The following is a 72,089-nucleotide window of genomic DNA, read 5'->3' as shown; positions in this document are numbered from 1 at the left end:
TTATCTTGAAAACAAGATGGAAAATAGAGTCGTTTTAAAGAAAATAAATTAAATTTTAGTTTTCTATATTTTTAAATGCGCATAATGACAAAGATAAAAGACTGATGTAATGCATAATTTTCAGAATATTCATCATGAGTTGTGACATTTTAATAAATGGATTACATATTCAGTGCTAATTTTCACATTTTAGGTGTGAAATACAGATAAGATACAAATCAGAAAAGTTTCATAATACCAATTATGTGAGTTATTTACAATGAATACTTTTAATCACAGCATAAAGTTTTGGTTTTGGTTTTTAAGTTGATTGTCTTACCCTTTAAAACTCATATGTATACAATGTATTTTATTCATATTCATACCTCTGTATTTCTTAACTTATCTACCATAATCTAGAGTTATCTGAGGAGGCAGTCTTTGGACGTACTTCCTAGATCAAGTTGGTCAGTGGGCATGTCTATTACAGACTGTCTTGATTGTTATTTAATAGAGGAAGACATAAACTGTTTGGGGTAGCACTATCCCATGAGTATCACAAACAGTGTGAATGAGGAAAAAGAAAAAGGTCTAAGAGAGTAAACAAGCAAGCAATGACGTTTATTCTCTTTATTCTTGATTCTGGGTATAATTTGACTTGCTGCATAAGTTCTGGCATTAAGTTCCTTGAAATGAGGGGCTATGTGAAGCTGTAAATGAGAAATGTCCCGACTTAGTCACAGCATTTGAACATGTGGTCCCGACTTGATAACACTGTTTTGAGAAGAGGAAATGTTGTGTCCTTTATGAAAGAATTATGTCACTTAGGAGTGGGCTTAAATCCTTGCCTAGCTTGTTCCTTTTGCCTTATTCTTGTAGTTTAAGATATAAGATCTCAGTTTCCAGCTCCTGCTGTGAAACCTGGGACCTGTTTCCATGTTGTTCCCACCATTATGAACACTAAACCTCTGGAACCATAAGCTAAGAAAAAGTCTTCCTTCCATAAGTTATGTGGAGCATGGTATTTTATCACAGCAACAAAAAGGTAGCTAATCCTCTGTCTATCTCCAAAACCTTTTTCTTTTTGTATTATTTTATTTGTTTACATTTCAAATGTTGTCCCCTGTAGTGTCTCTCCTCCATGAACTACTCACCCCAACCCATTCCCTTTGCCTTTAAGAGGGTGCATCCCCACCCACTCAACCACTCTCTCCTCACCTTTCTAGTGTCTGCCTTCTTTGGGGCATCAAGCCTCAACAGGACCAAGTGTCTCTCCTCTCACTGGTGCCAGATAAGATAGTCATCTGCTACATATGTCGCGTGGGGCCATTCACCCACTAATGTATACTCTTTGGTTGGTAGTTTAGTCCCTGGGAGTTCTGTGGGGTCAGGTGAGTTGATACTTTTGTTCTTCCTATGAGGTTGCAATCCTTTTCAGCTCCATCAGTCTTTCTCCTAACTCTTCCATTGGGGTCCCTGGGCTCAGTCCAGTGGTTGGATATAAGTCTCTGCATCTATCTTAGTCAGGTACTGACAGAGCTTCTCAGAAGACAGCCATACCAGGCTCTCGTCTGGAAGCACATCTTGGCATCAGCAATAGTGTCAGGGTTTGATGTTTGCACATAGGATAGATCCCAAGGTGGGGTGGTCTCTGGATGGATTTTCCTTCAGTATCTACTCCTCCATTTTTGTCCCTGCCTTTTTTTCAGACAGGAACAATTTTGGGTTAAAACTTTTGAGATGGGCAAGTGACCTCATACCTCAACTGGGGCCCACGTCTATCTTCTAAAGGTGGCTTCTTCAGGTTCTATCTCCCCACTGTTAAGCATTTTGGCTAATGTCATCTCCAGTAGTTTCTGGGAGCCTTTTGCATCCCTGGCATCTGGGACTTTCTAGTGGTCCCCTCACCAATCCCATACTGTGACATATTTTTATTCATTCCCATACCTGATCCTGCCCCCTTTTTGTCCCTCCCTCTCACTCTCCCACCCAGATTTTACCCTCCCTCTGTTTCTCATCAGGAAAGAGGATCAAAATAATCTCCAAAACCTTTTTATCTTGAAAAACTAAAATATATTCACACTAAGGAGAGATTCCCTATACCCTTCTCACCCAGGAAAATATCAGATCTCCATATGCACCATAAGTAATTCTGCTGTAGTACTGGTCCCAAGAATGGCAGGTCAAACACAGACATCTACAAGACATGGATATTAAAAGGGGTAAATATTGATCCAGATAGTACAGCTCTGGACTGGAAACTTAACAACTTTCCACAATATACTATATTCTGATCAATCTCCCACTCTTATAGAATCTCTAACGTGGGTGCAATATTTTCTTGGAACTTCAGTTTATAACACTTAACTTAGATCAAAGAGAGTGAATAGAATGAGTATTGGTATGTATTACTTAATTCAAAAACACTAAATGTGAATACTGGCCATTCTTACTTTGCAATATAAAAGACAGACCACATGTCACAGTGTGGGCTGATGGCTGATGGGTTATAGTGAGTTTACTGACACGCAAGCCATAAATGTAACACAAGAAGCATCCTCAGAGTCTTCTTTTTATGTGAAAGCTTTTAATTGCAACCAATAGAGAAGTCATTTTGAAAATAAGTTCATTTAGGAGTTCAGACATAAGTAGGTACACACACACACATACTCACAATGTCTTAACTATGAAAATATCATTAATTGAACAACGGAAAGATGTTATAGGTTTGCAACTATTTTATTGAAAAGTTTTCATCTATGTTCATAAGGGAAATAAGTCTGTAATTTTTGTTGGATTTTTGAGTACTTTAGGTATTAGGGTAACTGTGCTTTGTAAACAGAATTTGACCATGTTCCTTCAGTTTTTATTTTGTGTAATAATTTGAGGAATATTCTGGGAAGGAAGAATCCTTCATTGAATTAACCTGGCCCTGGGCTTTTCAATTAAGACTATAAAAGCCAGAAGGGCCTGGGCAGATGAGCTGCAGCCTCTAACACACTACAGATGTTTAGCCTAGATGCCAATCAATACTCAGTGAACTTTTTAATTACCATAGATAGAGAAAATAAAGCATTTCATGATAAAACCAAATTTAAGCAATATCTATATACAAATCCAGCCCTACATAAGATATAAAAAACAAAAAACTGTAACATAAAGAGATTAACTACAACTATAAAAACACAGGAAATAATCCAGATAAGCAAAATCAAAGAACTGTAGCACACACACACCACCACCACTGCCACCACCACCACCAACAACTACCACAATAACAAAGGAGCAAAAATAAGCAAATGCTAATTGGTATCTCTCAATATCAATGGTCTCAATTCCCCCAATAAAAAGACACAAATTGACAGAGTGGGTGAAAACACAGGAATCATTGTTTTGCTGCATCTAAAAAACACACCTTAACATTAAGGATAGACAATACCTCAGGTTAATGGGTTCAAAAAGATATTCCAAGTAATAGACCTAAGAAGCAAGTGAAACCATTTTAATTTCTAACACAATAGACTTCAAACCAAAAATAATCCAAACAGATAGGGAATGACACTACAAACTCACCAAGAGGAAAAACAACCGAGGTGACATTTCAACTATTAAAATCTATCTTTCAAATGTAAGGACAACCATGTTTTTAAAATAAACACCACTACAGCTTAAATCACTTATAGACATTCACATACTGATAGTGGGAAACTTCAGTATCTCACTCTCACCAATGATAGGTCATCCAGGTAAAAATTAAACAGAGAAATGCTAGATAAAACTGATATTATAAACCAAATGGGTGGACCTAATATAGGTACAGAACATTTTACCAAAAGACAAAAGAATACACCTTCTTCTCTGTACCTCGTGAGACTTTCTCCAAAATTAGTGCATACTCAGACAGAAAGCAAGTCTCAGGGGATCCAGGAAAACCGAAATTACTTCCTTCCTCATGTCAGATCACCATGGATTATTAACACCAAGAGAAACAACAGAAAGCTTACAAACAGAGCAATTCTCTACAGAATGAAAAGGAGGTCATGACAGAAATTAAAAAATAATAATTACAACCTTTCTACAGTTCAATGAAAATTAATATATAAAATATCCAAACTTATGGGGCATAATGAAAACAGTTCTGAGCAAAAAGTTCATAACAATAAATACCTACTTAAAAAAGAGATCTTAAGTGGACAAATTATAGTGAAATTCTAGTAGAGTTATTGTACCTAAGGCAACTATAAGAACTAAATAGTTGTTTTTCTCTGTGTTCTATGATAAATATCAGAATGAATTGTTATTTTGTAGAAGTACTTTGATCTTGAAGAATCATTTTAGAGAATTGTGATGGTTCTCTGTTATCTACAGAGTTGTTTTCCTGAAGAAGCTTTACAGCCTTAGTGTGACTCAGTCAAAAGGTGGTCCTTGCACACTTGAAATGTCTTGCATTATTCAGTATGGCAAACAGTACACAATAAGGACTAAAGTGACAGGGGTATGATTTTTTTCATAAAATAGTTAGATTAGATTAGGAGCTTCGATATGAGGAAATTGTTTTACTCAAAAAACCACTTTTATGTAACAATAGTAAATATCCTTCTTGTTGCTGTTTGAGTTTCAGTTCATCGAAGTTTGACCTCCCTGCTATGTGCAAGGCCATATTTCATTCTGGAATGACTCTTTCTTCCATCATCCTGATTGATCCGGAACATCAACAGGCTAAAGAAACACCTTAAAATGGATGTGGATGTGGAGAAAGAGGAACACTCCTCAATTGCTGGTGGGATTGCAAAAATGGTCCGATCACTCTGGAAATCAGTCTTGTGGTTCTTCAGAAAACTGAAAATAGTTTTGCCTGAAGACCCAAAAGATAATCCAGCATATCACAAGAACATGTGTTCCACTTTGTTCATACCAGCCTTATTTATAATAGCCAGAAGGAAGAAACAATCCAGATGACCCTCAGCAGAAGAATGGATATAGAAAATGTGGTACATTTCCACAATGAAGTACTACTTAGCTATTAAAAACAAAGGCATCGCAAATTTTTCAGGCAAATGGATGGAACTAGAAAATATCTTCCTAAGTGAGGGAACCCAGACCCAAAAGGACGTAGATGGTATGTACTCACTGCAAAGTGGAAACTAGCCAAAAAGTTCAGAATACTCTAAAGCTGTTGCCTGTCTTTGAAATAGGGTTTTCTACCTGGGCTGTCTTGTCTAGTCTCAGTGGGAGAAGATTATCTTGTCTAGTCCCAGTGGGAGAAGATGTGCCTAACCCTATGGAGACTTTCTTCACCAGGGTAGAGAGATATCTGGGGAGGGCCTCCACTCTCTCAGAAGAAAAGGGGAGGAGAAATGAGTGAAAGGACTGTGGGAGAGAAGATGAGGATATGGGGTGGCAGTGATTGGGATGTAAAGTGAATATAAATAAATAAATAAATAAATACACTTAAAAAATATCCTACATCCTTAGTCATAAAGACATTTCAAATCAAGACTACTCTAAGATTTCACCTGTCATAATGGCTAAGATCAATAGCACAAATGACAACATACTTTGGCAGAGTTGTGGAGTAGGGAGAACACTCCACCATTGCTGTTGAGAGTACGAAGTTGTACAGTCTCTATGGAAATCAATATGCTGGTTCCACAAAACATTGGGAGTCATTCTACCTCAAGATCCAATTGTACAACTCCTGGGTAGATATTAAAAGTGTTCTTTTGGAATGTTCATTGATACTTTATTCACAGGAGCCAGAAATTGGAAACAACTTAGATGCCCTTCAACAGAAGAATGGATAAAGAAAATGTACATTTTTCAATGGAGTATTATACAGTTGTCAAATAATGACATCGTAAAATTTGCAGGAGAATAGTTAGAAATATATATACATATATTCCTCATGAGATAATCCAGAACCAAAGGGATAAATATGGTATGATATGGTATGCACTCTCTTTATGTGAGTATTAGCCATTAAATAAATAATAACCAAGTATAATCTATAGACCAAGAGAAGTTATCTATAGGGTATGGCACTAGGGGGATACATAGAACTCCCTAGGAGAGATGAATAGATTTTTATGAGTGGACAGGGTGTGGGCAAAATTGGAATAGGGGATCAGGTGAATAGGTGTAGGAAATATGGGGAGAAACAGATATAACTGAGTGGTGGAATAGAAATCTAATGCAGTGGAAGCTTCCCAAAGCATATGAAGTTGATTCTAATGAAGTTGCCAAATAATAGGAGAGACATAGACTCAACTAACCATCTTTTGTCACCAATCAAAGCTTTCAGGACTAGAACTGAGTTACAGCCAATTGAATTGTTGACCAAAGTGGTCCAATTGAAACTCACAAACAACCCAATCTGTTGCCAAGGGCAATATGTTACTCTACACAAACTTATAGCAAGAGCACATTGCTGAAGACAACACCCACACAAGTCACTGAATATACTGATATCAAGCTAGCACCTACTTAGAACCCTCATGCCTGTGTTTTAGTGTCATTAATACAGGAAAGTACTATGCAGGCTTCTGTAAGGGAAATGTATACACCAAAACAACAATAAAAATCTTTGATCTACAATGCTGTTCTACCTGTAAATATGCTAGGACAATACTGGCACAATGTTCATGGAAGTAACCAACCAATGTCTGATTTGACTTAAGGTACACTCCATGAGACAGTATATACCCAACACGATTTAAGTGACAAAGAACCAGCATCTAAGTAGCCCAGAGACCTATGTAAAACCAAATATTATTGGTGCTTAAGGAAAGTAATGCTATTGTGCAATACCCACATATCAACATCAGAGAACATTCCTCCTGCAGCAGATGGGAAGAAATGCAGATACCCACAGTCAGACATTATACAAAGAGATAAAGAGAGAGACAAAGAGACACAGACAGACAGAGAGACAGACAGACAGAGAGACAGACAGACAGAGACAGAGAGACAGAGAGACTGAGACAGAGCGACATTGGAACACACTCTAAATAAGATGTCTTCATCAAGTCCCTCCCCTCAGAGCTCAGAGAACCCAGCAGAAGATGAAGCACAAACGGTGTAAGAGCTAGAGGGGGTAGAGGACACCGAGATAACAAATTCCTCTAAATCAACTGAGCAAAGAAGATATGAATTCACAGAGACTGAAAAAAAGGGTAACTATGCTCATGAATTGCATAGGTCTGCACCATGTCATTTGCACATACATTCTGGCTTTAGTGTTTTTATAGGACCCCTGAGTGTGTGAATGAGTGGGTCTCTGGTTGTGTTACTTCTCTTGGGACTCTTTTTCCTGTTGTTGATTTTCCTTGTCCGGCTTTGATGTGATGGGGTTTTAAATCATATTTCATTTTGTTTTATGTTTTGTTGTTATCTCTTAGAAGGCTGTTATTTCCTAATGAGACAGAAAGAAAGTAGATCCAAATGGTAAGAGAGGTTGGGAGGAACTGGAGGAGTAGTTGGAGGAGAAATTATAATTAGGATATATTCTAGAAGAAAAATCTGTTCACAATAAAAGGGGGAAACAAATAAATAAGTCAGTTGACCTATTATATTAAAATAGAGAAAAAGCAAAGAAATAGATTTACATTCCTTTCTCCCTTTCTATCTTCCCTCAAGCCCCTCCCCACTCTTAACCTGATGCCATTTTTATTTGTTATGTACATTGGTCAAATTTAGATACTAATGAATACTTATGAAACAGCATGGTTTACATATTAAAGACAGCACTACAAATTAACCCTTTCAAACTGGTGCCTTCAAAAATGACAAAGTGTATTTCACTCTTAAAACTATGGGAAATGACCTGGTCCTCAGGTATAGCCCAGGATGCCTTTTAGTGGGCCCTCTGAAGCCTAGTTCACCAACTTGTTGATGCCTTCATTCTTGGAAGCTTTTTCCAGGTTGCATGTCAGATCCATGAGGGATGCATTGGGGATAGGAACACCAGAAGGTGTCACTGAGAGTTCAATTCTGCTCTGGGATGACCATACCCATAGCTTGGCAGCATCATAGGAATGATGTTCTGGGCAGCCCCATCACCATCATGCCACAGTTTCCTAGAGAGGCCATCCAAAATCTTCTGTGTATCAGTCATGGCATGTGGGGTATGAGTCATTCCACAATGCTAAAAATATCATGGATAACCTTCCCCAGAGACACTGGCACTTGATGGTACAAGAAGCATTGTTGAAGATTTTAAATGAGTTGTCATTCTTATCATGGTTCACACTCATCGCAAACACAGGAGCATCACCAGAAGGGCTCATGCTTCAATTAGACTGCATCCTTCTCCATGGTAATGAAGACAACCATTAACTCTACAACACACTCTGAACTAGCATTACCCATTTGATGTTGGTGGACTCTTACTTTTAGAAGATGGCTGTGACCTTCCAGGTGATGACAAGTTTCCATTCTCAGCTTTGACTGTACCATAAAACCTTCCATGGATAAAGTCATACTGAAAATGTGTAGACCGTGTACATTGAGGTCAGTGAATGTGTCACTGATGGTAAAAGGCAAACCTGGTGACCAGGCATCCAAAACTTTCAGATCTATTCACTCAGACCTTCACCATTGGGTCTCAGGGATTTGACTGGCATTGCACAAGATGATGATGATATCTCTGAAAAGTAGAGATGCAGGGAGCGTCCTCTTAAAATCATTAAGTCTGCCTTCTTTGAGGTCCCTTGAGCCTTATGTGAAAGAGTTGTGTTGTTAATGTATCTATTGTGGCAAGGCTCCCAATGGTCAGTTTATCTCAGCACTATATCCTCACTTTACTGATAGGTAATTTCAACTTATAAACAAAGCAAACTATTTCAAATACATGAATGCAATTCAAAGCTTGGCTAAACTGTGTGTAAATAATAATCAATTTTAATACATAGGAAGGAAATTTTAATAAGCTGAAATATAAATACATTTCATTAACATAACAAAGCAGAAGTAGCTATTAGGCTGTTTCTAGAAATCATGGCTATTTAAATAATAAATGACACCCAGGGTCAGGTACAAAATGCCTTCCATGAGTTGTTGGCTGGAGAAATCCAAGAAGCTCCAAGAAGAAAATAGGGTATTACTAATGTTATGCTCTGTTGTCTATCAGAACCAAAATAGTAAGAACTTGTTTTTAAAGACATTGCACACTTTAGATACATGACACAGAGAAGGGAAGATGCTACTAAGCTACAAACCTCTTCCGACCTAGCTAGTCTTCATCACAATTCTAACCCAACCACAAACCCGGCATGCTACGATAATGACCTGCCAGGCTGTATATGCCCATTGATGCAATGGTAGCAAGGATATTGGGTGAATAACCAACTACTTTGTGATTTGATTTGATTTCTGCTTCATGTGAAACACTATACATCTGGTGCTATAAACCTTTTTCAAATGTTTACTGTGAGAGATAACATAAGCTTGAAAGATGACAATACACCATTGTTTCCCTAAATGAATATGTGGTGGTCAAGTTGCCTTCTAATATTTCATCTTTATACCCACAGACTAGTGCTACTCTCAGTCTGAGACAAAGAAGTTATTTTTCAGTTTATAATTAATGTGGAGAGTCACATCTTGTCAAAGTCCTAGAAAAATATTAATGAATGCCTCTAGGCTCTAAATAGGACCTCTGTATCATCCCTCTTCCTAAGGCTCAGGAAATATTACAGAAGAGACAGAAAGGGAGCTAGGAGGATGGAGGGGAGTGTCTTAATACTCAGCTCTATGTAATCACACTTACATGGGAATCCAGGAATATGAAGTAGTTTCAAATATTGATTATCATCTTTTAAAATGTTTAAATTCAATCGAATTTAAACAATACAAAATGTCTTCTAGTTCATTTACATACCAAACTTTGAACTGCATAAAGTCAATTGTATTTTTCAACTTCGGGTTGAAATAACAGAAGCAAAAATCTAATTACTAGAAAGCCTTTAAAATATTGAACTGCAACTATTGAAGAAGCCACCAAGAAAGTCAGCTAAAAATGAACAGAAGTATTCATATCCATCCTGGAAAGAAATAAACCAAGGCTTCTGCCTGGAGACGTGATACCACAGAAATCCTCGCCTGACCTTCCACAGTCACAAAAGTGCTACCCACCAGAGGCTGAAAAAAAAAATGATCCTTGGGTATAGGAAATGAAAGATCCTCCAGAAGCCCAAGCTACCAGAGTGGCCATTGCTGCTGCCTGTAACTGCCATAGCTGCTGTAAGATGTGTGTATTTGCTAGGTTTTCATAATGTAGTAGACAATGACATTTTTCCTGTCCTTGTTCCTGGTAGGGCCATAGTGTGCTAGCACATCACACCTCCTTACTTTTGGCCCCACAAGATTGCTTTCTAGACAACAAATACAACCATGATGAATTTGCAGTGGATCCAGGTCACCCATGATAGGCATATCCTCAATATTTTAAAGTGTGACATAGACTTTTGCTAAAAACTCTTTCTTAACATTTCTTCATGAAAGGGAAAGAGAAAGGACTGTGGAGAGATGTGCCTGAAGTCTTTCAAATGAGGAACTTAGAACTCTCAGTGTCTTTAGAGAATGGAATGATCTCCATGGCTAAGCATACTCTGTTCCATGGACAATTAAGACTATTTCCTTTCCTGAACTGAGCCAGGCTGTTTGTTGACTTATTCTGCATCTGGTTCTGCTACTGACTGCAGTACAGCATGTGAAATACACTATTTAAGTTATGCCTGTGGGTCATACTCACTTTCTGCATTTAATCATGCACTGTAATAAATAATAAAAAAAACAAACACTGAAAAGTCTCTAGGCATTCAGTCTACCTTTGAGAAATTAATAATGTTCGAGAATCTGATCACTATTATAATACACAGAAATACTTAACTCTCTAGGTTCCATTAATTTTAGCAGATTGACTGAACTTTTCAAAGGCATCAATTCTTTTATTTCTAAAATTCTACACCCTCTATCTTAGAATTTTTCAAAACTTATTCACATACAAATTATAGTTGAATTATTCACTGTATCCTAACCATTATATATCCACTATTTTGTAGTTATTTTCTTAAAATTTAAATATTTCCTCCTGGAGATAAGTCATGTGCTTAAAATACTCAGGAAACCCACAAAACCTATTGTGTTCATAAGCCACTGCCTAAGAACATATTATCTATAACAGTTTCTGGAGGAAAACAAACTGTAAATTAAAGCTGACTACAAGATGAGCAAGGAGCTTTACCAAGAGAAGTTAGACATGCAACATCAACTTTTCGGAGTTCTTCAGTGAACACTAACTACAGAGAGTATCTCCTATCCAAAGCAGGCAATAACAAAACATAATACAAGGTAAGTAATTAACTGTGTAAACGCAAACCATATTGCAGTAACTTAGAGATGTCCACTATCTATTTAAAGTTAAAATATAAGAATAAGAACACAATCAAATTGTTTTTCATATTTTTGAATGAATGTGCAGGTAATAGGCCCTGTAAATAAGGAAAAATACCAAAGTTGTACAGAAAAAAAAAAACAGAAAAAAAACAAATTAGATATAAAGCACAGAACAGCAGGCATTACATTACCTGAGGGAAAATTACAACCAGTGACATGAAGAGAATTCAGAAGTTCTCTTATGGCTCTTACAAAATATCTCAGTTCCATTCCCAGCACCAACATGATAGCTTGCAGAGCCCTGTAAGTTCACTACTAGGGAATCTAATGACTTCTTCTCTCCCCCTCAGGCTACTGCATTCACATAGTACACGTAAACTCAGGGATGCTCACACACATACATATAAGTTTAAAATAAATGTACAATTATTTTTTCATGAAAAAGTACTGAGAATTTTTATTTGAAGGTAGCATAAAATGAAAAAAGCAAAGGCTCTTAATCCTGTAGCGGCACTAGACATGACATCATCCTAAACACATTGAATCTAAGGGCATCTCATATCCTCACATATACATAGAGACATTGTATATTTAGAAAAGAAAGGATATGTTGATATAGTGTAAATTTTATCAATCCTACTGAAGGACAAAAGCCGAGAAAATAATAGAATATACATAATGTAAATACAAGAGGATGGCGAAAGACACATCAAACTGGATTGGATGAGGCTAAAGATCATATCAATGGGTAAATTAACATGTGATTCTCTTCCATGTTTTTTTCACAGCAAGTTTGACATCCTTGTTTCTGAGGCTGTAAATAAGAGGATTCAGCATGGGCACCAAAAATGTGTAAAATACCGAGAAAAATTTTCCCTGGCCCACAGTCTCAGCAGATGATGGCTTGACATAAGCAAGCATGCCAGTTACATAGAATAGACTAACAGTTATGATGTGAGACCCACAAGTTCCCAAGGCTTTGGACCAACCCTTACCTGATGACATATGTATGATATTATAAAGAATCATACCATAAGAAATTAAGATAATGAGGCAACATAAGATAATAGCTGTACCCACCACAGCAGAGCTCACAAGCTCATTGAGATAGGTGCTACTGCAGGAGACCCGAAGGAGAGGGAAGATGTCACACATGTAGTGGTTGATGATTTTTGAATCACAAAAGTTGAGCCTTGTCATAAAACCTGTGTGGAACAAGGCACTAACAAGCCCCATCAAGTAAGTACCACATATCAACAGACAACAGATCCCAGGTGACATAACAACCTTGTAGAGCAGTGGCTGACAGATGGCCACATAGCGATCATAGGCCATGGCTGTCAGCACATAACTCTCAGAGTTCACAAAAAATAAGAAGAAAAACAGCTGAGTCATACATCCTCTGAAGGAGATGGTATTCTTCTCTAAAACAAAACTCATCAGCATTTTGGGGGTAAAGACCATTGAATAACAGAAGTCAATGAAGGACAGATTGAAGATAAAAAAGTACATGGGGGTGTGAAGGTTTGAGTTTAGGCAAATGAGATTCATTAAAGTTAAGTTGCCCATCACAGTGGCTGTGTAGTTCATCAAGAAGAGAACAAATAAGGGCAGCTGGAGCTCAGGTTGGTCTGTCAGTCCCATAAGAATAAACTCAGACACTGAAGAATCATTTTCCATAGTCATTTGCACACTGTGTAGCATCTGTAAGAGTAAGTGTAGATTTTATTAACATATAAACTATCTTTCACTCCAAGGGCAGAGCTGGAATTATTGGTTTCTATGCCTGAATTGGATGCAGTCTTGAGGAATCCCCATTTCCTCTTTCCCCTTCTGTCCTATGTATAAAACTCCAGAAAGATTCTGGGAAACCTTAATTTCCTCAAATAAAACATCCTTCCTTTCATTTAGTGTTTACCAACATTTAAGGCTGAAAAGTGCAATGCATGCACTTTTTCCAGAATTTATGATTTACATAGCAGTGGATTTGAAGACAAAATGTCAAGATAAAGATTATTCAGTGCTCACCTTGGTTCACCTGGAGCCTTTCCTGACATTGGAGTTCCTGGAATCTTCCTCCTCACTGTGCACAGAGGGCTAAAGTTGTTAATATTGGACCAGGTAATTGCAATCAGTGCAGAAAATGTATCTCACGACAATAGGTTCCCTTGGGAAAATGACATGGTTACTCTTTGAGGAGTTCACAAAGATTCTTGTCTCATACAAAAAAAGATAATAGCTTTCTTATATGAGTCGCCAAAGTCTCAAGATCAAGATTTTTGAGAAAATTTATTAGAATCACATCTTCAAGATAGTCTCCATGTTGGATGAGTCCCTTGAGGGTTAAATTGTTGAGTTTGTACCAGAGAACTAATATCAGTCCTTTAGAGATTCAACATTCTATTCCATTTATAATTTTCCAGCAGGAGTATTTGGTCCCCAGAGCAGAAGTGTGAGTGGGTCCCTTTGTTATTCCCTTCATTAAGTTCTGCACAGCTCTACAAGAAGAAATGTAAAGGGACATATTCACATGCCATTTGTAGCTTTTATATGACTTCATTAATAAACTATTGACCAAGGATTAATATTGTACAAAAACACTTGAAGGAAGGGGATAAAAGATTTTGAACAGGCTCTAAAGTTTGTATTAATTGACATAAGAACTTTTCATTCCCAGGCCATGAAACTAGACTACCCAGGTTTGTCATTATTTGTTTACATGTGAATATTCTTATGAATAACTGTAACATAGATTCATAAAGATGGGTTTAAATTGTGGCCTATTAGTAAAGTTTTTGGTTATTGTACAAAAATTTCTGGATACAATTTTGCAAACAATAGCAAATTCAAATGAATAATATGAAAGACTATCATACATTGAGAAAGTCTATAAAGTGTATTAGAAAGTTACTAAATACATGAAAATATACTAGTATATGTTAGTTCTCATACTGTTTACATTCTTACCAAGGTAAATAAATTTGTTCATTTTTGGCACAGATGGAAAAGATAAGTTTTTGCTGTAATGTTGCCCTATGTAGTAGAGACAAAATAGAATCTCTGGCCCCTCCTATTCCATGCCATGCTCTTTTTCTCATTACCATATAAAAATCAGGCTTATATTGTGATATTTCTTTAGATAATTATCAAATGTGCATTATATAGACATTAGATTTAGAAAAAGTACTTTTTAAATATGTTTTCTCATGTGAACTACTTTGAAAAAAAAGATATCATTAGATATATGATCAAAGTTGCTTAAGACTGATAATAAAAAGAATAATGCACACTATACACAAAAATTAATTTACATGTCATTGCCTAAATATAAAATCTAAAGCCATAACACTCTTACAAAAGAGTGTAAGATAAAAAAATAATGCTGAGACTTCTAAATCTGCAGTTTTAAATTAGCTCTATCTTTAACTGTGAACAAATCTCAGTCTTTCCAGAGGATTCAGGGTTTCAGAGGACCTTGGTCACATTAGAGAAAGAATTCATGACAGAGAAATGGGAAATTTAGGGAAAATGAGTTAATGAGAAAAAAGTCAAAGAATGTTATCAAAGCAGTAGAGAACAGGCTAACAAGGAATTATCTTTTCAGTTTCCATTTATAATTGAGGTTATCTTTGGGAACCGTGTGTGTGTGTGTGTGTGTGTGTGTGTGTGTGTGTAGCTGTGCCTATGCCATGATACACCAATGCAGGCCACATTTAAGTGTGAGTCCACATATTCTACCAGTTTGAGGCAGAGTCAATGACCCTCTTTAAATATACCAGGATAACTGTCTAATCTCCTATCACCATATTCACCATATGACATTTCCTTGGTGGAATACATGAATTATAGATGTGGATACTATTGTGTCTGAAGTCATTAAACCTAGTGTAGTAAGCTATGTCATCAGCTTTATAGAACAACTGTTGCTTCTATAATGTGTGGCTGTCACCTTGGCAAATACCAGTAGGCAATTTTATGAAGGTCAATGTCTGGAGTCTACATTTTGTTCTACTGATTCAAGTATCTAGGTTTTTCACTATTAATATGATCTCAGGTTATTATAGTTGCTCAAAGTCAAAAAGTTGAGGATTATCATCTGCATTATTTTCTTCAATATTTTGTTGCTTATTGTTTGATCATATATACACTGGAAAAATCTAGAATGTGAGTTGAACTGGTTAAATCTACACAACAAAAACACCTGATACATTATATTTTTCAACAATGCTATAAAATGGAAACTTTTCGTTTGTGTGCTTCTTTTATTTACTTTAATCAGAATTTTGTAGTTTATACACATTCTGAAAGTTTATGTTATTTTTATCATCCCTGGATCCCAAAGAAACAATCTGAGGGTAGGTGAAAAGTTTATTTTGTTTCAATGTTTCAGAGGATATCAGTCTATGCTGGCTGACGAAGGCACAGTAGAGAAGGCCTGGTGGATGGAGGAGGCTCCGATTTTCAACGATAATGAAAGCATGAAGCAAAGTCATGAAGAACAACAGCCAGGAAATTGAAGGCTCCAACTGTATCTTTAACTGGGTACAACCTTGAATGACTAGCCACAGCAACACATTTCTGTTACTGAAGCTACATACAGACCAGGTTCCGTAGTCTCCCAAACAGCCCTATTATCTGAGATCCAACTTTTAAGCACATGAACCTTTGGAGGATAATTTATGTTAATATCACAACAGAACCTGTATATATCTTGTTAAATTTATATTTCAAAAGATATCTATCTTTTTCCATTCCCATCCTACTCCGTCTTTCTCTTCTTCCTCCTCCTCTTCTTCCCCACTTGTCCTCATTTCCTTCACATTCCCTAAATGATATTGTATTTTTAATTTAAGTCCTCAATAAAATCTAGGGTATGAGTGCCCATTTAAATTTCTTTCATGTACTAATATGTCTATCAAAGAAGGATTAAATAAATTAGTTAAAATAAATTTAATGGCATCTACCTCCCAAGTAAATGTTCTCATGTATCCAAAACTGTGATTTAAACTTAATAAACATTATGTTGAGCTCAAGATAAAGGAAAAATTAATATAAGCAATATAATTTTATATTATATTTGCCTAGAGAAATAAAACAGAAAATTAAAAAGATGTAATTTTTATTCACCAAATATAATTGTAATCTAGAGTGCTTACTAATAGTAAAGTAATACTTTCCAGTTATTTTTGACCTTTGCCTGTCTGGTTCAATTCAGCTATTCTGGCTCAAACTCTTCTCTAAGCTGACTGACTCAAACTGGCTTCTTTCACCTTATGACTGAATTGCTCTGCTTGGCCTGAAACTAATTCTAGAAATTTGTTCTAATTATCTGGTTCCTTCTCATTCTCTGGCAACAGCTGTACTATTAAAACTGCCTCCTTCTTTCTCTCTCTCTCTCTCTCTCTGTGTGTGTGTGTGTGTGTGTGTGTGTGTGTGTGTGCATGTGCACATCTGTCTGTCTCTCTAGGTATCTCTGTCTCTCTGTCTCTGTCTCTATCTCTGTTTCTCTCTCTCCCTCTCCCTTTCCCTCCCCCTCCCCTCCCCCCTCCCCCTCCCCCTCCCCCTCCCCTCCTCTCTCTGTATCTCTGTCCTGTTTCTTTCTTTGCACTGTGCTCTTAAGTCTCCTCTCCTGTCTGTTCTTATGAGAGTCGGGAATATCCTATTTCCAAGTCATTCTGTCAATTTTATTTTTCTGATCAAATCTCTCTGCCCCTCAATTAAATGCCACTTTCAAACATAGCTTCTTTCTTCTATAAACTAGTCTTACTTTCATTACTTGGAATCAGAGGTGTGACCTATGGGTTTATCTGTATTCCAGCTAAATCACACTGTAATTAAGAGCATATGTACATTCTAACCTGATCACATAGAGTGGGAATGTATTTAGATGTGATTTCTTGGCAAATGAACTGTGTTGCTAGATTAAAATTCCTCTACAAAAAGAGATTATGGGGATAGTAGTAGTAGGTAGATTAGTAGGACAAAGACACTGCAAATGGAATAGTGGCAATAATGGAGTCACTTAATCTATGGTGAGGATAGTAAGGTCAATACAAGAAAAACACTGTAAGTGATGCTTTAAAGATCTATAAGCAATCAATATATTTATCTAAAATTACAAAATCAACAAATAAGTCTACACACACACACACACACATATATGTATTAGACTGAGTATGATCTCTTCAAAAGTTATAGATTATCAATAAGGTTTAAAAGAATGGCCTAAACACTCAAATCTAATAGGGATTGAAACACTATTTACATGATATGCTGGCTAAAGTTGGAGATTGACTAGAAGGGTCACAGAAAGAGGAAATGTGAAATACTTCAGAGAACTTACAAAGTATTATAACATGATCTGCAGTTGGCTATATGTAAGATGATTACATATATATATATATGTTTATATATATATATATATATGTTTATTATATATGTTATTATATATATGTTTATATTATCAACTTTTAATATTATATAAAATTTGAGCAGACTCAAGAAATAAAAAATTTGTTTACCCATTAATCACATTTTTTGTATAACATTTGCCCAGTACATCATTTTAAACAATGTGTTATTAGATGAACCTATCGTTGCAGAGCTCGGGGCTCTGTTACTGAGTTTAGCAATCAGTCTTCAGTCTGAGAACACCATACACGCATTATGCAGGAGAAGACAAGAGTAGCTTTACACCAGGCAGAGTTTGGATTCCAGGAAATAATGTTAGCTTTCAGTGAGTATACTTCTGAAATATGGGTAAAGTTCCTTAAAACTGACAAGCAGGAAAAGAAATCATACAAGTTTAACTAGATAAAGTGGAGATCTTTAATTCTCCTTGTTGACAGTTCGAAGCCCTGTTAAATACTGCAAGAAATTTGCATTTTTATTGTACTCATCACAACCAACCCTGAATTTTCATTTGTTTTTTACTAAAATATAATTACATCAAAAAGCTAGCCACACACTTGGTGACTATTGAAAAACTTCTACAGCCAGTAAATGACTTCCAAGTAGCTGATCCGTCCGTTTCCTCCTTGTAGAAGTTATTTACTGCCTCCATGATATTCAGGATGACCTTGAGAATTTGTAAATTTTAGCTTTACTAGACTTGTGAGATTCTATTACATAGTCATCTGCCTTGCTTCGATTCAAAGAAAATTGTTATGCAACATTCTTACATTTAACTTCATCAATTTTGTGTGTTTTTTGAGCATTTATGAAAAAGGCAGAATATAGATAGATAGATAGATAGATAGATAGATAGATAGATAGATGATAGATAGATAGATTTATCCTAAATTATCAATTATTTGTAGTAGAGCAATTCTTTTCTTATTTGTATAGTCTTGACAACTTTGTTGAAATTAATTAACCATGGATTCAGGGTTTACTTTTGAACCCTCAGTTCTATTTCATTAATTTGTCTATAGTTATTCTACAGCAGATTATCCTGATCACTACAACTTTGTAGTAAAATTTGAAATTTGGAAGCATAAATACACAACTATTTTTCTCCTTCCAAACTGTTGGTTAGGCTATAAATGACACTGAACACTTAGCTGTGGACAAATTTTCTCTACCTCTCATCAAACAGGACTCACAGTTTATCTTCCAAGATGTAGCAAAGAGAAAGACAAATATAGTATACGCTCATGTGTATGTGTATGTTAGCTAGGAGATCATTGATAAGAAAACTACAGTCTATATAATCACAGAGATTAGAGATAGAGTAATGAACAGGGAGAAGGGCAGATCTCCCTTGAAATGGCCAGTAGAATAGTTATACATAGATGCCATGGGGATTAGAAGAGGAGGGTCAAACAGAGAGTAGTAAGATATGAGGAAGCAAGGGAGAATATATGAGGAGGGACAGACAAAACAGCCATTTGAGAGGGTATTTTAAATCCCAGTACACTATAAATTTCCTATAATATATACTTATATAAAGTTGATTTAAATTAAACTGCCAAAAAGCATGGAAGGCAGAGCCCCAACTACACAATGATCACCACCAAATGAAACTCCCAGTGCCTGAAATAGGTTTCGTCTAATTGATTTGTTGCTCAAAAGAGTCTCATGGGAACCACCAAACAACACAGGCTATTAAGAAGGCTATGAGTTGCTGTCCATTCAGTAAGGCCCTATTGTTGATGGAAACACCTATACAACTCACTGAACTAAAAGATATGTAACTGAAAGACTACCTAAAAACTTCACGCCTATGGAGAAATGTTGCAGCTTCTGTAAAGAGAAAGCTAAATACTATCAAAGGAGACATGTAAACACCACTCCAGCTAGAAGTCTTTAAATCAATAATGGTTACCTGCCTGAAGATAATAGATATAACAATGGCACAAGTTTTTTTGGAAGAAACCAACCAACCTTTGATATGATTTAATTCCAACTCCATGAGGTGGAACTCCTATCTAACATTGGTTGAGTAGCCAAGATCCGGAAACTAGGTGTATCATAGACCAAGGGTAAAACCAAACATGATTGCTCTAATTCAATAATATAACAATAAAATTACTCCTAATGATATTCTGCACTCGTTATAGTTCTGCTCCTTGCTCAACCATCACCAGAGAAGCTTCCTCCAACAAAAGGGCTCACATTCAGACAATGTTCAGAGAATGAGAGACCTTAGAACATTCAGCCCTAAAAGGAACATCTTAAAATTCTTCCCTACATGGCTCAAGGATGCTATAGAAGAATAGACTAGAAGAATAGACAGAAAGACTTTAAGATCCAGAAGGGATAAAGAAAAGAAAAAAAATCCAAGAACTCCTAAAGGCAACACAACTGATGCATGTATAAAGGTGCATGATGGTATAACATCTCTGTTACTTTAGGTCATAGGACCTAAAGGAATCTACCCCAGACAGAGATGGGGTCTTGGAGCTGAGCATAGAAGTGAACATATGCCCCATCCCTAACACAGAAGCTATCTCCAACTGATAAACATTTCAAATGAAAAATTACTTTTCTCTGTAGGAGTCTTAGTAAGGAAACTAAAACCCAGTAATGCATGGTCAACAGCATATTTGGAGGTTCCTTGTCTCATATAATGTTGTGCCAGAGCACTTATTTTAACCTCACAGGTCCTCTGCATATACATTATGGCTTCTAATTTTGTTTTTATGTGATTCCTGTGTATTCAAATGTGTGTAGAATCCAATGAAAATTACCAAAAAAAAAAAAAACAATTTGCAGACTAACGAGACACAATGAGGATGATGTTAAGAGTACTTACACAAAATTTGAAGAGGTCTCATGCTAGCAACTTAAAATCACACCTAGAAACTGTAGGACAAAATGAACTAAATATATCTAAATGGATTAGAGGGCAAAAAAATTTATCAAATTCAGGGCTGAAATCAATGTAACAGAAACAAAGAGAACAGTACAAAGAATAAATCAAAGAATTTGTTCTTTGAAAAAATCAACAAGATAGACATACACTTATCTGAACTAACTTAAATACAAAGAAAAATATCCCAATTAATAAAATCAGAAATAAAAGAGAAGGCAAAACAACAGACATTGAGGAAATCCAGAGAATCAAAAGACTATACTTTAAAAAGATATACTCTTCCAAATTAAAACAAATCTAAAAGAAATGAATAATTTTCTCAATAGTCACCACTCACTAAAGTTATATCAAGATTAGATAAACAATTTAAATAGACCCATAACCTCCAGTGAAACAGAAACAGTCATTAAAAGCCTTAAAACCAAAAATACCTCAAGGCTTGATGGATTTTAATGCAGAATTGGTAATATAAGACTTTCAAGGAAGAGTTAATATCAATAATCCTCAAGCTGTTCTACAAACAGAAACAGAAAAAACACTGTCCAATTCACTTTATGAGGCCACAGTTACCCTGATACACAAACCACATAATTACTCTACAATGTAGCATAATTACGTAAAAAATTGTGGTGAATGTAGATTCAGAAATAAGCACAAACATACTTGCAAACCAGATCTGCAAACAAATCAGGAAGATCATCCACCAGGATCACTTGGACTTCATCCCAGAGATGCAGGGATGGTTTAATATAAGAAAATCAGTTAATGTAGTCTGCTATAAAAACACACTGAAAAACAAAAATCCCATGATTTTCTCATTAAATGTAGAATATTCATTTCACAAAATTAAATACTCCTACATGGTAAATTTTCAGAAGAGATCAATGATACAGGGGACATACCTAAACATAAAATAAAGGCAATTTTCAGCTAACATCAACTTAAATAAACAGGAACGTAAAGCAATTCTACTAAAATCAGAAACAAGAAAAGATTGGATACAGGAAACCATGGAGTTGATCTGGCATAATTGCCTTGAGAGACATGTACTATAGGTTTTTCAGGTTAGAGTCTGTGGTTCCTTGGACATGGACTACCCATTGATTCCTGAGAGACCAACACACTCCTTCATGTATTGAAACATTCAGCCCACTCTTGTGTTTTTCTGTATGTTCCCTTGGAAGGCAAGAAAGCATGGAAGTTTAACAAGACAATTGGTCTTAGACATTAATCTTGTATAACCTGTAAAGTTTGCAAAAATAATTATATTATGGCAACTACAACTGTTTTTATCTTGGCAATTGTCACTATATTCTGTTTCTGAAAAAGGTATAAAATCTCTGATTGCTCTCAATAAAATTGCCACAGCTTAATCTTTTTGGTGGACATTCCAAATCACCTGTTTTAATTCCTTTAGGCCCTATCAGATGACCTTGCCCTAATAAGTAAGCATGGGTGTTTACAGCTGTCTACTTTCCCCATCTTATTAATTATAGAACTTGAGGTCTTATCTAGAGCAATAAGGCCATCAGGGATGTACATATTGGAAAGGAAAAAATTATTATTACTTTCCAATGATATGATAGTATACATAAACCAGGGAACTCCTAAGCATGATAAATACTTTCAGTAGGACCTAGCTATATAAGAGAATAGTAGTAGCCTTCCTATAAACAAATGACAAATGGACTGAGAAAATATTTAGGCAAACAACACTTTTCACAGTAGTATCAAAAGCCATCTTGGAGTAACTTTAAACAAACAAGTAAGTAAACACTTGTATTATAAATACTTCAAGTCTTTGAAGAAAGAAATTGAAGAAGATAACAGGAAATGGAAAGATCTCTCATACCCATGGCTTAGTAGAATAAGCCTAGTAAAAATTTTCATCTTACCAAAATCAGCCTACAGATTATTGCTATGCCCACCAAAATTCTAACACAATTTTTCACAACAAATAGTGCGGGGCAAACTGAATGTGTATATGCAGAAGAATGCAAAGAGATGCATACTATCACCCTGTACTAAACACAAGTCCAAGTGTATCAAAGACATCAACATAAAATCAAATATCCTGAACCTGATAGAAAATAAAGTGGAAAAGTAGCTTTGAAACCATTGGTAAAGGAGAAGATTTTCTGAACAGAACACAACTAGAGCAGACACTAAGATCAATAATTAGCAAATGGAACCTGAGGAAAAGCTTCCATAAGGCAAACAACACTACCACTCAGACAAAGAAGCAACCAATAGAATGGGAAAATATTTTTAACAAGTCCACATCAAGTGGAAGAATGGAAGACATCAAACATCAAAAAACCAAATAATCAAATTTAAAACTGGGTAATAGGTCTAAACAAAGAATTCTCAATAGAGAAATCTCAAATACAAAACTATCTTTCACTACTCTGTTGAATCATATGCACAAGTTCAAAAAATTGCAAAAGACTCTAAGTTTTCAAACTACGCTTGAGAAAATAAGAATATTTAATAAACATACTCATATTAAAATAAATTGAAATTTTTACTGCTCTCATACCACTAATTTTCATCAGATTGATTTCATATTTCACAGGCATCATTTTTTTTCTAATTTTTGCAGTTCTAAATCAAAGTCATAGATTTTTTGAGACATTATTAATATAAAAATTACGCTTTCATGATCCATGTAATTATTTTTTAGTTGCAATATTACCTCTGGAAGGGAAGACAGGTGCTTATAGTATTTAGGAAACTCACAAAACACATTGTAACTATACAATTCCTGGAAGAAAACAGACTCTAATGCAAAAATGACAGAAAGATGGTCAGGGAACTTCACTGAGGGAATTTAGACACTCATTATCTGCATTGCCTGTGGATTTCTCAGTCAAGAATATGAAGTATATATTATTATATCTCCAAAATAAATTAAAAATGTAATGCAATGCTTATTGATTATATATTTCATGAATGTATTATATTTCTAGCTAATTAAAGATGAAACATTTAATAAACTTCTTAGTACATATACTAAACAATAAGAATAGTGACATGATATTTCAGAAAGGTTTAACAAAACTCCTTACTACTGTCTCTCCAGAAAGAGAATCACTAATAAAAAATAACAAACAAAATGTTGCTTTTGTAGCTTAGCAGGTTGACTCTACATTACTCTGAGGTCTGTAGAGAGATGCTGTTATAAAAGAAACAAAGAAAAAATTGATCCTGAAATCTTGTAGACAAGCTCTCTGCTTCAGGCATCTTGACTGAATCCATATTCTCAGTGATTCCTTTTTTTTTTGGGAAATCATAGGAATAATTCTCTAGCAGTTATCTGATTCTTCACATTTCAATATTCTTTTCCTGTATTATTGCATAAGAAATGCAACATGTGTAAAAAAATGAACTGTGAATCAATAGTTTATGGTCTTGAAGTACTCATGTGACCGTATCCTCAACTAGATACATCTAGATAGCTGTGTATCTAGATAGATATAGAGGAAGATGTGGATAGAGGGACAGAAATACAGATTCCTCTTGGTCATAGAAATCCAGTCACAAATCCATGAACTAAATCAATATGTCTTTATCCCATGTGCTGTTTACTTCTTTTACAGAAGTAAATTGATATCATTTAAGAAAAAACTATCCTTTCTATGGAACAGTGGGGATAATCTAGGTATTATTGAAAACACGGTGTTCTTTGAACAGAAATGTGCAATTTTATAAAAAAGAGTCAGGGAAACAATCTACATATCACAAACAAGAAAGTGACAATTTCCAGTGTATACATAACAAAAATGTTCATTTTCTGAAAAAGTCTCAAACTCGGGGGAAATGGAGATACATGTGCAGTGGAATAGCCCTAACGTATACTCTGGAAACCATAGAGGTGAAAACTTATTCCAGTTAATTACAGATTTCCATCATCAATTTCAAGTTAAAATGTTAGAAAAAGAAACATATTGAATAATTGCTAGAATTTTAAGAAATATCATTACCATACTTGTCTTCTCGTCTGTTAGAATGAAAGTGAAGGGGGAAAAATCCCTTCAACTAAGGAAACACATCAAAATTATATCAGAAAACAAAAACCCAGGATAAAGTGAGTTAGATATAAGGCATAGCACTCCAGAAATTTTGTTTGCTGGAAAAAATAGACAATGTGGGCAGAGAAGAGGATTCAGCTGTTTAGAGCTTGTAACACTCTTACAAAAGGTATGTGTTCTTTTCACAGCATCAAGCTTGTGGTCCCATACGCCTGTAATTCTATTTCTAAGGAATCTGAAACCCTCTTCTATCCATGACAGGTCCCTAAATGCACATGGCAGACATAAACTCAGGAAGGTTTAACATATACATTTAAATTTGAAAGTAAATGTAATATATGTATATATGTATATATGTATATGTACACATACATATATCAGTAAAAGCTGATCATGGTCTTAATCTGATACAGTCAATGAACATGGCATAAATTAAAATAAAAGAATGAAATGGAGGATGTCTCAAATCCTACCAGTACTCACAGATGGTTTAAAGAGAAAATATGTGTCATACTATAGATTCCACCAATTCTAATAAAGGGAAATGATAAATAAAAAGAATAGAATATAGGTAATGTAAAAAACAAAAAATAAAACAAAAAAAAAAGGAGAAAGCACATCAAACTGAAACTGTGTGGCTAAAGGACAGATATGGGCTAAATCAGCTTGTGATTTTTTTCCAAGTTTTCTTCACAGCAAGTTTGACATCCTTATTTCTGAGACTATAAATAAGAGGGTTCAACATGGGCACCAATAAAGTGTAAAACGCTGAGAAAAATTTCCCCTGGCCCACAGTCTTAGCAGAAGATGGCTTAACATAAGCAAGCAGCCCAGATCCATAGAAGAGACTAACAGTTATGATATGAGAGCCACAAGTGCCCAAGGCTTTGGACCAACCCTTACCTGAGGACATATGAATAATATTGAAAAGGATCATAGCATATGAGACTAAGATAATGAGGCAGCATAAAATGATAGCCGTACCTACCGCAACCGAACTCATAAGCTCATTAACATAGGTGCTACTGCAGGAGAGTGGGAGGAGAGGGAAGATGTCACACATGTAGTGGTTGATGATGTTAGAATTACAAAAACTGAGCCTGACCATACACCCTGTGTGAGCCATGGCACTAGCAAACCCCATCAAGTAAGAACTAAATATCAACAGACAACAGACCTTAGGGGACATAATAACTTTGTACGTTAGTGGTTTACAAATGGCCACATAGCGATCATAGGCCATGGCTGTCAGCACATAACTCTCAGAGTTCACAAAAAATAGGAAGAAAAACAGCTGAGCCATGCATCCTCCAAAGGAGATGGTGTTCTTCTCTAAAATGAAACTCATCAACATTTTGGGTGTGAAGACCATCGAGTAACAGAAATCAATGAAGGACAGATTAAAGAGGAAGAAGTACATGGGGGTGTGAAGGTTTGAGTTTAGACAAATGAGATTCATTAAAGTTAAGTTGCCCATCACAGTGGCTGTGTAGTTCATCAAGAACAGAACAAATAAGGGCAGCTGGAGCTCAGGTTGCTCTGTCAGTCCCATAAGAACAAACTCAGACACTGAAGAGTCATTTTCCATAGTCATTTGTACCATGTGTGGCATCTGTAAGAATAATTGTAGAAAGCAATATTAAACCATAAGCCAACATTTACTCCAAGTGAGACTTTTGATTTATTGGTTTACAAGCTTGCTTGCGTGAGGGAACTAAGAGCCGGGAGAAATCTCTATTTCCTCTTTCCCACACTCAAGGTAGGATTATCTCTCCAGAAGGATTCTTTGAGCATGACTTTCTTTTTGTCACCTAGTGTTTACTAAGGTTCACTAAGGATTAAGGCTGAAAAGAAAAATTTTCCCCAAAATGTATGATTTACATAGCCGTGGACATGAAGATCAAATGTCAAGGTAAAGATTATCCAGTACTCACCTTGATTCACCTGGAGCCTTCTCTGACATTGGAGTTCATAGTGTTTTCCTCCACCCTTTGGCCAGAGAGACAAAGTTGTTAATAATGGACCAGTTGTTTGCAATCAATGCAGAAAATTTATCTCAATTGTTAGAAGAGCTTCCCTTGGGAAAAGTGACATGTTTTCCTTTGAGGATTTTAGACTCTTGTCTCATACATTAAAGAAAATAGCTATGTTAACTGAATCTCTAAACACTCAGTGTCAAGATATTTAAGACAAAATTTTAGATCTGAAAATCATACTCTTGTTCATGACAGTCCTCAGCTTTAATGGTCTCTTGAGTCTGAAATCAAACTCAAACTTTGCGTTAGTGATATAGAACATTAGTCATTTTTATAATTTTCCATCAGGAGTGTCTAGTCCCTAGAGCAGAACTGTGATTGGTCCCCTTTGTTATTCTCTTCATTAAAGTCTGCACAACTCTACAAGAAGAAATATCCAGGGGCATGTTCATTTGCCATTTGTAGCTTTCCTAAGATTTCAGTGATAAATTGTGAATCAAGATCTAATATTGTAATAAAATCAATTGTAAGAAAAGGATAAAAAAGAATAAACAGGCTCTCACTTTCTTGCTATGAAACTAAATGTTAGTTCTTGTTTATTTATACCCACATATTTCTTGAGTAACTATAAAATATTCATAAAATTGACATAAATTCTGGACCAGTAGTAGTTCTTTGTTGTCATACAGAAATTCATAGGTACAATTTGGACAAACACCAGTAATTTTAAATCATAAAAAATCTATTATATTTTGAAACATTTTACACAGTATGTTAGAAGATTAATAGATGAATGAAAATATATTATTATGAGTTAGTGCTCTCTTACTGTTTACATGTCTAATCAAGTTAAAAAAGATTTTCTTGACACATTTGGAGAAATTAACTTTTTGTTGTGTTATCATTCTATGTAGTGGAGAAAAAACAGAAACTTTAACAAATACAATCCCATGCCCTGTTTTCCTCCTCTCCACCATAGACATATGAAGCTTTCAATATTTTACTATATATTATCGAATGTGGATTGCATAGTATTTGGGCTCAGAAGTTGGATGCTGAAGGATAATTTCATATGCAAGTACTTTGAAGGAAAGGATATTGAAAATGGGAAGAAGGTGTTTAAGAATGGTAATAAGAGAAATCATATACACTAAACACAAAAATTAATTCCTAACTTGTAATTTACCTCAGTATAAAATCTATAGCCACAGCACTCTTATAAAAAAGAGTGTAAGATGAGAAAATACTGAAACTTACAGATCTGCAAATAGTTTTAAATTAACTGTATGTTAAACTGTGAACACATTTCACTAGTCTTTTCACTAGAATGGGTGTATCAGAGAATCTTGGGGAAATTGGATTGAGCATGGGGTCCCCAATCAGGTCCCCAAATGGAAGAGTTTGAGAAAGGACTAAAGGAGCTGAAGGGGTTTGCAACCCCATAGGAAGACCAATAATATCAACTAACCAGACCCTCCTCCCCACCAGAGCTCCCAGGGCCTAAACCACCAACCATTGAGTACACATGAAGGAACCCATGATTCTAGCTGTGTATGCAGTAGATGATGGCCTTGTCAGACATCAATGGAAGGAGAGGCCCTTGGTCCTGTGAAGGCCTGATGCCCTAGTGTAAGGGAATTCGAAGGGTGGGGAGGCAGGAATTTGGGGGAGACTGGAAAAGGAGATAACTTTTGACATGTAAATAAAGAAAATATCCAATTAAAAAAGAAGAACTAAAAAAGTCAAAGAATGCTCTCAAAGCACTGAGAGCAGGCAATACCTAAGAATGTCTCTGTAATCTAGATTTCCAAGGTTGCTATATTATAGTGTGTGTGTGTGTGTGTGTGTGTGTGTGACAGAGAGAGAGAGAGAGAGAGAGAGAGAGAGAGAGAGAGACAGACAGACAGACAGAGACAGAGAGAGGGAGACAGAGAGAAAGGGAGGGAGAGAGGGAGGGAGGGAGGGAGAGAGAGAGAGAGAGAGAGAGAGAGAGAGAGAGAGAGAGAGAGAGTGAGAATATACTCATCCCTCCTTCACTTCAGGTAGGGCTATTTGGTTGGTTTGTCAATAACAGTCATGGAACATTGCAATGACATCATCTTTTACAATGTTCATCATAGCTAAAAGAAAGCATTTCCTCTGAGGTCTCCTATAGGATAAAAATTTTATTAAATTCCAGGTCAGTTTTTTGACCAATAATAGTTTTCTAACGTCAATGCTAATTCCAAACTCTTCTGATCCTTGACCCTTTGCACAAAATTATACAAGAAAGAATCTCAGTCAGAAGAATATGGAAAGAGGTATTTCTCCTTCCATTGACGGAATGTTCTAAGAATCTAGACAACTCCTGACTTTTTTGAATTACAAAGACATTACTCTATGACATGTACATGTCTCATAGAAACACTCACAAGAGAACTTTCAACTTCTGGATATGCACATGAAGTGTATACACCTTTAGTCTTGAAAATCAATTTGCCAAAATTGCATATCTATGACAGTTAAAATAGCAAAATAAACTAAATAGTGCTATCTTGAAGAAAAAAGCTCAAAGGTTATACTTAACACAACCCAAAGTTTTGATATAGAATATCTCATGGGAATACGAATTTGGGAAATTTTTATATAAAATCCTGAGTCTTACTGTAAGGGACAGACAGCTCCCTTACATGTATCTGGCTTTATAAATGGCATTTAGAATATCTCATAGTTCATCTACCTACAAAAAATTGTCCAGTCTGATAAAAATGACATTCAACTACAATGACAAAATGAGACTCTTTGGAAAATGTAAATTTTCACAGTTATTTTTCTTTTCTTTTAGTTTTTTGCTTGTTTGTTTGTTTGTTTGTTTACTACAAAAAATACAAAAACATGTTAAACCAAAGAAATAAAGATCTTCTCCCAATCCAGTTTGGTAAAGGTCACGTAAATGTATATGAAAACTTAATAGAGAACTATTTAAACTCCTACTAACATTCTTTTCTTTTTTAATTTTTTATTGGATGTTTTATTTACATTTCATATGTTGTCCCCTTACCCCACCCCCCACCCACCCAGGAACCCCCAATCCCCTCACCCCTCCTCCTTCTTCTCTGTGGATATAACCTCTATCTGCCCATCCACTCCCACCTCCCCACCCTCAAAATTCCCACCCCCTGGGTTTCTTTATTATGTTAATTTATCTAAATATTTGGTTCTTGTAAGAGTTTTTCCAGCATAAGGGTCTTTTAGCAGTTAGGAGCCATAGAATACCACAAAGTTACACCATGCAACAAACCTCACACAAGAGATTTTATTGTGGAGAAACAGCTGCCCCTATATGAGCAGAGAGATAGCTGAAGGTTCGGGAAATGAGAGGGTTTTTGTAGGTCTTTTCAAATATGCCCAGGGAACTAGTGAGCTAGTGGAAAAATACAGTTAGGCCAAAAGTATTGTTTGTCACTTAATGCTGAGTAATAAAGGCATGGATATCCAAGACTCTGTACTCTGGTTCTGACCAGGGATAGGATGTTTTTCCTCGCCCTGTCGCCAATTTGGGGTTAAATCAACTAGTCAACCTATAGCAGTCATTTCCTGCTTCCATGATATTCAGGAAGATCTTGAGAATTTGTAAGTTTTAGCTTTCCTAGATTTGTAAGATTTCTTTACATGCTCGTGGTCATCTCTCTTCCCTCCAGAGTTGAGTGTTTCATTTGAAAGAAAATTGCTATTAAATTATCCTTACATTTCACTTGGTCAATTTTGAATATTTTTGATTATTTATGAAATAGGCAGAACTATTACATATAGATACACAGTCATCCTGAATGTTAACTGAAGTAGGGTAACTCACTCCTTATTTGTATAGTCTTGACTTCCCTGTTAAAATTAATGAACCATGAGTTCAGGGTTTATTTTTGGACCGTTACTTCATAGCATATTACTGTGATTACTACAGCTTTGTATTAAGTGTGAACTTTGGAAATATGAGCACTGCAACTTAGTTCTTTTTCAAAATTTTTGGTTAGACTATAAACTGTAGCTCTGAGTTTGTCTAAACCACGTTGGCTCCAGATGGGTTGCTTGCAAGTTCTGTACCCGCCCAGGAGCTCTCTCGGGTCTCTAAAGAAAGACATATATGTTAGCTTAATGTTGATTTTCCGTGACTAGCTTAATGACTGTGCACTTTTAAATCTTCCCACTATTATCAAACATTCCCCTCCAGTACTCCTGAGTTAACATCCTTAAAATCTATGTTTCATCTCACCTACCCCTGACCCAATCGAGGGCTTTGCCTCTAAGGCCATTTCTCCTGATTCTTACATGACAAGTGAGCCTTTAGGTCTGGTCTTTCTTCTATCCCATTACAGTGATCATTCCTCTTGCATCTCTCCCCCTCTATTTCTCTCCTGCAAAAATCCCCAGGTCCTGCCTCAGTCTACCTACCTAGACACTGGCTATACAGCAATTCTTTGTTGCCAATCAAATCCAGCTTTTGGGAGCCAACATGAACTGAGACAGCATTAGAACCAATCCCTAACAATAAGTGATGTTGTGTACTCAGTTGTGGATCTATCTCAAAACAAACAGGACTCAAAGTATATCTGGTGAGAGGGGGAAGAAAGAAAGGCATATATGGTAAGAATTTACTATATGAAGATGTTAGCTGTTAAGTCATTGATAAGAAAAGTCTAAGCTATATAACCAGAGTTTAGAAATATAGTAATGGGAGGGTGATGCATCTCCCTAGGAAGGGGAAATAGAACAATTATAGATAGATATGACAAAGACCAGAAGAGGAGGTTCAAACAGGGAATAGGAGATAAGAAGAGGCAAGGGAGAATATGTGAAGAGCCAATGACATTACAGCCATTTCAGGGGGCAACTGAAGATCTACTACAATAGGAACTTCCTAAAGTATATACTTATATGAAGTTGATCTAAATGAAATCACCAAATAACAGCAAAGACAGAGCCCCAATCAGAAAGCTCCCATCATTAAATAATGCTTCTAGTGCCAGGAATGAGTAGCAACTAATTCAGTTGTTGACCAAAGGAGTCCCATGGGAACTCCCAAACAACACAGGCGATTGAGGAGGATATGGGTTGCTTTCCATCATCCGAGAGTAAGGCCCTTTTACAAACAAACAAACAAACAAAAATTAACCTAAACAACTTGCTGAAGAAAAAGAAGTGGACTTGGTTCCCACCTAGAGCCTTCACCCTTCTGGACAAACATTCAGGCTAGAGTAAAAAAATAAGTTATCAAATAAGAACTCTAAACACCATTCTAGCTACAAACTCTTCAATCAAAGATGATGACTGCTGGTAGGTTATACACATCCAAGTGTATATGAAAACCATTCGCTGAACTCTGAATATGTTTAATATAAATTAAAACCATGAGAAGAGAACATGAGACTAGGAGGGAGGTGAGGTGGGCCTCATGAGGAGAAGTTAGAGAAAATTAGCGATACATTGGAATATTAATAGATAGATAGATAGATAGATAGATATAGATATAGATATATATGTGTATATGTGTACAACTATATCAAAGAACACAAATTCTATTTTTAAAATGCCAACCCTGTCAATAGCAATCTAAAGATTAAAGTCCCAGAGCTATTTTTCAAATTCATATAAAAAAATCTTAAAATTTATATAAAATTATAAAACACCAAGAATATATTTTTTAAAAAGAACAGGCAGACAAGAGGCAAAACAAACAATGAATAAATAAAAAAGAGAATATATTAAATGATTCTCCATAAAAATAATAATAATGGAATGTTTGTTGTATCTGATTACAAGCAATACTATTGATGATAGTGAGAATAATAATAAAATAGTAAGAGAAGTAGATAGTCATACGGATCAATGGAGGAGAATAGAAGATCCGAGTATAAGTGTATACAACTACAACTATGTGGGTGCTGACACATGTACCACAAATGTACCTGGGGAATAAAGACAGATTCTTCAACAAATGATGTCCAGAAAACTAAATACATGAGAAGACATAGAATAGTAAAAACAGGTCTTCACCTCTTACCTTGCACAAAACTCAACTTCAAATGGACCTCAATGTAAGACCCAGTAGCTTGAAATTGCTGGAGAAAAATGTAGAAGTAATCCATCAATACGTAAGTACAGGCAAAACAAATTCTGAATAGATCTTTTATTATTCCAGGGAATGATTTCAGTAACTAATTATTGTTACCTCATGAAACTTACAGGCTTCTCTATATGATAGCTCATATCTGATCAATTACAGGGCTAATACCAACCCAGAAAGATTTTATGGTATGTGCTCACTTATAAGTGCACAATAGCCTTTAAGTACATGATAACCAAGCTACAATCTAAAGACCCTGAGAGGTCAAATATATTTATATCCACTAGTGTTATTCTGACTTTTAATTTGTGACCCGCGCAATCGTCTCGCCAGCAAGAACGCACGCGGACACCAGGATCCTTCTGCAGCAAGCGTTTATTGAGATGTGAAGAGGAAGACCCCAGGCCCCGAAAAGGCACTGCTATATATACCCTGGAGCGGCGTGTTCATTTCTGATTGGCTGCTTGCTCAGGAATGCACATTACGCCCCGGGATGGGCCGTGATTTGGCGCAAATTCACCTCCTGCACATGCGCAGACGACTTGTTTACAAGGAGTGGCAGCGGATATCAGCGCCATCTTGTAATGGCGAATACTGTCACCACTCACCGTGGCTCTCTACATTAATTTACATTCTATGCTGTTTTAAAAATCACTGGAATGTGTTTTAAGAATAAATCTTTATGTTGAATTGTGTAAACTTTCAAGTCATTTCATTTTTCTAAGACACAACAAACAACTATGTATGTCAAAGAATGTTATTCACTTCCCAGGACTAAGCCAGGCTATTTGCTGATTTGTTCTGCACCATACTATGCCGGATTGCAATACAGAACTCTTTACATATTGTCTCTGTGGCTCATATTCACTTTCTAGCTTGGAAATAACACTGTTTGTGTGGATATTGCATATGTTGTTCTATGCCTTTTATAAAGACTGTTCATGTTTTAACGTGTGTGGTTCTGAATACGTACAAACCACTTTTGCCAACTGTGTTTAGTGCTTAATCGCACACTGATGACAAAACAAGAACAAAACAAAATGCTATAAAAGTCTCAAGGACTCTAGGCATTCAAACTACTCTCCAGAAATTAAAAACATTCAAGAATCATACCATTCTTAAAACAAATGGAAATGTTTTACTCTCTAATACCACTAGTTGCTATCAGATTGATTACATTGTCGAAGGCATTATTTCTTCTAATTCTGCAGTTCTAAGTCAAATACTGTAAAGATTTCAAATATTATAAATAAAAATTATACTTATAGTATCCATTGAACCCTAAGCATGGTATCCCTTATTATGGAGTTATTTCCTTAAATTTGAAATATTCCCTCCCAAAGGGAAGATAGAAATCTCAAAAATACATTGTCTTCAAGAGACCTTGCCTAAGAACAGATTGTGAGTATGCAGTTCTTGGAGGAAAATATACTCTATAGTAAAGCTTACTGCAAGTTGCACAGGGTACATTACTGAGGGAGTTTTAGCCACTCATCACCCACATGTCTGTGGGTTTTTCAGTGAACATTATAAAGCATATATTCTATCCAACACAGACAATTTAAAAAGGGTAATGCAATGGTAATTTTTGATTGTGCATTTCAGGAAAGAATTATTTTTCTGAGTAAAGGTAAAATATGTGATTATACTTCAACTTCTTAATCTATAAGAAGAGTTACAAGTTACACTTCAGAAAGGCTTAACAAAACTCCTCACTCCCATCATTCCAGAAAGAGAATCATTAATCTAAAATAACAGATAAGATGTTGCTATTTAGTTCAGCAGATTATACATTATTCTGAGGCTTCTGGGGGAGATATACCTTTTATAAAACTTGAGCTCCAAAGGTCTGTAGACACAGCCTCTGTAATAGGCATCTTGAATGGGTCCACGTTCTTATAGATTCATCTCTTCAGAAGTCATGGGGAATAACTCTCCAGAAATTATCTGTTTCTTTACTTTTCATTTTCCTTTTCATGTATTGATGCATAGAAAAAATGCAGCATGTGTGAAAATAAATAGCTCATCATTAGTTGCATTGTCTAGCCATAGTCATGTGACCATTTCCTCATCTAGGTGGCAGAAAGATATAGAGGCAGACATTGATAGAGGAATGGAGATAGAGATCCCTTTTGGTTGTGGGAGCCCAGTCCCAAATACATGAACTATATCAATAGGTTTTTATCCCATGTGCTATTTCATCTACAGAAGTAAACTTGATATCTTTTAAGAAAATACTATCCATTCTGTGTAATGTGGAGGAACATGTGCAGAGGAATAGGCCAAACACATGCTATGATAACCATAAAAGTAAAACCATTTCCCAGCAAATTACAAAATTTTCTTATCAATTTCAAAAGAAATACTAGAAAAAGAATTATATCAAAGAGTAACTTGAATGTTGAAAATTATATCAGTCCTACAGTTATCTTCTTATCTCTTTGAATGAATATGCTGGTAATAAACCCTTCAGATAAGGAAGTTATCTTTCCAATCAAACTTCATATAAAAGATATGTCAGACAACTGAGAAATGAAAGATTTGATAATTAAGCATAGAACTTCAGGAAATGTATTGGCTGGGTAAGAATAGACAGTGGGGCAGTGGGGAGAGCTCAACTATTAAGAGCACTTAATGCTCTTATGGAAGGCATGAGACTCTTTCCCACCACCTATATGGTAGTATCCAACTGCCTGTAACTCTACAACTAGGGAATCTGAAACCCTCTTTTATCCACAGCAGGCTCCTAAATGTACATGGTAAACAGACACTAAGGGAGGTTCAACACATACAAATAAAATTTTAAAAGTATATACAGATATTTTGAACAAAAGACATGAAACAAAATGTACTAAAAATATTTATTCTTGGGTTTTAAAAATAATTGACCAGGGTCTTAAACTGGTATAGGCAATGAACACAATATCATCTTGGAAGCACATTGAATCTGAGGCTGTCTCATGTCTTCACAGTACACATAGAGTTATACTTCAAGGCTTAAAGAAAAATGTGGTTTTATAGTATGAATTCTATCAATGGTATCAAAGGACAATGATAAATAAAAGAATAGAATATAAAAAATATGAAAAACAAGGATCAACAAAAACATGTCAAACAGGAAGTGATGAGTCTAAAGAATGCACCAGAAATCAGCTTGAAATTCTTTTCCAAGTTTTCTTCACAGCAAGCTTGACATCCTTGTTTCTGAGGCTATAAATAAGAGGGTTCAACATGGGCACCAATAAAGTGTAAAACACTGAGAAAAATTTTGCCTGACCCACAGTTTCAGCAGATGATGGCTTGACATAAGCAAGCAGCCCAGATCCATAGAATAGACTAACAGTTATGATGTGAGAGCCACAAGTGCCCAAGGCTTTGGACCAACCCTTACCTGAGGACATATGAAGGACATTGAAAAGGATCATAGCATATGAGACTAAGATAATAAGGCTACATAAAATGATACCTGTACCCACCACAACATAGCTCATAAGCTCATTGACATAGGTACTACTACAAGAGAGCTGGAGGAGAGGGAAGATGTCACACATGTAGTGGTTGATGATGTTAGAATCACAAAAGCTGAGCCTGACCATACACCCTGTGTGAGCCATGGCACTAATAAATCCTATCAAATAAGAACCAAATATTAACAGACAACAGATCTTAGGGGACATAACAACCTGGTACGTTAATGGCTGACAGATGGCCACATAGCGATCATAGGCCATGGCTGTCAGCACATAACTCTCAGCATTTATAAATACACAGAAGAAAAATAGTTGAGCCATGCATCCTTTGAAGGAGATGGTGTTCTTCTCTAAAATAAAACTCATCAGCATTTTGGGGGTAAAGACCATTGAATAACAGAAATCAATGAAGGACAAATTGAAGATGAAAAAGTACATGGGGGTGTGAAGGTTTGAGTTTAGACAAATGAGATTCATTAAAGTTAAGTTTCCCATCACAGTGGCTGTGTAGTTCATCAAGAAGAGAACAAATAAGGGCAGCTGGAGCTCTGGTTGGTCTGTCAGACTCACAAGAATAAATTCGGACACCGAAGATTTATTTTCCATAGTCATTTGCATATGTGTGGCACCTGCAAGAATAAGTATAGAAAGATATATCAACCCATGAACCATCTCACACTGCAGAGATGAGCAGAGTTGGATTTATTAGTTTCCAAGTATGAGTAAAGGTACAATGTGTTCTAAGTAATTGCTAATTTCTCTTTCCCCTACTCATGATTTGTTTCACTCTCTAGAAAGTTCCTTTGACTTTAAATCCTTTATTTCACTTAGAGTTTATTAAGACTTATGATTAAAAAAATCAATACACATTTATTCCTCAAAATATAGGCTTCATAGATAGATAGATGAGAGAGAGAGAGAGGCAGAGAGAGAGACAGAGAGAGAGACAGAGAGAGAGACAGAGAGAGAAAAACAGAGAGAGAGACAGAGAGAGAGACAGAGAGAGAAAAGCAGAGAGAGAGAGACAGAGAGAAAGACAGAGAAAGACAGAGACAGAGAGACAGAGACAGATACAGAGAGACAGAGAGAGATAGACAGATAGATATATATGTGGTTTTGAGTATAAAATGTTAAGATAAAGCAATTCAATTCTCACCTTGATTCATCTTGAGTATTCACTGACATTGGAGTTCATGTAGTCTTCCTGAATACTGTGCTCAGGAGGCAAAGTTGTTAGTAATGAAAAAGGTGATAATAATCTGTGCAGATCATGTGCCTCAGTTCAATTAGAGGTTTTCTGGGGACATTGACATACTTTCTGTTTGAGAATTTTACAAAGATTCTTGTCTCATATGAAAAAGGCTATAGTTTTCTCATAGGAATCTTCAATATTTTATAGCCAATATTTCTGAAAAACATTCATTAGAAGCACAGAAAATTATTCTCTTTATGAGTCTTCTTTTGTATGAGTCCCTTGATGGTAGAAATTGTCTAGTTTGTGCCATAGAACTAATGTCAGTTCTTTAGAGACTCAACAGTCTACTCCATTTATAATTTCCCAACAGGAATGTCTATTCCCTAGGGAAGAACTGTTAGTTTGTCATCTCTTCATTAAGCTCTGCAGTGCTCTACAAGAGGAAACATTCAGGGGCATGTTCACTAGCCATTTGTATCTTTCCAATTGTTTCAAAAATAAATTACTGACTAAGTATCAATATTATATAAAAATAATTTTATGGAGGGAATAAAAGAGTGTGAAGAAGCACTCAAGTTAGTACAAATTTACAGTACAACATTTGACTTCCCACCTATGAAACTGTAGACTATACTGATCCTTGTTTTTGTCCATCTGTATTTTCTCATGCACAACTATAAATAGTCATAAAAATTGAGAAATCTAGACCAGTGGTAATGTTCTAGGTTAGCATATAGATATTTAAAGGTACAATTTACATAAACAAAGATTATTTTTAAATACACAAAATAAGAAATCTATTATATTTTGAGACAATTTATACCATTATTAGAGGTTTGCTGGATATATGAAAATATACTAGCATGTGTTAGTGACCTCATACTGTTTTTATGCTTACTCAGATAAATAAAGTTGTTCTTGACTTGACTCACTTGGAGTAACTAAAATTTTCCCATGCTGTTGTCTTATATAGTGGAGATAAAACAGATCTTTGATTCCTATCCATCCCATGCTACGTTCTCCCCCTCACCACCATGCACACATGAACCATCGCCTAAGATATTCCTCTAGATATTATCAAATACTCATTGTATAGTTAATTGGGCTCAGAAAATGAGTTGCTTTGGTATGTGTTCTTATAGGGATTATTTTAAACAGAAGGATATTGAAGATATGGAGAAAGGTGCATAGAATAATAAGAACAATCATGCATCGTACACAAAATTAATTACATAGTATACAAAATTACATTATGTCATTTACCTAGATATAAAATCTAAATAAAATATTACAAAACAGTGTACGACATGAAAAATATTGGCATTTATGAATATGTAAACATAACTGCTTTTTTACATTATTTATTAAGTTATTATTTATAGTCACAGTTTTCCCTCCTTCTTCTCTTCCCAGTCCTTCCCTTTCATCTCCTATCCCCTCCTTCTCTAAGGAGAAGAGGGGTCTCTCATAGATATCAACCATTCTTCATAGAAACTTGGAGTAGAACCAGGTACATCTCCTATTGAGGCTAGACAAGGCAGCCCTGTTAGTGGAAAGGGATCCAAAGGCAGGCAACGCAACAGACTGCTCCCACATTAGGAACACCACATGAAGACCGAGTTGCATGCTGTTACATACATCAGAGTCCTAGGTCCTCCCTATGCTTGCTCTCTCATTGGTAGTTCAGTATCTATAAACATTATGCTCAGGTTAATTGATATTGTAGGTTTTCTTGTGATGTTCTTGACCCCTCTGGCTCCTTCAATCTTTTCTCCTCCTCTTCCACAGGCTTCCCAAGATACACTTGATGTATGTGTGTCTCCACATCAGTTTCAATCAGTGCTGAGTAAAGCCTCTCTGATAACAGATATGCTAGACTCCTGCTTGCAAGCATAAAAGGATATCATTATTAGTGTTGGTTGTGGGATCCCTCTGATGGCATGGATCTCCAGCTGGGACAGTCGCTGGTTGGTTTTTCTCTCAAGTTCTGCTCCATCTTTTACCTCTACACATCATGTAGTCAGGACAAAGTCTGGGTCTGAGGTGCAAAGAGTTTTAAATTAGGTATATCTTCAACACTGAACAAATCCCATTAATCTTTTCAGCAGGTTGAGGGTTTCAAAGGACCTTTGTCACATCAGAGAAAGAATTTGACAAAGAAGTGGAAACATAGGGAAGATGAGTTAGTAAGAAAAAGTAAAAGAAACCTATCAAAGCATGGAGAGCAGACAAGCCCAAAGAATGTCTTTACTATTTCTTTTTATAATGGAGGTTACTTTTGGGAACCACGTTTGTGGTGTGTGTGTGTGTGTATGTTCTTCCCTCCTTGATTTCATACAGACTGTGCCTGTCAGAAACAGACATAGAACACTGCTGATGACATCTTTTACTTTGTTCATCCTAGCTGAGATCTTCTATAGGATAAATTTTTTCATTAATTTCCATGTCAGTTTCTTGGCACTACTTCTTTACCACCAAACCTAATCCCAAAATGATCTGACCCTTAACCTTCTTCAAGAAATTTTACAAGAATCTCAATCAGATGAGAGATTTCTTCTCCCAGTGCCCTAGGGAGTGCTCTAATAGTCTAAACAACTCCTGACTTTGTTGAATTACAGTGACATTATTACAAAACATGTACAACTCTCATAGAAACACCAACAAGGAGAATATCATCCAGAAACTTCAGCTTCTTGATGTGCACATGAAGTGTATACACCTAAAGTCTTGAAAATCAATTTGCCAAAATTACATAACTAAGACAATTAAAGTAACAAAATAAACTCAAGACTTGAAAATAAAATAAAGTAACAAAATAAACTCAAAACTTGAAAAGCTTTGATATAGCACATCCCATTTGAGTAGAAATTTGAAGAATTTTCACATCGAATCCCAAGGCTTCCTGTAAGGGACAAACAGCTTCTTAACATCAATCTGGCTTATGAGTGATATTTATGGTGTCTCATCATTCCTCTACCCAGAAAAAAATTGTCTAATCTGATGCAAAAAATGAGCTTCAATTACAAAGTAAGATTGGAAAGTCTAAAATTTTAGTTTCTTTCTCATTAGAAAAAAACAGAAAACAAAAAACCACTACCGCCAACAATAAAAGGAACTAAAGTGGTTTGCAACATCACAGGAAGAACAATATCAACCAACCAGACCCGCCAGAGTTCCCAGGGACTAAACTACCAACCAAAGAGTACATATGGGATGATCCATGACTCCAGCTTCATATGTAGCAGAGGATGGCCTTGTTGGACATCAATGGGAGGAGAGGCCCTTGGTCCTGTGAAAGCTTGATGCCCCAATGTAGGAGAATGCCAGGGCAGTGAGGTGGGAGTAGGAAAGTGGGTAGGGATGCACCCTCATAGAAGCAAGGGGAAAAGGATGGGATAGGGGTTTTTCAGATATCTAATAAAAAAATAAACTTATCAAACTGAAGAGAGATCTCTTCCTAATCCAGCTTGCTAAAAGATCACCTATTTACAAAATGTACATGAAAATTTAATAGAGAAAAACTCTGAGTTAAAAGTCTCTTGAGATAGTCTGGACTCTCCCACTGTAACTGCTGCAGCTTCCCAGTATTCTACACTTGAGTGATAGGAAGAAATCCAAGACCTTTACACTCTTGTGCTTGGCACTGACTTCTTTGTTATCAAAACAAAAGTGTTGATCTTCACCAGAGAATCATTCTGATTGTGCCTTTGGTTGGAAGCTGCATTTTCATCTTGATGGCCAATCCCCCAAAAAAAGGAACTTCAAAGCCAATTAGCTGGCTCTTCTCTCAGTAACCTCCTCTCAACATTCCAAAAAAGTTAAAGAAAAGAAAAAGAAAAAAGAAAATAAGAAAGAAAGAAAGAAAGAAAGAAAGAAAGAAAGAAAGAAAGAAAGAAAGAAAGGAGGAAGGAAGGAAGGAAGGAAGAGAGAGAGAGAGAGAGAGAGAGAGAGAGAGAGAGAGAGATTTACTTTATATGAGAACACTGTAGCCATCTTCAGATACACTAGAAAAAGCATATCAGATGCAATTACAGATGGTTGTGAGCCACCATGTGGTTCCTGGGATTTGAACTCAGGACCTCTAGATGAATAGTCAGTGCTCTTAACCACTGAGCCATCTCTCTAGCCCTCTCCCAACATTCTTTAACTGACTATATTTCTCTGTCTGTGGGTCAAGCCTTGAGAAATTCAGTCCTTCCATGTAAACATGTCTGTTTGTGCTGTACTCTTCAGACCTTGTTTAGGAAGTCACCCTGTTTTTGTATCATCATTGAAGTTTCTTGTAATTTTTATGAGACGCAATCTTATAGCAGCTGTCTAGATCTTCTGGTTCTTATGTCCTCCCTGGAAACATACACACCCTTCATCTTCCTCAACTTTTCTTGAGCATGAGGTGCCAAAGTAGCATTGCAGATATAGCTATAGGAGGTACACATCCCACAATCATTTTTTTCTACACTTTGACCACTGTGGTTTTACAAAATCAAATACATACATATAACACCAATGAAACTGAGCTGATGAGGGTAGAAATGGAAAGTGTGGAGGGAGAAAAAAGAGGAGGAAATCTATATAATTCGATTTTACATCTCAATAAATTAAATTTTAAAGGAAGAAATACTTTACAATGTCAATCCTGTAACTATGCGTAGTAGCACACTGAGATTTTACAAGACCAGGACTCTTTTCTCTGCAAACTTTATGCTAATAATGTACAAATTTAGACTCTGATAACCCTGGTACTAAAAGAGTAACTTGTTCCATTCGAAGGAGTTAACACAATCTGGTACTTTTGGTGCCTTTTCTTGCTTCTTATCTCTTCTACGAAATTGTAGCACTGCACAGGAATGTAAGAATTTTTTTTTCCCCAAATCTGACAATACTACAAATAATTCTATTTCATTTTGCTTTTCTGTTTTCTAATTCCTTTGTAAGTAGTATGAAATTCAAGAGAGAGATTACAGATATAAATGTTGATAACAGTTTTGGCTTTGTTGACCAGATGGAAATATCATGGTTAAGAAAATTCAACAGTTGAAATACTGTTTTCTCCCTCTTCAGTAATAATAGTGTAGACAACCCACAAATGCATATTGATAAATTATTTAAGGAAAATGTTCTTAGTCTCTATCTATACTAAAAGATTGGGGCCATATTCAGCCATCTTAAAGAGAATTCCTCCTCTTCTGGGAGCAAATATGTAGACCCCGTGTCAGCCGTCATGCAGAGAAAGAGACCTCGGAATAAACACCACTAAACAAAATGTCTCCATCAAATTCTGCTCTTCAGAACTCAGAGAACACCACAGAAGAGGAGACAGATGAATGAAGAAACAAAGACACAAGGGACAGAGGATACCAGGAAGTCAAAGCCCACTAAATCAACTGAGCAAAGTTCACATGAACTTACAGAGACTGAAGTAAGCACAGAGACTATACAGGTCTGCAGAGGTACTTGGCATATATACTACACTTTTCAGTTTAGTATTTTTATGGGCCTCCTAAAAGTATAAATGAGTAGATCTCTGATTCCTGTGCCTTATTTGGGGGCTCATTTATTTGTTTGTTTGTTTATTTTTGGCTTGGATTGTCTAACTTTGATAAGATTTTGTCAAAGTTTTTGTTCTATCTTATGTATTTTGATTTGTCTTTGTTTTATTGTAGTCTCCCAAAATCCCGCTCTTTTCTTTTTCTTTTTTCTTTCTTTCTCATTTTTTTTTTTGTGCAATACAGTTTATTTAACAATCTTATTTTCCAGTGTGTTTTTGATAATTTTGTGAAAAATACTAAGTCTTTGGTTCTGTGGGGTTTTTGTTTGTTTGTTTGTTTTTATTTTGTGGGTGTTTGTTTGTTTGTTTGAGGCCAAAATGATGGAGGGACACTACTTCAATTTAATCTCAGGTTAATGTTTAGCTATGCCCCCCCACCCCTATCTGCTTTTATACCATTTTAATTACATGCAAGTGTTAAGGTCAGTTCTAGGTTGAGGAACTAACATTACAATAGATGCAAATAGTCAAGGAACAAGCAAGAAAATAAACACAGATAGTCAACCAACAGGCAAGGCAATAAACAAAGTACTGTGATCACTCCCATGATCACTTTTTCTAAGGGCTTATCAGGGTGACCATAATATCTGAGCCTACTTCCCTGTCCTAGCCCAAAGTCATTTTCATGCCTTAAAATACTTCTTTATTCTAGCCTAAGATTTAAATTCCTGCCTGAGATTACTTCTTTTCTACTGAGAAACAGAAAGTGGATCCAGATTGAGGGAGAGTAGGGAAGAAGTAGGGGGATTAGAGGGAGAACAGACTCTATTTAAATCATATTGTATGAGATAAGAACACATATTTAAAAATGGTCAGAAAATCTATTAAAGGCATTTTCATCAGCAAACAATGCTGATACTTTCACCAGAACAACTGAAACTCAAAAAAAGAAAAAAGAAAACAGAAAAAGAATCGAAACACAAAACTATATAAGCAGCACAATTTTTTTCTTTCTTTTTATTCGATATATTCTATATTTACATTTCAGATGTTATTCTCTTTCTAGGTTTCCCCTCTGGAAACCTCCTATCTCATCTCCCCTCCCCCTGCTTCTACGAGAGTTCCCACTCCTGCCTCCTGGCCTTGGCATTCCCCTACACTGGGACATAGAACCTTCCCAGGACCAAGGGCCTCTCCTCCCACTGATGCCTGACAAGGCCATCCTCTGCAACATATCCAGCTGGAGCCATGGGTTCCTTTATGTGCACTCTTTCGTTGGTAGTTCAGTTCCTGAGAGCTCTGGGGAGTCTGGTTCATTGATATTGTTGTTCTTCCTATGGGGTTGCAAACGCCTTCAGCTCCTTCAGTCCTTTCTCTAATTCCTCCATTCCTCCCGTGCTCCAGTCAATGGTTGGCTGCAAGCCTCTGTATTTTTCAGGCTCTGGCGGAGCCTCTCAAGTGACAGCTATATCAGGCTCCTGTCAGCAAGCATGTGTTTTAAAGAATACACAAATCCTAAGATAATAGAAATCAAACCAATATTTGCCTCTGGTTACTGACAAAGGTGGTGATTAAATTGAAAGAGCATGGAAGAACTTTTGGGAAGATGGGAAATTGTATACCTTCTTGCTGGAGTTGATCCTACATATGCACATATTCTTCTAAAGAAATAAAAAAATCTGAATAATTTCTTAACGTATTACTGTGTAAATTGTCATGAAGTAAAATTTAAAATGTGTCATAAAGACATTTATGGACAACAGTGTGTATGAAAATTGGTATAGTTCAACATTATAAGCAATGTTAATTAATGTATAAGATATTTACTATGGACAACTAGAGAAAATTTTAATTGTATAAATTAACGATGCAGAGTTTAAAATACCCACTCATCTACATTATTGCCTTATTGCACATAAGGCTGGGACTGAACATACATGCCTAGAAAGAATATTCTGGCTTGCAATGGTTCTCCTTCTAAAACTTGGAAGAAATTATGTGATATTGATGCCAACTGAGCAAAAGAAAAATCACGTACAGACAAGGATGTTTTTATTGTCTCATCTCATTTATGGACCTCTTGAGTTCTGTAAACACTGCATAGTATTTATATTTCTATCATCAATAATGACACCAGCATTCAACTTCTGTATTTTTTTTCAAGGAACAGTAAAATACGTATAGTTTCATTTTTAAAACAGGTCAAAACTTATTTCAAATTAAATGAAGTATAATTCATAATTTGCTTAAACTAATATGCAAAGAAGTAGGAAAGTTCAAGTAACAGCTAAGAAAAAGGCTATTAGTTGAATCACACCCATAAGTAAAAATAATAGACAAAAACAAAGATACCTATCTATCATAGATATATTTCATGATTAAAAAGAAAATGAAATTTTAAATTAATGACAAGCAATTAAGACGTGGACTATTTGTCTTGAAGTTATAGAAATAATGATTATAATTTCTGAAATAAAAAAAAACTAGTGTTGTTTAAAACTACATACACCCACTCAAATCATGAAAAGCTGAAACAAAATTTCAATCAAGAAACATTCTACAAAGAGCATGGCTACTATGGAGACTTTCCACTGTCCAAGTATTACAACATATCTGAATTTAAGATAGTAACTACAAGACCAGAAGTTGGTATCCACATGACCCCAAGGAGGCATATGGATGAGGCCCAGGAAGACAAACAGAACTTTAGGAAACTAAAAAAAGGTGAATAACCAACACACACTGAGACATGCGTGCCAGTATTTGGTTTGCAAGTATAATATTGATAATTTTTGTCTCTACGTTAGTGGGAGGTATTGGTCTGTAGTTTTTATTTGTTGTGTCTTTACCTAGCATTAGTATTAGATTGATACTGGCTTCATAAAAGAATATTATAAGTGTTCATTCAGTTTTTATTTTCTTTCATAATTTAAGACATAGCAGAAATTTTGCCTGATGGTGTCTCACTGGGTTTATAAACCACACGTAAGTACAAATGCTCAGAATTAGACAGCCAAAATAAAGAAACTTATTGGTGTTTCTGTTGACATTTTGTCTAATATTTCTCTGTCTATCTCTTTAACTAACTGGCCTCCTACTTGGTTTGATGATTTCAAATTTGGTGATTTTGAGGGTTCTGGTTTCTGTTTGTATTTGTGTATATTTCCTATGAAATTTTGTTTGTTTCCTTGTGGTATTATTATTATTATTATCATTATTATTATTATATTTGCTCATTTTGTTGTCTAAAGTGAGAGAAAGAAGAGTAGAGTTGGATGGGGAGGAGATCTAAAGGATCTCAAAGTAAACAGATGAGGGGAAAGAATCATGGGAATATATTGTATGAATTTTCAATAAAATATAACAAGTATTGGTTGTGGATGTTCTTTGAGAGTCTGAAAGAGTTCTTCTGGGAACCCATCTGTACCTGTGCATTTTTCATTTGTTAGGTTTTATATTACTGAATTAATGTCCCTTTTTGAGATGAGCCTCCTTCACTTAAGGTGGTGATCTCTTCCTGGCTTAATCTTAGTCATTTGGATGAAGATTCATCCATTTTATTTAAGGTTTCTGCAATAGTGCAATATAGGTTTTAACATTATTCCCTTACCAAATTTTTCTAGTGTCTATTTTAATATTTCCCTATTTACTAGTAGTTATGTTCATTTGAATCTCCTGTCTCTGCTTATATTCTTTTTTATTAATTAGGCAAAGGATTATGTGTCAATGCTGTTTATCTTTTTAAAGATAAGATCTTAGATTATTTTATTTTTTGTATCATTTTATTTATTTCTATAGCACTAATTTCTGCTCTAGATTTTATTGTTTGCTCCAACCTACTGTATTTGTGTTTGATTTGTTCTAGTGTTTGCAAATTCTTGAGATGCATTACTAAATCATTTATATGTGGTTCTTCTGGTTATTTAGTGAAAGCATATAAACCTGTAAATTTTCCTCTTAGGTTGCTTTTAGTGTAACCCAGAGGGGTCACCTCTCATTGTATCAGAATGTGCTGTGCAAGATATACAATAAATTTAAATAGTTCTAACGAAGATAAAGCCTATTAATTAATCAATATTGAGCTTCTAAAGATATTCTCAATGGTGCAATAGTGGCCATTGATAGTAAGCAAGAGCTATCTGATTATACTGGAAGCCTATTCAAAAGGGTGGGCATTTAAACAATACTATAAATAGTCGACTAGAAATTATTACTGCCATTTTCCTAAACCAACATAATTTCTAACTCTAAGGCAATTATTTTTTCTTTAGCTGTCACCCTTTATCAAAGAAGTTCCTTTTGCAGCATATGGTGACTATTACAGAGATCCATAACTGGACAAAATACAGAGCAATTCATACCAACCCAAATTGATCTATCTACACATAAGTCTAAGGGATAATGATGGCACAGGGATTAGAAAAGTTGTTAGAGCCAGAAGGTAAGAATACTTGTTGGTAGATGGAAACTTCAAGACATGACAGAAAAGCTGTACCCATGATACCTCAACAATATGGTTGCCTAACAAAGCCTAGATAATGAAGACACTTAAGGAAAATTTCACACGGCTCTCCCTGTAGTTGAAGATCTACATGCAATGGGTAGTTGTTGAAAACTGGAAGATTCACAAGATTCCAATGCCATGCTTACCTTGACTGTCAAATTTGAAGATGTCGCCCTTTATGTTAATGTCATCGAAGAAAATAAATCGATGTAATTAACCTTCTATCCAAAGATGGATTGAATATGCATTTGTTAATATGCATTTGCTAATCTGGAGTTATGAAACAAAATTTCTCATTCCATGTAAATGGAGTTATAATGATGCAGAAATTATATAAGAAATAGATGTACATTATGTCCGTATTTTTAACAAATATATATGGAGTACCTCTAAATACTAATTGTCAAATGAATTTACCTTTAAAATTTATCTTACATCTAACTTATGTGTAGTACTTTTGAAATTACAATAATTGTAATAATTTATCTATAACTATTACCAAATGTTAATAATTTATCCATAACTATGATCAAATGCAGACTGATTAAAATGATAAGTCAATCATTTTTGCCAGGTTTCTATAAAAATTACTCCTGTAAAACTAGCCTCTTTGACTTGAGAAAATTCTGCCAAGTGTATTTGTTCATATTTTCTCCACCTGTCTTAGATGATTATGTCACACTCAGGACACGGAATACATTCTATTCGTGTGATTCATATTATATATTTGCACGTTCCAAGGACTTCTGAAAATAAAACTTCCTATAGCTTATAGTCTGTGTTTGTTTAATTATTCTCTGGTCTTCCTAAAATATATCTTAAAATCAAAATGTAAACCAACAATTTTAATAACTTGCTTTTCAGGTACTATAATAAATGAAAACAAAAGAAGTGCATCTTTGCATTGATAATTTGTTTTTAAATAAGGATATATTTAAATGTAAAAACATTATAATGAATATTGCTTCAATATCTGATACCAATAATTTTAGTAACTTTAAATTCATGTTCTATGTTTGCTTGTTTTTTAAGCCTATATTCAGAACTAATCTACTTCAGAACTTTGAAAACACCATGATCTTGAAGTATATATAAGAATTACATTTTGAATAGTCTTTCTTTGACTACAGCATCTTCACTGATGGATACATGCCTGAATTCATGCAAAGTTGAGATAAAAACTGATGATGTACCTTCTATAGCATATACACATATAAAAAATTGTATAGAGCACAATTTATATTAACTTTTATTATGAGCAAATAATTTTGCTTCTCAGTAATACAATAACATTTAATAAGTTTCTTAAAGTACACATTTTGTTAGAGAAATATTGACATGCTTCACAAAAAAAGCCTGATCAAAACACTCAGCTTCACTGTCCTTGAAAATTTGATCATGAATATGAAGAAACAGGTTTAAATGTTACTTTGTACCTTTCTTTACTCACTCCACTTCAAAGTCATGTTTTTGCATAGGCATTTGCTTTTATTCTTACTTGGTTCTTCATAATTCTTATTAAAGTTTTATGGATAACATCTCTAATACAGGCAACTTGGCTGGATCATCATTCTACTACTCCATCATTTGGAACCATATGGAAACAACTTTCCAAAAGTTCTTTATCTCTTTACCACTCTATTTCTTTCCATTTCTTTGCATAAATAAAAATTCTCCTTTTAGAAAACATTTATCTGGTTACCTCTTCTTAGGAACAATACCCAGCTAAACTTAATGATTAGTGGTGCAATGGAGAAGACTCGGCTTTCTAGGTTTCATTTCTAGAACTTACACAGTCTCATAGATTTATTTTCATTAAAAAGATATAAAAGGAAAATATAAAATAGCATTATCTTTATGTATAAAATATATTAGATCAAAGTCTTTATCTGGAACAGGTTAAGATCAGCATGGATAATCTTAGAGTGTGGAAGGGTCTCAAATCCTAGAATAGTTCCACAAAGCTGCCTCCCAGATGAGGATGTTGATGATGATGAGGAGGAGGATGAGGATGATCAAAGTGGGAGTGGTCATGGTATGGATGCTTGTGATGTTGGTGATATTAGTTTAAGTTTGATGCTGCATCTACGTGTGTGTGTAATAGAGTAAAAATTATGAACTGAACGACAAAAGTGATGAAAGGGCAAAAAGGAAGACAGGGATTGAAAAGACCCTACCATACAGTGAGAGAGTACCACAAACACACATTTACCTCAGACTGTGATTCTCCTCACGGTTCTCTTTGCAGCCAGTTTGACATCCTTATTCCTGAGACTGTATATAAGAGGATTTAGCATGGGAACCATGATAGTATAAAACACTGAGAAAAATTTCCCCTGGTCTACAGACTCAGTAGATGCTGGTTTGACATAAGTAAGCAACCCAGAACCATAGAATAGACTAACAGTTATGATGTGAGAACCACAAGTACCCATGGCTTTGGACCAACCTGTAGCTGATGACATGTGAACAATATTTAAGAGGATGGAAGCATATGACATTAAGATAACTAGACCAGATATAATTACAACTATACAGGCAATAAGAGAGCTCACAAGTTCATTGACATAGGTACTGGTACAGGAGAGCTGGAGAAGGGGGAAGATTTCACACATGTAATGGTTGATGATGTTCGAATCACAAAAGCTGAGCCTAATCATGCAGCCAGTGTGAGCCATGGCACTTGCAAATCCCATTAAGTAGGACCCAATCATTAGCAGGGAACACATCCTAGGAGACATAAGGATGGCATAAATCAAGGGCTTACATATGGCCACATAACGATCATAGGCCATCGCTGTCAGCACATAACACTCAGAATTAACAAAAAAGCAGAAAAAGAATAGCTGAGTCATGCATCCTGTATAAGATATGATGCTTTTTTCAGAAACAAAATCTATCAGCATTTTAGGGGTACAGACAAATGAATAACAGAAATCAACAAAGGACAAATTGAACAGAAAAAAGTACATTGGGGTGTGAAGGTGTGAATTCAGGCAAATAAGAATCATTAAGCTCAAATTTCCCATCATAGTAGCTGTATAATTCAGCAAGAACACAAAAAACAAAGGCATCTTTAACTCAGGTTGGTCTGTTAATCCCATAAAAACAAACTCAGTCACAGAAGAGTCATTCTGCATAGCCATTTGCATCATGGAGTCATCTGTTGGAGAGGGAAAGCGGAGTGACATTAAAAGGAAAATAACATTTAACAGACAAAGACTTTTGAAATTGGTAGATTTGAAATCACAGTACTTTGTGAAAATGCTGCATGGCATTCAATCATTACAACACAGGTGAAATCCTCAGAAATTCTCAGTCCCTTCCTTCCCCAACTAGGATTTGTTTCTTTCCAGAGAGAATTCTGAAAAACACACTTTGTGTCCCGTGAACATCTTTTTCTCCCTATTCTTTAGTCATCATTACAGATCAGAGTTTTTTGAAAAAGAAATACAAATGTATTGTCAAAACCCTTGAATTTATACCTTTGTGGCTGAAGGAAAATCATCAACACAAGTAGATTCAGTGGTCAACTTTGTTCCACGGAGACTTTATAGCTACTGCAACAAATGGACCCTTCTCCATTGTCATGAAGAATCCAAAACCTTTGATGATAAGGATGGTAGTAACCATGATGAAGATGTGTCTCTAACCTAGATTACCTTGTGGAATGTGACTACTTCTGAATAAGATTTTCATTAGAAAATCCTTATTCTCACCTGCAGAAAGAAAATACCATCCTTATATGAGACTGGAAGATGTTTTCTGGTTATAGTGAAAACTTATTTCATGATCCAGAGTTCTGTGAAAATTGTTTGGAATCCTGGAAAATTAGTCTCTCTTTAAGATTTCCGCACAGGTTTCATGAGTCCCTTGAGTGAATAAATTATTGAGCCTTCATTTGCATCATGCACCATAAACAATGTTGTCTCATTTGAGATTCAAATTTGTGCTCAATTTATAATTCCCCATCAGGTATACTGATTGACAGATTACCAGGTAGTTGGCTTTGGAGCTTTTACTAGTAATTTCCAATAAGCACCATGAAGAAATGTATTACTACATAATATATTATAGATTAATATTCTACAATATTTTGTAAAAAGTAAGTTGAAAGACATATATGTATAGTGTCTGGCTTTATTTTATGTATAAATTCCTCACATTGAAACTGTAAAAAGTTACAAATCTTATTAACCTTTATTCATGTTGATTTATAACTATGTATTTTTATGTATATCTATAAACTTAAACTCATAAGAGAAGGATTAGGCCAGGGCCCAGTGGTAGAATATTTACTTTACATTTAAAAGCAGTAGATACACATACATCTATATTCTGTACCTCAATAAATAATAATGATAGAATAAAACATAAATGGACTTCACAGACCACTTAATATTAATTAAATGAAATTATTTCCTCTGTGTGTTAGAACTTTGAGAGTTATATGAAAAGAAATTGTTGAATATTTTTTCATCTTTATTCATATGAAAAAATTCTTATCCTTGGTATTATTACCTATGTAGGTTAGACAAATAAATGTGATGCTATTCTGTATAACATAATAAACAACATCCTTAGTCCTTTCCTATTTTATACCAAAATTATCCTTCCCATCACCACATATACAGAGAATGATATCCAATGAAAATACTTAAAGCATTATTGAATATTCTATGAGTGCCATGGTGCCTTTAAAAACGAGAGGTTAAAACAGTTTGCTTTGTCTTGTTGGGTAAACTGACAAGACAGGAAGATATTGATTGGACTAAGAAAGAATTTTCTTTTTATTGATATATATATATATATATATATATATATATATATAATCATTTTCCTTTTCATTTGCTTATTCACAACTCTCCCAAGAACATCTTTATTCCCTCTCAAATTCATGACCAATAACCATGTGTTTATTGGACTTACTTCCAGGAACATGGTTGAGAAGATGGATAAAAGACAGCTGCATAATCAAAAAGCCTACCACATACTAGGTCACTATTCACATACTGCATCCCCAGAGTTGACTGGAAAACTATCAGGCACCTCTACAAGTGGAGAATGTAGCATTAGCAAATCAGCTAGTCAACCTATAGCAGTTATTTACTGCTTCCATGATATTCAGGGAAATCTTGAGAATTTGTAAGTTTTAGCTTTCCTAGATTTATAAGATTTCTTTGCATGCCAAAACCACCTATTTCTTCTCCCGCCAGAGTTGGGCAAATACAAATTATCTTTGGTAAATACAAATCCTCCTGTTCTGCTAAAGAACATACCAATAAAATAACTCTTAATGGCATTCTGCAATACTCATAAATATATTTTTTGATTAACCATCATAAAATAATTTTCCTCCAAAAATACATAGTAATAAATATATACCCACAGCCAGCAAATGTGCTGAATGAAACACCATGGTATATTCATCCCTAAAAGGGATGTCTCCTTCAAATCCACCCCTTAGGGCTCAGAGAACTCTGTAGAAAAGAAAACTGAAAGCGTATGAGTTTACAGGATGGAGGACTCAAAGAAAACAAGACTACCTAAACATAATACAAATGATGCATGTGTGAACTCCCAGAGATTATAGCAAGCATTCATATGGTTTGCAGAGGTCTGTGACTGATAAAATTAAGTCTTAGACCTGAGAAGAGAAATGGAATATCACCCATCCCTAAAATAAGCTATTTTTAATGCATACTGACTTCAAAAGAAAAATTATTTTTTTCAAGTAAGCATTATTGAGGAAACTAACCACTTTTAAGGGTAGTCTCCATGTTCGGTAGTAGACAGCTAACACAAAACCAGCTCAACAGCATCTTTGGAGGTTCCTTGTCTCATAATGTTGTGTCAGGGCTGTGAGTCACCATCCTCTGCACCTGTGCTGTTGTGCCCGCTCCCCTGTCTCTATACATTTCCCCGAGAAGACTGCTCAAGGAGAAATCAAAGCTTGGGTGGTAGGCTGCCAAGTGTGTTTCCTTGTTCCTATTTTGTTCCTTGATCCTGTTTTGTTCTTGTTCCTGTTTTGTTCCTGTTTTGTGGGGAGTGTAAAAGGGAGCTATGCAGTTGAAAATATAGCATTTGGTCTTTACCAGATGACTCCTTGTCTGTCTTTCATTCTTTCTTTCTTCCTTCCTTTCTTTCTTTCTTTCTTTCTTTCTTTCTTTCTTTCTTTCTTTCTTTCGCCCTCTGCCCTCCATCGATCTAAGGAATGGAGTCAGCTATGCTGCGTAACTGACACAGGGCAGTACTTTTTTTTTTAAACATCATGGATCCTTTGTGTATATATTAGGTGTAGAGTATGTGGGAACATGTTACCAGACAGATATAAGAACTATGAAGGTTTAGTTAGCTCAGACCCTAGAAATCCCAGAGAAGAGAGAAAATGGAGAACAGTAGGAATACAGCTGTTCCCTGTCTGTGTATTTGCTCTGGAACATGTAATCATGACACCTCACTGAGTCACGTAGTCACATGAGACATAACACCTGGAGTTCTCCATGTCAATGGAGATAGCCCTGAGCCTTTAGCCAATGAGCTTTGCTTCCTGGGTATTTCTTCCTACAAAAGGTATTTAATCCTTTGGTTCACCCTGAATAAAGTGGTGGTTCACCCCAATTAAGAGTGTATGTATTTATACCCACCATCAAATAAACTAGTATAAACAAGCAAGGATCATCTAAAAGAGCTGATTCATTATGGATGACCGCAGAGAAGGCCTTCATCTTAAAACGCTGCACCTAAAACTCCTCAGGAAGGCCTTCTCTCCTACAGGCCCAACAGCATACTTGGCCCTTGCTCCTAATCAAAATGGATCTCATTCTTCCTGGGCTCTGCCTTCCCTTTCCTCCCTGGCTAAGAGGACTGAAGCCCTGAGGGCCAGAAGAAAGAATTGAAACAAGCAACTATGGAAGGTAGGAGGTGTGTGTGGGGGGGAAACATTCCAAAATGTGCCAGGGACCTGGGAGGTGAGAGACTCTCAGGACTTAAAAGACCTTAGATGAAATATCCTACAGTGGGGAGAGGGAACTTGTAGAGCCCACCACCAGGAGAAAGACAGGACATCAAGTGAGTGATGGTGTTGCCATCCCACAGTCAAAAACTCTGACCCATAATTGTTTCTATCTGAAAGAACTGCAGGGATAAAAATGGAGAAGAGCTTGAGGAAAAAGAGGTCAAGCAACAGGCCCAAATTAGGATCCAGCTCAAACAGAGGTCCTAAGGCCTTCTGCTATTACTGAGGCTAAGGAGTGCTCATAAAAAGGGCCCTATCATGACTGCCTCCAAAAGACCCAAAAAGCAGCTGAAAGAGTCAGATGCAGATATTTGCTCCCAATCAATGGAGAGAAGCTGCTGATCCCTGTGGTTGAATTAGGGAAAAGCTGGAGAAGCTGGGGAGGAGGGCAACTCTATAGGAGGACCAGCAGTCTCAACTAACCTGGACCCCCGAGATCTCTCAGACACTGGGCCACCAACCAGGCAGCGTACACCAACTTATATGAGCCCCCCAACTGTAGCCACCAGCAGCCACGGATGAAATAAGTTCACCTGAACGGAAGGCTGGAAATGAAAAAGAGACTGAGTAGCGAGAGAAACATGGAGCCAAGACAAAGTTCTCTGATCAATGCTCAAAGTTTAATACTCAGTTCCCAATGCACATACAGCAGAGGACTGCCAGGTGTGGACTCAGTCAGAGAAGGTGTAACTAACCCTTAAGAGACTGGAGGCACCAGGAAGTTGGAAGGTCTGGTGGGATGAAGAGTGTGGGATGGCGACATCCTCATGAAGATGGAAGTGGAAGGGTAGGGGTGGGGAGGTGGGAAAGAGGTATAGGATATGGAACAGTCTGAGGGTAGACTGGGAGGAAGATAAAACCTGGATTGTAAAAAAAAGATTAAATAAAATTTAAAAAAAAAGAATTATTAAATTAGACATTTATCTTTCAATAAAATAAATTCCATGGTAAATTTCATTAAAAAAAAAAAAAAGTGTGTGAGAGCCTAGAGGTGAACTTGCTGTTACTCTTTAGATATATTACCATGGAGACAAATAGCCTTAAAATTTTAGAATGCTCATAAATAAATTATTTTTCCAGCTTTAATCTCTTAATCTCCTCTTTACAATGAATTCTGTGAATTAAGAAATGTGTGTCTGTTCAAATGCTGAGAATTAGTGAGATTTGCATGCTCACCCCAAAAGAAAATATAACACTACCTCCTCTGTGGCCCAGGGACCTTATAGAAAAGGAGGTAGAAAACAATGAAATAGGTAGAAGACTGAAAAAGAAGGTCTATATGTCTTTGAGATATAAAAATGTCAGTAAGTAATGACCTCACATCAGCTGTGCCTGTTTCCAATGAACATATACAAAAATGACTGGGTTGCTCACACAGAAACAAATAACAAATAGAATAAGAAAGAAAGAAATCAGGGATGCAATACTTTTCACAATAGTCTCAAATAATATAAAATATCTAGGGCAACCTATCTGAGCAAGTCAAATTCCTGTATGATAAAAACTTCAAGTATTTAAAGAAAGAAATTTGAAGATGTCAGAAGATATGAAGATGTCCAATGCTCATAGATCAGTAGGCTTAACATAGTAAAAATAAGCATTTTACCAAAGCAATCTACACATTCAATGCAATCCTAACTAAAATTGCAACACAATTCTTTATAGAACTTGAAAAGATAACTCTCAACTTTGTATGGAAAATAAAATAAAATTTTAAAAAAGGATAGCTAAAACAATCCTCAACATAAAATAACTCCTGAATCTCTCACCATTCCCAACTTCAAGTTTTACTTATAGAGCTATAGTAAGAAAAACTTCATGCTATTGGAATAAAACAGAAATGTTGGTAAATGGAATTGAATCATAGATCCATAAATTTTCCATACGTTTATGGACTCCAAATTTTTTTTTGTAAAGAAGCCAGAAGTACACACTGGGAAAAGACAGCATCTTCAACAAATGGTGCCAGTCAAACTAGATGTCTGGTTGTAGAAAATTGCAAATAGATCCACATTTATCACCCTATACAAATGCAAGTCCAAGTATTAAACGCAGTATAAAATTTGACACCCTCTGATAGAAAAGGAAAAATAACCCTAGATGCATTGACACAAGAGAAGACTTTATGAACAGAAAACATCCAGTACACTCACTAAGATCAACAATTAATAAATAAGGACTTTATAAAACTAAAAAAAAAAATCTATAAGGCAGAGGTTACCATCAATCAGGCAAAGTGGCAGCCTACAAAAGTGGAAAAAAAATTTTTCCCAACTACACATCGAATAGAGGACTCATATCCAATATATAAATGAACTCAAGAAACTAGATGCCAAAAACAAAAACCTAAATAATCAAATTTAAAAGTAGGAAATAAATTTCACAATTGTCTGTTTGCTAAAATAGTCCCAAATTCATGGGGGAGTGGAGAAATGTGCAGAGGAATAGGTCAAACACATGCTGCGATAACCACAGAATAAAAACCTTGTTGCAGTTTCCCTCATCAATTTCAAGCTCAAATACTAGAAAAAGAACCATATCAAATAATAGCTGGAATGTTGACAATTATATCAACCTCACAGTTTTCTTCTCATCTCTTCAAATAAATATACATGTAATAAACCCTTCAGATAAGGATGTTGTCTTTCACATCAAACCTTATATCAAAGTAATATCAGACAACTGGGAACAAAAAGAGATAAAGCATAAAACTCCAAGAATTTTATTGACTGGAAGAGAAGAGACAGTGGGGGCAGTGGAGAGGGCTCAACTGTTAAGAGCACTTGATACTCTTAGAGATGATGTGGGCTCCTTTCCCAGCGCATACTTGGTGGTCCCTGCTTGCCTGTTACTCTACATCTAAGTATTCGGAACCCATCTTTAATCCATGATAGGCCCTTAAAGATATGTGGCACACATACATTCACAGAGGATCAAAACATACATATAAATTTTTTTAAAAAAATACAAATATTTTTAAAGAAATATATGAAAGAAAAAGTAATAAGAAATTTTATCCTCGGGTAAAGTTAAAAAGAAAAACTGAACGAGATCTTAATCTGATAGTGACAATGAACATTACAGCATCTTAGAAACACATTGAGTCTGAGGATGCCACATATTTTCACAGTACACACAGAGTTATATTGCTTGGCTTAAAGAAAAATGTGGTATTATAGTATAAATTCCATCAATGTTATTGAAGAACAATGATGAATGAAAAGAATGAAATACATGTAATATAAAAGACAAAAAATACATAAAAACAGAATGTGAGGAGGATAAAGAATGTACCACAGAATAAATCAGTTGGTCATTCTTTTCCAGGATTTCTTCACAGCAATCTTGACATCCTTGTTTCTGAGGCTGTAAATAAGAGGGTTCAACATGGACACCAATAAAGTATAAAACACTGAGAAAAATTTTGCCTGACCCACAGTTTCAACAGATGATGGCTTGACATAAGCAAGGACCCCAGATCCATAGAAAAGACTAACAGTTATGATGTGAGAGCCACAAGTGCCCAAGGCTATGGACCAACCCTTACCTGAGGACATATGAATGACATTGAAAAGAATCACAGCATATGAGACTAAGATAATTAGGTAACACTAAATGATAGATGTACCCACCACATCATAGCTCATAAGCTCATTGACATAGGTGTTACTGCAGGAGATCCAAAGGAGAGGGAAGATGTCACACATGTAGTGGTTGATGATGTTAGAATCACAAAACCTGAGCCTGGCCATACACCCTGTGTGAGCCATGGCCCCAGCAATACCCATCAAGTAAGAACCAAATATTAACAGACAACAGATCTTAGGGGACATAACAACCTTGTACCTGAGTGGCTGACAGATGGCCACATAGCGATCATAGGCAATGGCTGTCAGCACATAACTCTTAGAGTTCACAAAAACGCAGAAGAAAAACAGTTGAGTCATGCATCCTCAGAAGGAGATGGTGTTCTTCTCTAAAACAAAACTCATCAGCGTTTTGGGAGTCAAGACTAATGAGTAACAGAAGTCAATAAAGGGCAGATTGAAGATGAAAAAGTACATGGGGGTGTGAAGGTTTGAGTTTAAGCAAATGAGACTCATTAAAGTTTCCCATCACAGTGGCTGTGTAGTTCACCAAGAAGAGAACAAATAAGGGCAGCTGGAGCTCAGGTTGGTCTGTCAGTCCCATAAGAATAAATTCTGATACTGAAGATTTATTTTCCATAGTCATTTGCATATGTGTGGCACCTGCAAGAATAAGTGTAGAAAGACAGTATTAACCCATGAATCACCTCTCACTGCAAGAACAGAGTTGAATTTATCAGTTTCTGAGCTTGAGTAATTGAACCAGAAGTCTGGGTAAATCCTTATTCCCTTTATCCCTAACCGTGTTCTTTATCACTCCAGAACAATAGTTTCTTTGACTATTAAGTCATTAAATTCTCTTAAGTGTATACTAAGAATGAAGGTTGACTAGTGTAGAGGAATGCTAGGGCAGTGAAGTGGGAGTGGGTAGGTGGGAAGGGGAGCACACTCATAAAAGCAGGGTAAGAGGGATGAAATAGGGGTTTGCAAAGAGAAAACCGGGAAAGCGGATAACATTTAAAATGATAATAAATAAAATATCCAATTAAAACAAAAAAATAAGGTTGAAAAGAGCTATACACACTTTTTCCTCAGAATACACACACACACACTTATACATATACTCTCTCTCTCTCTCTCTCTCTCTCTCTCTCTCTCTCTCTCTCTCTCACACACACACACACACACACACACACACAGATACACACACATACATATACTATATATATATATATATATATATATATATATATATATGTTTTTTGTTTTGAAATTAAAATCTTAAGATAACAACTATTTGAAGCTCACCTTGGTTCACCTGGAGTCTTCCTTGACATTGGAGTTTGTGGTGTCTTCCTCCACGCTGTGATCAGAAGTCCAAAAAAGTTGCTAAAAATTAAGCAGGTGATTCCAATTAGCAGACCAGTGCCTCACTTCTATAAGAGATTACTTGGGCCAATAACATACTTTCTGTTTGAGAATTTTACAAAGATTCTTGACATACACATAAAAGAACATAGCTTTCGTACGTGAGTTTCCAATATTTCATAGTCAATATTTCTGAAAAAAAAAATCACTACAAGCATGGAAAATTACTGTCTCTTTTATGAGAGTCTCCCTTCTAGATTCTTCCCTTAAGGGTAGAAATTGTTGAGTTTGTGCTGTAGAAATAACATCAGTTCTTTAGAGATTCAACATTCTACTCCGTTTATAATTTCCCAGGAGGTGTGTCGATTCCTCAGGGCAGAACTGAGAGTTTGTCATCTCTTCATTAAGCTCTGCAGAGCTCTATAAGAGGAAATGTCCAGGAACATGTTCACTAGCCATTTATAGCTTTCCTATGATTTTAAAAATGAATGATTGACCAAGTATTAATGTATACAACAATTTTATGAGGACAAAAAAGTATGAATAAGCACTCAAGATAGTACAAATTTACATTAGAACATTTTACTTCCCAGCTATGAAACAATAGACTTTACTGATCCTTGCTTTCATCCATCTGTATTTTCTTCTGAATAACTATAAATATTCTGAAAATTGACAAAGTTGAACCAGTAGTAAAGTTCTAGGTTAACATACAAAAATTTATATGTATAATTTATATAAACAAAAATAATTATAAAATACATAAAATAAGGAATCTGTTATGATGCTGGGCAGTGGTGGTTCATGCCTTTAATCCCAGCACTTGGGAGGCAGAGGCAGGCGGATCTTTGAGTTCGAGGCCAGCCTGGTCTACAGAGTGAATTCCACTGCAGCCAGGGCTATACAGAGAAACCATGTCTCAAAAAAAAAAGGAATCTATCATGTTTTGAGACAATTTATACAATGTATTAGAAGTTTCCTGGATACATGATAATATACTAGTATGTGTTAATCTGCTTATACAGTTCACAGTTTTTTAATCTGAGTTTACTCAGATAAATAAGGTTTTTCTTGCCTTGACTCACTTGGAAAAACTAAATCCTTCCCATGCTGTGGTCTTGTGTAGTGGAGACAAAATATGTTTGGCTCCTAGAATTCCATGTCATGTTCTCCTCCTCACCACCATGCACACAGAAATCATTGCCTAAGATATTTCTCTAGAAATTATCAAATATTCACCGCATAATAATTGATAATATCTAGAGAAATATCTTAGGCTACAGTACTAAAATAATTCTATTTTATATTATTTTTTTCTTTCTTAATTTTTTTAAATAGAAGGAAATTTTAAAGAGCGCTTATAGATGTAAACACGTGATAACACTTTTGGCTTAGCCAACGGATAGAAAACTTATGGTTAACCAAATCCAACAGTAGTAATATAAAGCTGTTTCAGGTGCTAGAAGATTGTTCCTTCTCCTGTGTCACCAATGTAAATTGTCTATAAGTACATATTGGTGAAATACTTGAGGAACAGGCTTTTGGTTTTAACCAAGTCTTATTTCTGATATATTCATTTTGTTGGCTTTGTATTTGGGCAACCTTCTGGCATTTGAAAGCTGAATTGAACATCTCATTATACAGCTTTTTGGTTATATGACAGGAGAAAATACTCCATTTTTCATTGCCAGTATGCTGATTTTATTTAGTTTGTTATTTAATCTGACTTAGCATTCATGTGCTTGTGTTTGATCTCATCTTTAATACCATATTTGAGATATGACAGAAATAGGAACTCACATTGTACCATTTTGCAAGAATGTTATGTCAGACAAACTGTCTTCTGTCTGAGCGCTGTAATAGACACTGGAATAGTGCCATTGGAGCATAAAGAATTGTTTAGAAGACTAACCTTCTAAGCAAAATAAGTTTTGGAGATTGTTTTGTTGTGATTTAAGTGGATATTAGAAATATATTTTGAAATATTGGAAACTCTTAGGGAAAATTCTGTTTGGCATCTTATCATCAGAAGTACACTCCAAATACAAGTAACAGTTTTAAGGGTCCTATGTGCATTTCTCTCTTAGTTTCTATTTATAATTGGGTTGATGAAAAATAAAAATATGATGACAATATCAGCACTACTATTACAAATGTATCTTTACATAAGGTACCTGGGACAGCAAAGAGAAGAGCAAATTTTTCCTCTAGCTACAACTCACCTAGAGTCATTACTCCAGCTGACCAAGGTCTTAAAGGGGGTGTTAGTTCTGTTCCCCTATGATATTCAATGTTCTGTTGGAAATCTCGTTATTACATAATCCGTTCCTAAATTGAAGCCAATTACATTGCCACATCTTAGAGATACATATAAGGATTAGTTACCTTGTTCCTTAAGCCACCTGCCAACTTTTGGTGGTTGGCTTTTTTCAGACAGTGAAGAGTAATACTTAGTTCATTGGACACATTTTGAGAAATTATTTCCATTAATCTTGCACGTTACTGGTCTAAAGCACTTAAAAACTGCTAAATCTGACTCAAATATCACAACATGATTGTAAAGAAATGAAATGTTATCTGACAATGAGCAAAATCATATTGGATTATTTTAGTCCTTTTAAAGTGATTTTCATTGCTTTTTCCATCTGGCATATCCATCTTCTGACTATTGGGTAAACTTGTCACTGTGAATCACGATGATCACTACACTAAACCAAGCCAAAAAAAGATACAAGAAAATATCATAAACTTATGAGTGCCCCTCCTCTTGCTATTTAATATTTCCACCAATGTAATTAGAAAATGCATAGATTTATAGATTATGTAATATGCCACAGCTTCCATGTAGGAATATGTTATTCAGGCTAATTTGAGTCAATATATGTCAGACGTAGTCACCCACACGTAGTTTAGAACTAACTATCCCTTATTTTCTTTAAAGCACCATCGTTATTTTACATTGACGTATTCATTCATGAAGTCCTAGAGTTAATCCCAAATCCTTAACAAAGTTAAAAGAACTGTGTTATTCTTAGAGATGAATTTGACCAGGGTAATCGCAACCTTCCATCTACCTTTGTGTTCTCATTATAAAATTATTAATAGATGTACAAACAAGATCATAAAGGAAAAGTTTTATTTAGAAGAGAATTTATTAGATCAAGTGAGAATACACATGCTAGAATAAAAAAAGTGGCTGAATAATATGGAGAATCAGAAAAAAAATCATTCAGTGATTGGGTGAGAAAACCTAAGGTTAGGGTTACTATGCCAAGAATGCTTTCTCAAAGGAAGGACAAAAAATGAGATCAAAAGTATGAAATTAAATTACTAAAAAATACATTACCACCAATATTAGAAATTATAAAAGGCTTATTAGCTGATTAACATTTTGTTATATAGCATTGCAATATTACAAGCTCAGAAATAAATTATCTTAATATATCTAATCTTTTTGGCTTCAGGTAAAACCTTTAGAATATTTTAACTTAACATTTCACTGGCTCCAATAAACTCAAAAATGAAAAATGTCATCATATAATGTAAAAGTTTATAGAATTTTATGATTTAGCATAATCCAGTTTATCCAACACTATGTTTTGAAGATGCCTTCACATTTACCTCTCTTCTGCTCTTTGACTATAAGCATTTTTTTCAACCACTGGAAATATATAAATCTAGGCAACTTCAATCCACTGTCATGGGCCAGAGTCACCCATACTTGATTCAGAATAAATAATGCTTTTATTCCAGGAGAATAAAAAGCTTTTGTTTTTTGTAACCAAAACACAATTAAATAGGAATTTAACAGAATAATTAAAGCAGGAGAGAGATTGAGTGATAAACATCATTCTTCACAAAAGGAGAAAAGCAATCTTAGATCTAATATGGAATCAGTGTAGATATATAGATGAGCAAGAAAATAACACCAGAGGTATTAGCATCCCTAAGTTCAAGTTTTACTACAAACCTGTAGTAATAAAAATTAACATTTTATTAGCCAATAGGTCAGCATGAGAAAATAGAGGACACCAAGATAAGCCCATTCAACTATAACCACATGATTTTTAATAATTCATTATTAGTGAACTGAGAATTCCATGTATAAATTTTGTCCATATCTCTCGCTGAATATCTCGGTATCTACTCTTGCCTGCCTTCCCACCTAACTTGGAGGACCTTGCTTTGTCTCTCATTTTATTAAAGCTGTCCAGTCTTAATTATGCATTCTAATTGCTCTTCAGTGTGGGCTATGACAGGAGTGTGGTTGACTTAACAGGAGTCTCCCCATTCAAGAAAACGGAGTCTCACTCTTTCAATAGCTATTAAACTTCAACAGTTTCTCAGCTAATGGTAGCTTTGGTCCATACATCCTCACCTCCATGCTCCAAATTTGTTTGGCTTCAGATTGAAAAAACAGCAAAGAAGGTTATCACAGTTTCTAAGTGTTCATAAATGCAACTGTCCTGTTGCACAAGGGCACACTCTTTCTTTGAAACTATCTACCATCACCTCAGGGTCTTACAATCTTTCTTTCCTCTTCTCTGTGAGGATCCATGAGCCTGAGAGGAAAGGTATGCTATGATTGTCCAATTTAGGGTCAAGCACTCCACAATCTCTTGTTCTCTGAACATTATCCAGTAGAGAATCTGTATATCAGTTTTTATCTACTGTAAGAAACTTCTTTGATGTAGATTGATAGAGGCACTGAACTATGAGTACAGGAGGGGAGGTGAATTGCAACCCCATTGGAAGAACAACATAGGCTGGCCTGACCACCTAGTGCTCCCAGAGTCTAGACTACAAACCAAGGAGTGTACCTGGAAGGACCCATGGCTCCAGGTACATATGTAGCAGAGGATAGCCTTTGCTGACAGCAATGGAAGGGGAGGTCCTTGTTTATGGGGAGGTTTGATGCCCCAGCATAAGAAGACGCTGGAACAGTGGGGTAGGAGAGTGTGGATGGGTGGGGGAGCACCTTTATCCAGGCAAAGGGGAGGGGGGATGGCAGATGTGGGATGGTGGGTTAGAAGGGGTATTCAGGAAGTGGTATATCATGGTCTGGGGGTTTGACGGAATGGGTAAGCAGGAAGTGGGATATTATGAGATGTAAACAAAAGGAATGATTAATAAAAAAAGAATTATTTTAATGTTATGTCAGAATAATAGTGGTATGTTATATGTAGAACCAATAACCTATCTAGTCCAGGTTCTTGGCCCTACTAAAAGTGTCAGATATGCCAAATGTACATTCTAGAAAAGATAGCCTTTACCAAAAAAATATATATAATAAGCAAACTAAATATCACCTGTGTAAAAAAATGAACCTGGGTACCTAGTCCTCACCTGTATTAAAAATAATTACAATTGTATAAACGACTATGACACAAGACATGAAAGGTTTACAGTAAATCATGAAGAAAATAATTTAAGACACAGGCATGAACAAAGACATTCTGAACAGATTCCAGTACATGAAAGAAACTATTATTAAACTAAAAACATAGCCAATAGAATAGAAGAAATATCTATTCATTAAGATCAATATCTAGACTATACTCTAGATTATACAATTTTTTTAAACTAAGCACTTGAAACTAATCCAAACAATCAGTGAAAAAGGCTAACAAGATGTATGTAAATCTGTCAAATAACAAAACAATAAACATTTTAAGATCTTCAAAATCACGATTCATCAAAGAAAAGCACATGTAAACTATAGTGAGATTCTATCTCACCCCATTTAAAATGGCAGCCACCAAGCAAACAGGCAACATCAACAATGGGGAAGATGTGGATTAAAATGAATTGTTTTATACTGCTGGTAGGAAATTAAACACTTCCAGATACCATAACAACAGAAGTCTCTCAAGGATATATCAATAGATCTACCACATGACAAAGCTCTGCTACGTTTTGATATTTACTCAAATTTCAAGTCAATATTCAACAAATACATTATTTTAAATAAATACTGTAAGCAACCTACATGACAAAGAATGGGTAAAGATAAAATTTATTTACATAGTGAATTTTTATCGGCCATAAAGAAGATTGAAGTTATTTCATGTGTAGTAAACGGAATACATCTATCTCATGGTGATTTTACTAAGTAAATTAAGCAAGTCTAAGTAAGGTAAACATCATATATTTTCTCCCCTTTGTCGGCCCTAGACGTTATTGGTATGTAAAATTGTGTATTTTCAATGATAGTATTGTACAATATACATTGTTATTTGTTTATATTATAAAAAGTTGTTTTTCCAAACAAAGAGATAGCATCTAACAGCTTCTTAAAGTGCATATTTCACTATGGTCATAGAAAACATGACTCACTATGATAACCTAACAAACCTACTATACCTCACGCCAGAAAAACATGAACACTATTTACAATTATTATTACTAATTATTATGTAGCTCACTATGAGTGTGCCACTTTATTATGAAACATCAACAATAATATACACATTTTTCTATTTGATCATCAAAGTCTAACAGAAAAGTTCTCTACTATAACATCTTGGCTGGGTTCATATTCTCATAGACATCTTAGTTTTTAAATAATTGTGAAATAATTCTCTAGAAATTCCCACTGTTTTTGCATTTTACTCTTTCTTTGAATACAATAGTAACTTCTATATTATATTTTGTATGGAATTTAAAGTACATATAGATATAATAATGAAGTTTATTTTGAAATGCTACAATTTCATAACTATTTAGTTCAGTATGACATGTATACATAAGATAGAGAAAGAGATACCAATATTTAAAACGAGAGTAAGAGACAGACAAAAATTATTTCTGGTATTGTGAAATAAACTCATAAACAACACCATGCATGCACTGCATTAATAGGCCTTAATTAATAAATTAATTGACAAGCCTAGCAGTGGTTCAATTTTTCAGACATAAACATCATTTGTTTTAAATGAGAACAACATTGTGACAAGGAAAATGGAATAGACATTATTATGACAATGTTTTCTGAACAAAAATAAACACAATGTTTTTTTAAAAAACTCACAGACACAGTTCACCTATCAGGAAGAAAAACCGACATTTTCAATTCTATTCCTGCAAAATATCAGAATGCTGCTTATTTCATAATTGTGGGGGAGACTTGAGAGACTTGGGCAGAGAATTAGATTTAATAAATATTCAAATAAGCAAAAAATATACCCTAGTTTAAGTACATTATATAATGCCATGACAAACATGAAGCTAATAGCCTTTAATACAAAATTCTGGCAACATCTTAATGATTTTTCTAATAAAAGTCTCATCTCTACTAAGTACTGTATATGGTAGGTAGGTGGATAGGCTTCATAGCAAACTGTATCCACTATATTCCAAATCAAATTTCAGACCTACCACTAAGCAGCTATATATACAAGTACATGAACCTCTCTTTGCCTCTGTTTTCTCATTTCAAAATAAAATTAATGATACTAGTATCATGTATTTAAAAGCTACTTTTTTAAAAAGTCCTTAAAACAGTGTCTAGCATATAATAACTCAATAGGTACTAATCATCATTACTGATGGCAAGATCAATATCATATGAAAATGTGTTTTATATATTTATTGGTTCCAATTTTTTACTGCATGTAATTTTTCTATATAATTTTTAGGTATATAAAAATAATCAAAAGTAAAAACAAATAAAAGCAACACAAATATTTGAAAAGAAACTATTAGCAAAATAACCTGAAAATTGTTGAAACTTTGACAATTGTGTCACCTCTTATCTGTGTTATTGATTATGTAGAAAACAAACCAATCAAATAAGGAAATGTACATACAAATTTACAACAAAACATCAAGAAAGCAATCAGTTTGAGGTAAAGAATACTAGTCCATGGATTTTCTTGGATAGAAAAGTTATAAAAGAAAAAGTCATAGATTATATCCTCAACTAAAGTAAGCTAATGGAGCAGTGTCTTAATCTGATATAGGTAATATACATGAACAAATGAAATACAAGTGCAAATGTATCAGTGGCTAACCACTGAAGAAAGAATGGTCACATACAATTAACATTGCGTAATAGAAGGAAAATGATACTGTAGAAAACATGAAAGGAAAGAAAAAACATAAAGTCATCTTATTAAACAGACAAACACAAAATGAGATGGAATCAGTAGACAAATAGAAACAGAGCTAAGAGAAAAGCCACTAGATACATCATTTTGTGAGTGTCTTCATGGTTTTCTTCACAGCAAACTTAACATCCTTGTTTCTGAGGCTGTAAATAAGAGGATTCAGCATGGGAACCAAGAATGTGTAAAAGACTGAGAAAATTTTCCCTTGGCCCACAGTCTCAGCAGATGATGGCTTGACGTAAGCAAGCAGCCCAGATCCATAGAAGAGGCTAACAGTTATGATGTGAGACCCACAGGTTCCCATAGCTTTGGACCAACCCTTACCTGAGGACATATGAATGACATTGAAAAGAATCATACCATAGGAGATTAAGATAATTAGACTAGATAAAGTGATAACGGTACCCACCACAACAAAGCTCACAAGTTCATTCACGTAGATGCTACTGCAGGAGAGCTGGAGGAGAGGGAAGATGTCACACATGTAGTGGTTGATGATGTTTGAATCACAAAAACTGAGCCTGACCATACACCCTGTGTGAGCCATGGCCCCAGCAAACCCCATCAAGTACGAACCAAGCATCAGCATAAAACATATCCCAGGTGACATAACAACCTTGTACCTGAGTGGCTGACAGATGGCCACATAGCGATCATAGGCCATGGCTGTCAACACATAACTCTCAGAGTTCACAAAAAAGCAGAAGAAAAACAGCTGAGTCATGCATCCTCTGAAGGAAATGGTGTTCCTCTCTAAAACAAAACTCATTAGCATTTTGGGGGTAAAAACAAATGAATAACAGAAGTCAATGAAGGACAGATTGAAGATAAAAAAGTACATGGGGGTGTGAAGGTTTGAATTCAAGAAAATGAGACTCATTAAGCTCAAGTTGCCCATCACAGTGGCTGTGTAGTTCACCAAAAACAGAAAAAATAGTGGCAGCTGGAGCTCAGGTTGGTCTGTCAGTCCCATAAGAATAAACTCAGACACAGAAGAATCATTTTCCATAGTCATTTGCTTCGTGTGTGGCATCTGTAATAACAAGTATTCAAATAAACTCTAACCAGTAATGTATCTTTCACTCTAAGTAAAAAGCTTGACTTATTGGTTTCTAGGCTTGAGTTTAAAGAACATATGGCTTGACCTCAAAAGAGCATTTATTACTTCCATCAGTGATGCTCAGGGAAGCTATAGAATGGTTCTCTGAATACTCTCATGTTAATTCTTATGTAATCCCTATGTCCTTTTCTCTACTCATTATATATGTCCAGAAAGAAAGATGTCAAATGGCCTAAAGTGATTCAGAATATAACTCCTTCCCTTTCTTTTGGTCTTTACTAACAATTAGGACTGAATTATTTTCTTCTAAAGTCCAAGATTTATGAAACTCTGAATTTCAAACGAAACTGTCAAGACAAACATTCAATTCTCACCTGTAGTCATCTAGAAACTTTCTTGCCTTAAGAGCACTTGGTACCTTCCTTCTCACTGTTCAAGGAAAGGAAGTGGGTAGTTGCAACCAGTACAGATAATCTCTGACTTGCTAGAAGAGGTTCATTGTGGGAAAGGGAATTTCTGTAGAATGTTCTTTTTACATACTCAAAATTTTTTTAAAAAGCAATATTATATGTGTCTCCAAAACACTACCTCATTCAAATGAAAACCTGAAGTTCAAGGATTTTGGGAATATTGTAACTACAGAAAATAGTTCTCTTATTCATAATATTCTCCCTGTGGAATTTTGCCCTTGAGGGTAAACCTTAATGAATTTATGTTTACATCAAATGCTCTAAAACTAAGGTAAGATCTTTTGAGATTCAAAGTCCTATTCAGTTTGTAATTTCCCATCAGGGACTACCTCGTTCCTGTTCCCAGGGCAGAGTCATGAGTGGTCTCCTTTGTCATTCTCATTATAATTCTACAAAGGAGTTTTCCCAGAACTGTTCCTTTATCATTTGTAGCTTTTCTGGATATCATTGATTAAAGATCACAGGTTTCAAATTCTACTAGATAGGCAGATGATAGATTGTTATATGATTGATAGAGGAAAGATGATAGATGATAGATAGATAGATAGATAGATAGATAGATAGATAGATAGATAGATAGACTGGTACATTGATGACAAACTTCTACAGATAATTTGTTCTTATTTTTTGTTATGGAAAAAGTATTTATTTTGAAATTATTTCAATTTAGAAATAGAAAATCTCATAAGAGGGCGGACAAAAGCAAAAACACAAATCATCCAGGCAATGTTTTACTTTATGAACTTGTCACACCTGATTGGTTCACCTGTCCCATGATAAGACTCATCCACCACAATGATGTTATTAATAGGGATATGGGTCAGTTTCACGGAGAAGCCAATGATTCCCATGATCGCAAATCCTATCTCTGTGGCCATGGGGATCTTCTGGAATTCTTTTCTGTCGGGTTCGATACATCATTTAACCAGCCAAATTGAGTCCTTTACAAACTGCTGACTTGGCTCAACAAACTGCATGACCTGATCCATGTTTATGGGATGGTGGTTTGAGAGAGTAGAGACATGTAGCTTAGGAGCCAGATAATTTACAAAGAGGGAAAATAGCATTCAAGTAATATGACATTATATCTAGGCCTTTCCTTTTTTTTTTTAACAGTATAGATGGAGAAAGCAGTGATCCTTGTTTATATATAATAATTGTATATGCTTATAAGTATATCTTCTGTGCACTTAATAAATACTTAGACACATTAAAAAGGATTTGCATAAAAAGAAAGTGAGTTTTGGATTGGTGATAAAATGTTTGCTTAGAATACAGAAGACTGTAGGATCAGTTAATATATTTTATACATATGGAAATTGTAAATTACTTTTTTCATCATAACTATGATGGTAAAATATAAAACAAAGAAAAAGAAAGGGAAGAAAGATTTAATTCATCTCAGAATCTCATGAAATTTTGTTCTCTTTGCAAGGAAAACACAGCACTAGAAGAAGTGCCATTTGACTAGAGCAGTAGGAACAGGCAGAAACCATATCCTACATAGCTTTGACCAGAATACAGAAAGCTTGAGCCAGTACTCCAAGTATGTATAACCTTCAATGCCTTCCCATGGTAATCTACTTTTTCTAGTGAGGTCATAGTCACCAAAACCAGTACAACCAGCTTAGAGAAGTCAGTCAAGCATATGAGCCTTTAGAGGCCATTTTACATTCACATGATATGTTCTATCTATACTTCAGAAGACTTCTACCCACAACTGATAGGCTGTTGTATATCTAACTTTTTTAATTAACATTTTTAATTTAAAATGTTTGTTACTCTTATATAAAAAGCAACTGGATTTCATATATTAATTTTGTATTTTATTATATTTTAAGTCATTTCATTATAGGGGTTCTTTTGATAGGTGTTATTTTTACTAGGATTTTTAAAAGACTTTCATATCATAAAAAAGAAAGTTTACAGCATTCTTTCTGAATGGCCTATGTAGTAAATGTATAAAGTTACCTTTCCATACAGCAGCATGGCTTCTAATATTGATTTGAAATAGTTATCTCAGTAACAAAACTGAGAATACTAATTACATATACATATGTAAAACAGCTGGAATTCTCTTACAGTATTAGGAAAGTAAGGTTACACAAAATGTTCAGAAAATACCTTGAAATTTTGAAACTAAGGCATGTAGATATGTAACATCTGAGGAAACATTATAAATGCATATGGAAATAGTAATAAACATATGCATTATTTGCTCTAAACAAATTACTAAGTCCTTAACAAAATCTTGTTTGCAAATTTTCATTGAAGTGACATGTGCTGCACCTGTCTGAAGAAAATACAGAAATAAAGAGTGAAGCAAAGACTGAAAGAAAGGCTAATCAGAGACTGTCCCAACTAGGTATCCATCCCATATGCAGACACCAAACCCAGACAGCATTGCTGATGTCAAGAAGTGCTTGCTGAGAGGAGCCTGATCTAGCTGTCTCCTGATAGGTTCTACCAGAGCCTTACCAATACAAATACAGATTTTTGCAGGCAACCATGGAACTGAGCACAGGAACACCAATGGAGGAGTTAGGGGAAGGACTAAAGGAGCTGAAGGGGTTCAACCCTATAGAAAAAACAACAATATCAACAACAGGAACCCCCAGAGCTCCCAGGTACTAAACCACCAACCAAAGAGTACTCATGGAGGGATACATAGCTCCAGCTGCATATGTAACAGAGGATGGCACCAATGAGAGGGGAGGACCCTGGTTCTGTGAAGGTTCGATGTCCTAGTGTAGAGGAATGAAAGAGCAGTGAGGTAGGAGTGGATAAGTGGGTGGAGGAGTACCCTTATGGAAGCAGGAGGAGGGAGGATGGGATAGGGGATTTTCAGAGGGTAAACCAGGAAGAGGGAAAACATTTGAAATGTAAATAAACAAAATAACCAATAATTTTTTTTTAAAAAGAAGTGGTATGAATTGTAATAAAAAGAGACAAATAAAAATATTTATGAACAAATTTTACTTGTAATGTATTCCCTTTCTGTTTGGTTGACAGTAATATAGCAAAG

The 72,089-nt window shown here is 35.4% G+C and overlaps 5 protein-coding genes and 2 pseudogenes across 5 annotated transcripts; all 7 read right to left on the bottom strand.

Annotated features, from left to right (window-relative positions):
• Window positions 1-12,088: 12,088 nt before the first annotated feature.
• On the bottom strand, window positions 12,089-13,083 carry LOC114611222 (olfactory receptor 143-like). The gene has a single exon (XM_028755871.1). The coding sequence runs from the start codon at window positions 13,075-13,077 to the stop codon at window positions 12,127-12,129; it is 951 nt and encodes a 316-aa protein (XP_028611704.1). The 5' UTR covers window positions 13,078-13,083; the 3' UTR covers window positions 12,089-12,126.
• Window positions 13,084-25,381: 12,298 nt separating this feature from the next.
• On the bottom strand, window positions 25,382-26,338 carry LOC114611226 (olfactory receptor 143). Its single transcript, XM_028755874.1, has one exon. The coding sequence runs from the start codon at window positions 26,330-26,332 to the stop codon at window positions 25,382-25,384; it is 951 nt and encodes a 316-aa protein (XP_028611707.1). The 5' UTR covers window positions 26,333-26,338.
• A 9,607-nt stretch (window positions 26,339-35,945) lies between these two features.
• On the bottom strand, window positions 35,946-36,887 carry LOC114611219 (olfactory receptor 143-like). The gene has a single exon (XM_028755868.1). The coding sequence runs from the start codon at window positions 36,882-36,884 to the stop codon at window positions 35,946-35,948; it is 939 nt and encodes a 312-aa protein (XP_028611701.1). The 5' UTR covers window positions 36,885-36,887.
• Window positions 36,888-49,666: 12,779 nt separating this feature from the next.
• LOC114611197 (olfactory receptor 143-like) lies at window positions 49,667-50,608 on the bottom strand. Its single transcript, XM_028755849.1, has one exon. It carries the CDS (start codon window positions 50,606-50,608, stop codon window positions 49,667-49,669), a length of 942 nt encoding a protein of 313 aa, XP_028611682.1.
• Window positions 50,609-57,776: 7,168 nt separating this feature from the next.
• Window positions 57,777-58,710, bottom strand: LOC114611240 (annotated as a pseudogene).
• Window positions 58,711-67,616: 8,906 nt separating this feature from the next.
• LOC114611199 (olfactory receptor 143-like) lies at window positions 67,617-68,573 on the bottom strand. The gene has a single exon (XM_028755850.1). The coding sequence runs from the start codon at window positions 68,565-68,567 to the stop codon at window positions 67,617-67,619; it is 951 nt and encodes a 316-aa protein (XP_028611683.1). The 5' UTR covers window positions 68,568-68,573.
• Window positions 68,574-69,795: 1,222 nt separating this feature from the next.
• Window positions 69,796-70,053, bottom strand: LOC114611106 (annotated as a pseudogene).
• Between the last annotated feature and the right edge of the window lie 2,036 nt (window positions 70,054-72,089).

This window comes from Grammomys surdaster, unplaced genomic scaffold, assembly GCF_004785775.1.
Source record: "Grammomys surdaster isolate TR1022 unplaced genomic scaffold, NIH_TR_1.0 126086, whole genome shotgun sequence".
NCBI lineage: Eukaryota > Metazoa > Chordata > Mammalia > Rodentia > Muridae > Grammomys > Grammomys surdaster.
This window is presented reverse-complemented; position numbering and strand designations above follow the sequence as displayed.

Coding starts and splice junctions, on each gene's coding strand:
- LOC114611222 (XM_028755871.1), bottom strand. CDS start 13,077: ATGCTACACAGTGTGCAAATGACTATGGAAAATGATTCTTCAGTGTCT.
- LOC114611226 (XM_028755874.1), bottom strand. CDS start 26,332: ATGCCACACATGGTACAAATGACTATGGAAAATGACTCTTCAGTGTCT.
- LOC114611219 (XM_028755868.1), bottom strand. CDS start 36,884: ATGCAAATGACTATGGAAAATAAATCTTCGGTGTCCGAATTTATTCTT.
- LOC114611197 (XM_028755849.1), bottom strand. CDS start 50,608: ATGATGCAAATGGCTATGCAGAATGACTCTTCTGTGACTGAGTTTGTT.
- LOC114611199 (XM_028755850.1), bottom strand. CDS start 68,567: ATGCCACACACGAAGCAAATGACTATGGAAAATGATTCTTCTGTGTCT.